Genomic DNA, 72,089 nt, shown 5'->3' with positions numbered 1-72,089 from the left:
ACACCTTAAGGGCGAGTTGGCGCGCTTACGTATACATACGGGTGACAGAATTGAGTGCTAACTTGCCATGTCGCACATTTTAAAAGGGAGGGAATCACATTTAGTGTCAGTCGAGATCGATGTTTTGATGAATCTGTCGGTCAGAATGATACCTTTATAAATAAATCATCTTCGTTCGCCAGTAACGACAACGCCAATGGTCTAAAACTACCTGCTTTAAACGCTTAATTATTTCATGATTATATTATTTCAATCTAGGTTTCCATAGTAATACAAACAGAGCTCTCGTGTACACAGTTCTATTAAATAGAAATACTGTAGTTTGTGGGGTTTGTTTTTACGGAGTAACATTTCAACAAAGATTCTAAACACAGGGCACAATTCTATCGAATATGAATATATATTTTTTTACCTAGCGACGTTTCGTTTATGATTATGTAGTCATATAATGGTATAATTATAATAATAAATCGTTGGTATAGTTGTACCAGTAAACGTTGGTGTAGTTGTACCAGTAACCGTTAGTATATGTACAATAGTAAACGTAGGTATAATTGTATCAGTAAACGTTGGTTAGATGTACCATGAGTAAACGTTGGTATAGGTATACCAGTAACTGTTGGTATAGTTGTACTGGTAAATGTTAGTAAAGTTGTGTCAGTAACCGTTTGCATAATAGTACTGTAGTAAACTTTGATATAGTTGTACTAGTAAATTTTGGTATAGTTGTACCAGTAATCGTTGGTTTGGCGGTACGCCATTTAAACGTACTATGTTTTGGATATGGTCATAAATACGACGGAATCAACCGGTACGGCAAAACGCACATGGATTATGAGAATGCACATTAGAATATCGTCCACAGGGGGAGCCCATATATCTAGGCTAAACCATCTATGTTGTGGTGGTACAGGTCTGTCATTGAGTCAAGTGGCGTGGTTTCGATTTCCTGGTTGTACGTGACAAGGAGTAGGGTCGCCTGTCCAACCTTGTGGGTTTTCCCCGGGTGCTCCGGTTTCCTCCCACTACTAAAGACCCCTACGCGCAAGCGAATTATTGAAATAAAATTAAACCATATGTTAGTCCCGAAATGACTTAGTTTGTGTCGAGTGGTGGACGTTAAACCCCATTTCTCCCTCTCTTGTGGTTATACGCAATTTAAACGTACCACGCTAGAGCTATGGACTACAATCTCTACGGCAAAGGGCACATGGATTACGAGAATGCTCAATATAATATTGCCTACAATGGGAACTCTTGAGTCTTAAAAGCCGCATTATGTTAATGTCTGGACTATCACGCCTTCATCTTAAAGTCTGTAGATTGTAAGAGAAGATACGTTAAATCAACACCAAGTGGGGGAGTTGACTTTACAAACCATCCAACCTGATATTCTTTTAAACACTTCACCGGTTATATCAGTTAGTAATATCAATTACACTTTCTTTTTGAAAAAAAATGGTTAGTGGTCTCCCGTGTGAAAAATACAGACTGTGCGGCCAACGAAACACCATTTTGTGTTTTTGGAGTTTCTTTCTGTTTAGTAATAACATCACTTGAACGGTAGTCTTGTACAGTATTTAAATGTAGGAAATGAAATGAAATGAAATGGGGTTTAACGTCCTACTGTTCTGCTCCGAACTGGGCTAATGAAGACGGGCATACGCCATACAGTGTGCTATGAGGAAAATTATGCCCGGACAGCGGCACTACAGCCTACTTATATATCGAATTCCAACTCTCAAGGGATCTTTTACGTGCACGCCGGGATAACAGCTGGTGTGGACAACGTATAGTCATTTTATTTTCAAAATCTCACTAGATGTATTTTTCTGAAGTGATTTTTCAGTGACGTGTTCGCTTCGGAAGTCAGGCTTTAGACTGGGGTGGATGGTCGAATGGTTAGCACGTGCGTGCTGTATCATAAGGCCTGTCATTGAGTCAACTGGCGTGGTTTCGAATCCCCGGTTGTACGTGACAAGGAGTAGGGTCGCCTGTCCAACCTCGTGGGTTTTTTCCGGGTCCTCCGGTTTCCTCCCACTGCTAAAGACCCCTACGCGCAAGCGAATTATTGAAGTAAAATTAAACCATGTTAGTCCCGAAATGACCTAGTTTGTGTCGAGTGGACGTTAAACCCTATTTCTCTCTCTCGCTCGGTCGATCATAATTGTATTTAGACGTTTAGAATACAGTTTTGTAATTTGACGATGTTTTTTGTTTTGTACACCCAGAATTGAATATGGTTAAAGGGCCAATGTCGAATATTTTTTGGAGAATAAAACTGCTTAATTTTGTGTTAAAAGCCCTTAAAATCCTCTACCATAGGGTCGAGCAACTAACTCAATATACGTGATACGTTTTCAAACAACTTAAACCCGTCAGTCTTCATCTGGAAATGAAGACCGTTGTCCCAAGCTGTATTATACGGTGTCTTGATAAAGCCAGACTTTTATTTCATAAAAATAACGTGCAGGTGAAATTTACCTTTCGTTATCAAGTACAGTGCGTGGGCCATGCACTGTATACACCTCTAAAAGAACGACAATGGATTACCAGGTCACCCTACGAACAAATTGACCCGAAATCTTGGATGGGTTACATGTCCAGATAAGCGGTTTGGACGTTCACGTCTAAACGACTCAATATTTTGAGCTGAAATTTTGAGACAAAGTAAATAAATACATCATTCCTCTATAATTTGGTACACCGACTTTTATTTCTGAGACTCTATTAAAATCGGGATGATCCCTTTAAATTTTTAGTCAACACAATAGGTTTTAGATAACCATTCACTAAATTTGATATATTTGTTCAATGGAACGCGGGAGAATTTTGACCGGATAGCGGCGGATGTTGGATGTTCAAGGTTATTTCAAGGTCTGGAAGTGCCTCTCGGAAGAGCTTTTACTGCTACTGGAAGTGGTAACTCGAGTCTCTCTCTCTCTTTCTCTCTCTCTCTCTCTCCATGGATGTTCTTTCAAGGTTGTTTCAAGGCCTGGAAGAGCCTTTCGGAGGAGCTTCTACTGCTACTGGAAGTGCAACTCGAATCTCTCTCTCTCTCGTCCCCTCGCTCTCTCTCTCTCTCTCTCTCTCCTTAGTAATAATTCATCACGGTGTGCTATACTTTATTGTAATGATACCGTTGGTGAAAATGTCACATTATGATTTGTCACATACATCACAAGAGCCTCCTGTTAGACTTGTGGGCAGACGTGACCATCAGAGGATCAAAGCGAAAATTATAAATCTTTAGCTAACTAAATGTCGTATCGGCGGATTACAACAGGCGACAAAATTTATATCAAAGCAAATTTTAGCGCGAACAATTAAGGTAGACAACTTTCTAATTTGTGTCGTAAATTTGGCAATTTTTGAGTGTGGCCTGACAAGATGACAGATATTGGTGCGAAGGTGTCGCCAAAATGATCGTAAAGGTGTTAGTTAGCTTGTTTACACCTCGAGATTTATATATGTCCACCCTTCGGCTAGACTACTTTATGTATTTATTAGATTCTCGCTTGTCTTTTGTGTCTTTATCCATTTCGTTTGAACGTTTTGGTTGACTGTGAGATTGTTTGGACGCGTTAGTCAGGACTCTAGACTGATGTTCGAATCCCGATCTGGGGCGCGAAGACTTTCAAGACTTTTCAAGCCTGGTTTCCACGTGACATAGGCTGATAAGTAATAGTGGTGCCTATTAATTAGATTTTGGGATTTTTTTTGTTATTCTAACCACTGCAATCGAGTTTGTTCGTAGGCAGCAAGATTTTTGGTTCGCGGCAGTCGAGTAGTCAGGGGACTGAATTCCGATGTGGACCGAGAAGGCTCAGTGGGTTCCCATTTGTCAGCGGCTGACAAGTAAAGTTATTTATCGGGCTTTTTTTTCATTCGTTGCGTTTACATCTTTTGGCAGGCTATGAGATTGTTTTAAAGTGGGGTCGAGCGATTCGAGCGGTAACGGAGTTGAATGCTCGACTAAAATATTCCGGTGTTGAATCCAGGTGAGGTCCGAGAAGAATCTAGTGATTTTGGTGATTTTTAAACACGGTTCTCGTTTTAAATAATGTACTGCCTAGACGTTCGGATGGGACCACAAACCTACACCCAGATTGGCTGGAGGGTTGTTTTGGAGGGGTGTAGTTGAACGGTAAGGATATCTGCGCCCTCGAATCAAATGTGCAAGTTTGAAATCTCAGCGATGACCTTATAGCGCCTCTGTCAGGGCAAAATTTCCTTTCATTGGCCGGGGTTGTGTAGAATGTAAGCATAAACTATCATATTTTTTTCACCGCACGTTCCCGTGAATTTATATAGACCGATAATAAACAAGCTGGCCATCTCAAGTCTAGTCCCATACCCTTGATATTTATTACCTTGTAAGCGCCTGGTTTATAACTGATAATAATAAATAAAATAGACACATAACCAGGTAAATATAACGACTCCTAGACGCCATGGTCACCGATACATCAAATAAACACATAAGTCATTATCCTTATCATAAATAAATAAAACTCTACTTTTGCTTCAGTAAATACTGTTTAATGTTGTCTACTTTTACTTCAGCAAATAGGTGTGAAAGAGAGAGAGAGGGGGGGGGGGAACGAGAGAGACGGAGAGCGAGAGAAAGAAACGTGGTTTAACGTCCACCAGACACAAACTATGTCATTTCGGGAATAACACATGGTTCAATTTTGTTTCAATGATTCGCTTACGCGTAGGGGTCCTTAGCAGTGGGAGGAAACCGGAGGACCCAGGGAAAACCCACGGGGTTGAACAGACGACCCTTCGTACAACAGGGGAATCGAAACCACGCCAGTTGACTCAATGACAGACCTTATGATACAGCGCGCACGTGCTAACCATTCGGCCACCCAACCCCGATGAATAGGTAAGAAAGCTTATATATGTATTATGTAAGAGCTAAATCTGCCTACTACAGGTCTTTCTTTATGTCTTAAATCCTATATAGATTATTTTAATAATCTATATAGGATTTAAGACAATTAGATATTCATTAACACGGCAAGACCATAATCAACTCTCGCTGACATCGGATGGCTCCGATTGTAAGTAGATAAGAACGGTTCGGCTATTTAAATATTTAATTTAAAAATGGACAAGCGAGGCTAACGCTTGAATGACCAGCAGTACTCTGGTTACGATCAATGCACACGTCGTGTCAAAATCTACAACCATTGATAACTTCGCTCAAAATAAAGTAATTTGAATGAAGTTTTCAATATATTCATTTTGCATTATCTATTTTTGAATTATTATAGCAAGAAGTGTCAGCTCTTTATCTAACTTTTATATAATGTATTTTTAAAGGAGTTTAATCTCTGTCTCAATATCTGTGACATTAAAACATGAACAAGAATTCAATTTTGGTCCATGTCAATAAATATTGATCTTGTTGTCTTATTGTGAAAATATTGGTATATGATATCCAATATTTAAGACACAGTGGGTAGTTTAAAATCAGTGTTCACTGTCGTTTTATGTTTGGTCATTTGTAATAAGGCGTTTTGATGGCCGAGGTAAAACGTCAGTTCTGAAGTGAAATGTCAAACTGTACTCCAGAGGCATACTTGTCTAAGCAGGCGCAAACGACTGTCATTTAATTTGGCCTGCTCACGTATTTCGTCGAACATAGCTGATTAGAAATTACAATAAAATAAATGCAAATTAGTGTATCTACATACGTTCATATTACATTGATATTAGATTTTGACTCATTTTCGAACATATTAGGTTCAAAATATAAAGATTTAGCTTATTTAAGAAACTTTCCCGGCTAACACCGGGATCGAACCCGGGACCCATTGGTTATGTTCTGACCGATTGTAGTGGGAGGTCGTGTCACGCCGTAACAGCCCGTTTCTTTGGCTAATCCATCACATCATCCAGAACTCGGGTTAGTTGACAACTCTTCCGGATCCTAGTGTAGTAAAAACAGGTAAAACGAAATTTTGAACTATAAAAAACGAAACGAAATAGGATCTGTGTTTTAACCAGATTGTCTATGTCAATGCCTTAAGCACTAATCCACTAAATGGATCATTTAAGAGCTAGTTTTACAGCCCTTACCGCACTCAAAATAATCGGGGACAAATTAGATACTTCAAATCCATTTTTGTTGAATTATTAGTTATTTTTGGCGTTACTGACGTTACTAAAGTTGAAGTGGGCATGTATAATGTCTAGTAATGCCTATGAGTGATATAAAACTCTTCCACCTTTTACAAGTAAACGCTGTTTGACTTTACAAACAGCTCAAATGTTCAACACAACTGTCTGGACTCTTCGCGATGTACATACATAAACATCGAAAGGTAAATAGATTGTTTATATATTATTTATATCAAAGAGACCCGTGTAAGTAGGTAACGTATTTTACCCTGAGTGCTCAATCCATCTTTAAGGTCAACACACACTGTATTTCTTTTTTTTAAATTGCCAGTGGAGGCGTGGCTTGGGGTTGAAGATACTGGATTTACCCGAATAGCCTAAGTAAGTGCTTAATTTAACCGCCAATTTCGCGTACGCCCCACTTACATCTGTGAAAGGGAGCAACGGTGGCTAAGTGGGTAAGACGCTGGCTCACTCGCCTGGAGGTCGCGTGCTTGATCCCTGCATTGGTCGAAAAAGTTTATCGGAATATTCCGGCGTTTTTCCTTGTCAGTGGTAAAGAACGGGGGGCCTGACAAGGACAGATGTCTAGTCGTCGGCGTGCACGTAAAAGATCCATTGACGGTTTGAATTGGATAAAAGAGTGGGCCTTAGTGCTGCTTCCCGGGCAAAATTTCCCTCATAGCACACTGCATGACGTATGCCCGTCTTCATAATCCCAGTAGGAGCAGAACAGTAGGACGTTAAACTCCCTTTCATTTCATGTCACATCTGCAAAATCCAGACGTCACTTTTACGTCAGTATTTCGATAATCAGGTCTATAATCACCAAGGGCGGGCCTACTACGGATTTGATAATAACGTGTAAATATGGCCATTTGGATTGGACGGAAGACTGTGGTCCTGTGTACAGATGGATAATACATGTACATGTAAATAATCAAATAAAGAGTCCGAAATGGCCCCAGAAAAGAGCCGCTGCCATGATGTTTAACCCCAGTCTATTCAATCACAACGGCCATGATATTAAACCCCGGTCCATTCAATCACACCCGCTTCTGATATTAAACCCCAGTCCATTCAATCACAACCGCCATGATGTTAAATCCCCAGTCCATTCAATCACAACCGCCATGATATTAAACTCCAGTCCATTCAATCACAACCGCCATGATATTAAACCCCAGTCCATTCAATCACAACTACATCTGGTGTTAAACATCCGTCCATTAAATCACAACCGCCATGATATTAAACCCCAGTCCATTCAATCAAAACCGTCATGATATTAAACTCCAGTCCATTCAATCACAACCGCCATGATATTAAACCCCAGTCCATTCAATCACAACTACATCTGGTGTTAAACATCCGTCCATTAAATCACAACCCCCATGATATTAAACCCCAGTCCATTCAATCACAACCGCCATGATGTTAAATCCCCAGTCCATTCAATCACAACCGCCATGATATTAAACTCCAGTCCATTCAATCACAACCGCCATGATATTAAACCCCAGTCCATTCAATCACAACTACATCTGGTGTTAAACATCCGTCCATTAAATCACAACCGCCATGATATTAAACCCCAGTCCATTCAATCAAAACCGTCATGATATTAAACTCCAGTCCATTCAATCACAACCGCCATGATATTAAACCCCAGTCCATTCAATCACAACTACATCTGGTGTTAAACATCCGTCCATTAAATCACAACCCCCATGATATTAAACCCCAGTCCATTCAATCACAACCGCCATGATGTTAAATCCCCGTCCATTCAATCACAACCGCCATGATATTAAACCCCAGTCCATTCAATCACAACTACATCTGGTGTTAAACATCCGTCCATTAAATCACAACCCCCATGATATTAAACCCCAGTCCATTCAATCACAACCGCCATGATATTAAACTCCAGTCCATTCAATCACAACCGCATTTGCTTGATAAAGACGAGAGTATCCTCATCGAAACGTCGATTAGTAATAAATTCGGTAATTGTGTATCCATAAAATTTTACATTGTGTTATAATGATCTTAATAATATTTCATAACCCTCAAGTATAGATTATTATTAAGTACAATATCTTAATTAATTATTCTTAATTCAGATGAGGTGCATAAATGAATAAACCACATTATTCAGCTAAGTTATGTGGATACATGTATTGATTTTTGCTCATGATTTATATTCATTGTAAATTGATACTGATTGTCTAATTGCCCAACAACAGATGAATTTGAATCCGTCTGATAGATATGTGTCAATTTAATGTCATTGTAAAATAAAGCGAAGTAGCCGACGTTCTATATGTCATCTGGGTCGGGGTAAACGCCCTATACTAATTATCATAGACACCTATAGCCACTTTCAAGATTTCTGAACTTAGAAGTCGTTGACTTGAATTAAATATCCAACAAAACAAATTACACCCCCGTTAGTGTAACAATTAAAATGGAAGTGTAATTTACAAAACATCCTCGAGGGTGTAAACTATTTAAGTGTATAGCATTTCACTGTATAAGTGCAGTGCATCAGGCAGGTTACGCCTATGGACATGGCAACTAGTTTCCACCTGAATTGATGTAATGTTCTACACTAGTTGGGTGTTATCGGTTTACACCGCTAAAGGTTAGGGGTTACCCCTATTTAGGTGGCAACCAGTTGCCACCCGAATTGGTGTAAACTACTTTATTACGTTCAACAGTGTACTTTCCTCGCCAGTTACTGAAAAAGTGAATATCGAACCTGAAAAAATCCCGAAAGTTCCTATTGCCCTTGTGATGAGGCAGCGAGTTCAGCTTTTACTCGTTACATCTGATATTCTTAAACTATTTTTGAAGATCTTTGAAACATTTTAAAGTAGATTTGAAGCAAACATATATGAAATAGGTTTCAACTGCCTATTGCTCCTTACCAATCGGACAAATGAGGGCATACACCGTGCAGGGCGTCACGAGGAAACTTTTGCCCGGACAGAGTCGCTACGTCCTACGCTAATTTAGAATTTCAACTGTTAAGTGTTAGCTTGCGTTCACGCCAACGTGTACAAGGAACCTTGGTGTTTCGTCCCTAGACAATGACAAGGGTAAACCTTGCTGGAAAATACTCAGAAACGTCTTGGGCTAAAACCGGGATCGAACCCCGGATCTCTAGGTCTGAGCCACCGCAAAACTATAACACCTTTACCGGAAATAGTAGAACCGAACCTAATTAGTTCAGTCGGGACCAGTTACTTGAATCATCGACGGACTTGGGGGTCGCCGGACTTTGAGTCTAGCTCAGTGTGGATCAGTTCTGAGATGGAATTGAAATGAAATTGGGTTTAACGTCTTACTTTCGTACCAAAGGCGCTAAAGAAGACTGACATACGTCATGGCTAGATCTATTTTTAGGTCAACTCAATATTTCGCTAAGGCCGCTGAGATGTATATAAGATTAGACATGTGATTGTTGACGAGATTGTAGGTTAGGATTAGGTAAGCGTTAGGGCTGGGGTTATGTCCATAGGTTAGGGTTCGGGTTGGGATTAACGCTTGCCCTGTTTACATCTCGTGACCTTTTACCAAACTTGAACTTGTCCTTATAAAATAGATATAACCCATATGTCTTGCAGAATTCGTCAAACCCAAACTGGCAATGGTTCTTTTACGTGCATGCAAACAAATACCTGAGAACGAGCAGACATTTTGTTTCCTGTCTAAGCCATACGCCTGGCACCAGGCTAGAAATTCCCCTGCAATTTTCGCGGTCAACAGCAGTATCGAGCCTAGGACCTCTGGGTAGTGCACCACCGCACCACCCCCTCACCACAACAGATTGGTGATAAATAAGCAGCTTGGTAGCCGACAAATAATCGAACCGTGCACGGTGGTCTTAAATTGAAGAAGTGTCGGTTTCGATTGATGACTGCTATAAATTAGCCTAATATGTAAAGGCGGTGTTTATGAGTTTTTCTTATCTTTAACTTGTGAAAAACGCGTAAATAGATTGACTGTTCAACAGACTATTAAGTCTACCTTGAAGGAGCGACTCAAGGGTCCTAATATACTCGTAAAGTTGTATTTTTAATGATTTAGTCGACACCCTAATCGAGGCTCTATTCTCATAGATCTGTATTGGCAAAGTAATCAAGGGCAGGTAAGCCAGACGAACCGACTCCAAAGCTCTTGAGCGAAGGAGGTACCAGCGACAAACATCTCGTTAACTTCTCGAATTGTCTCGTCCTGCACTCGAGATTTTCGGCATATTACGATAATTTATTGATTGTGTTGCGTCATAGAACGTGTACAGCATAGCAGGGATGTTTTCGGTGAGGTTTTTATGGGTCTATTAATCGTTTATTGTAGTTAAATATAAACATGTTTGTTTAATTTTGTGTAAATCACGAGCATTATAATTGTAATAAATATTAAAGCAAACGTCTCGATTGGTTTAGGGCGGGTGACAGTTTGTAGTTTGCTATTGAGACGATTGCAAAAGAATTTAGAAAAAAAAATCAAAAACAAAAAACAAATGAGGATACAGTCTTAATTGATTTTTAATCGTTTTTCAAGTTTATGATTAACAGGTCATGAATAAGTTAAATGTGTAAAGAGGGGTTGCCAGGTAACGACATATACGCCCACCAGAAAAACTATACTGCCGATAAAATTAGTCAAGTCAGGTGACAACATCTCCGTAGCCTAATGTTGTTACGTGGTCGAATAACGCACTTTTTATGGAATAACAATTACTGCGAAGTTTCAACAAGATTTTACAAGTCTTTATCCAGCATAAACACACAAATAGATAACGCAGAATGAGAAAATACAAAGCTATATGAAGCATGCCAATAGTACGTAGACGATCATCATGTTGAAGTCGTCTCATTGCAAATTAAAGGTAACACATTAAAGCAAAGATACGCTAAACAGTAAATATTATGCATGAACCGATAGGAAAGCAAACATGGATAGGATAAACCAACACACGGCAGTTTTCATCAACCCTTCCTTGAAGTGTCAAATTTGACAATGATCCCCCCACCCCCACATGTATGGCGCTATTGCGTGTCGCATGTGCAGCTCAGTGGTTCTGTTGGGGCGATAAGTTCTTTCTGTGAACATACTCTCAAAGCATTTCAAGTGCCCATGACTATTTATCATATCACAACCTGCATAGGTATTTGCATTCCAATATCCCCTACGTTTTTAAAGAGTATATATGGAATACAGACCAGTGTTATGTGGTCAGAATTTTTAGGTGATGGTGGAGGGCGAGGCAAAAAGTTCAAAGCCTACTGGTGTCCTTTACATGAAACGAAGATGAATTCGACGACAATGTGTTCTCAACTTCTCCGAGACACCACTTATCTTAAGACTATATATGCTTTCAGAAAGATTTTGACTGTCGACGCTGAATTTAAGCAGTTTTTGAATCTTGACAAAGAATTTAACCAGATTTTATCTCTTGGTGCTGAATTAACCATATTTCATCTATTGACGCTGAATTTAACCAGATTTTGTCTCTTGACGCTCATTTTAACCAGATTTTATCTCTTGGTGCTAATTAACCAGATTTCATCTATTGACGCTGAATTTAACCAGATTTGGTCTCTTGACGCTCATTTTAACCAGATTTTATCTCTTGACGCTGAATGTAACCAGATTATGTCTCTTGACGCCCAGTTTAACCAGATTTTCTATCGACGCTGTTTGTAACCAGATTTTGTCTCTTGACGCCCAATTCAACCGGATTTTATCTATCGACGTTGAATTTAACAAAATTTCTTCTATTGACACCGGATTTAACAACATTGGGTCTCTTTGTGCTGAATTTAACCAGGTTGTGTCTCATAACGATCAATTTAACCAGATTTTTTTCTCATGACGATGAATCTAACCAGATTTTTTCTCATGACGATGAATCTAACCAGATATTGTCTCATGACGATCAATTTAACCAGATTTTGTCTCATGACGATCAATTTAACCAGTTTGTGTCTCTGGACGTTGCATGTAACCAGATTGTTTCTTTTCAACCAGATTTTTGTCAGTAATTGTACCATGATAAGCACCCAAATTAGAACCACTTCATCCAGGTAATATTGTTAGAGTAAGTAAAGATGTTATTTGGTCTGATAAAGCTATTGTTATTAAACAGGTGACGCCTTGATCTTAACAATCTAAATTACAAATGGCAATATTTGTAGAAGATTTTTTCAAATTCGGTTGACAGTTCCGTTCAAAGAACAATCATAATAATTACGGCGTGGATTCAAATGTTAATGATAAAAATAGCTGTTCTTGTCAAGCCTTCCGTGCTGCACCACTGACAAAGTGGAAACCACGCCGGAAAATTTCGATGAACTTTCTCGGCCAACACCGGAAGGGGAAGGCCGCGACCTTCAAACTAGCGAACCAGCGTATTACCCATTTAGCCACCGTAGCTCTCCAATGTCAAAAAATATTCGTAGAAACCGGTTAATGATTGTTAAACATACATTATGCAAGATCTAAATCTGCCTCGAGCATTTCTTTTCTTTCGTCCTTAAATGTTGTATAAATTATTATTTGGACATTTTAATAACTTGCCAAGACCATAATCAACTCTCTAGACCATCGGATTCTTGGCAACCCCCTGGATTAAGGGCCTTGAAGCTTCATTATATTAATAGCAGACCCGCCTCTTAACGACTTTTTCGAAGTTTACATTAAACAAACATTATGCAAGAGCAAAATCGGCCTATTGTAGGTCTTTCTTTAGGCCTGAAATGTTATAAAAACTATTAATTAGACATTAATTAACTTATCCAGACCATAACCAGCTCTCGATGTCAAGGCTTTCCTGCGATATTTGTTGGATTACAGTCCGATTTGCTGCAAAACTTTCCTTCGTGATTAACGATTAACTGGATAATCAAGACTATTAGTTTTGTCTTATCGACTTCAGTAATGATGATCGAGGCTAAGCGGAACTTTCATCCGCTTAGTTCTCGGTACATAGTGGATCAATTTGACTGAAATTTTCAGCAAGTTGCCTTTACATTATGTAGTTTTTAACTATTATAGTGAGAACTGCCAACTCGTTATCTAATCTCCCATAATGTATCTTTAATATTACCATAGTAAATTACCGGAGTCTAATAGGTCGGGTTCAATGTTTGCGTTCACGTTGACAGTTGGCTAAAATGGTTTAATTCCTTAAAACAATTTTTTAGCGTCATTACCCTTATATGGTGCAGCACCAAGGGGCAGTGGCTAGTCATTCCAATATACATCTATTTCTGGACTTAAATTGGTTTAGCTAATTTACGAGCAGTCTCGATAAGAATAATAAAATCGCCCACGTGATTAATAGGAGGTAACTCTTTTTTTCATATTGGATGCAGACCACAATTTATTTCCTCTTTACCAAAAAAAGCGAGAATCTTCTCAGGTTCTACCATTTAGTCAGATTTGTTTCTATCAAACACAAGATTGCATATGACAAAAATGAAATGATATATTTCTGCTAATTAGGACAGGCATATGCAACTTAATCTAACAGACTCCTAAAGAAATTATGCACAAACAGTGGTTCTGCAGTCTGCTGTTATTTTGATTACAATCTGATTTGGCTATTAGGTGAATATTATTGAAGGGGTTTGTTTAGATTGATCCTAATTAAAACATATCTTCTATTATCAGAGGGGGGTTGGGTGGGCGAATGGTTAGCGTGTGCGCCTTGTACCATAAGGTCTGCCATTGAGTCAACTGGCGTCGTTTCGAATCCCTGGTTGTACGTGACAAGGAGTAGGGTCGCCTGTCAAACATCGTGGGTTTTCTCCTGGTCCTCTAGTTTCCTCCCACTGCTAAAGACCCCTACGCGCAAGCAAATTTTTGAAATAAAATAGAATCATGTTAGTACCGAAATGACCTAGTTTGTGTCGAGTGGACGTTAAACCCCATATCCCTCCTCACTCTCTTCATCCAAAATTATCACTCCTTGACATAGACTACACCATCCACACAATGAATTTGTTAATGAATGTTTTGGGGGTTTTATTTAACCATAATGTCAATCTGTTTCACAGAGAATTACGAGTCTCGTATAATATCTCTGTCATAGATGACTGCCTTAACACGTGCTGTCACAGCACGCGGTGTGAATCATTGGCTGAATGGTGCGTGCATTGTTTACATAAGACATAACTGCTTCGGAGAGAATGCTGCATTTTAGTCATTTTAATACTCATTTACACTAAATCGGAAATAATTTTTACCTACAAATACGTCAAACGCCTTTATTTATTTTTCCAATATATACAAAAAATGTTTTAGAATTTAATTTGTCGCAGGAAAAAAGTTAATATTTCTAGCTCATTAAGCCGCATCAATGTCATCCTTATCAGTGGTTGTCGCGGCCAAGCAAATATTCACTGCGGATCAGTGTGCCATAATGTGTCTAAAGTTTTAGACCCAGTACGTACTACGAAAAATAAAGGGAGGCAACTAAGTCCATATCCCTCACAGCTCATTAACAAACCACCTCGTAATAACATAATGCAGTATTTTAATGGATGTTTTAAAACATTCTACCATGATGCGACTGCCTCTACCATCAGAATAAAACATGTATTATTCCGACTAGACAATTACTAATCGTTTTGTAACTGGTACTCCGATTGCCTCCCACTGCTAAAGACCCCTATACGCAATTATTGAAATAAGGATTGGGAGCCACGGTGGCTAAGTGGGTAAGACACTGGCTCGCTAGTCTGGAGACTGGAGGTCAGGTGTAAGATCCCTGCATTGCCGAGAAAGTTCATTCAGATTTTCCGGCTTGGTTCCCCCCTTGTCAGTGATGCAGGACGGAGGGCCTGACAAGGACAGCTGTCTAGTCGTTTGGATGGGATGATAAACTGAGGTCCCGTGTACACATAGGTGTGCACGTAAAAGATCCTTTGACAGAATTCTATATAAGAGTAGCCTGTAGTGCCGCTGTCCAGGCAAAAGTTCCCTCATAGCACACTGTATGGCATATGCCCGTCTTCATTAGCCCAGTTCGGAGAAGAACAGTAGGACGTTAAACTCTATTTCATGTTGAACAATATGTTGGTCACGAAATGACCTAGTTTATTATCAGAACCACAGAAAAACTGAAGGTTTTAGTGATACTCTCAGAAGCCACAGTGGTGAGGTGAGTAATATGCTGGCTCGCTCCCAGTATTAGCCCAGAAAGTTCATCAGGATTTTCCCATATGGCTCCCTCTTGTCAGTAGTGCAGGATGGAGGGCCTGGCAAGGGACAGCGTATATTCTTTCTGATGGGAAGACATAAGGCGTCCCACATACACATGGCGAGTACGTAAAAGATCCCTTGGCAGTTGGAATTATTCGATATATGAGTAGGCTGTAGTGCCACTGTCCGGACAAAATTTCCCTCATAGCCCATTTTATGGCGTACGGAGCAGAACAGTAGGATTTTAAACCATTTTCATTTCAAATTAAACAATGTATATAGATTATTGTAGACCCTTCTTCATCCATTTTAAGGGACGTTGAATGGCCGAATGGTTAGCGCGTGCGCAAGCCTGTCATTGTCCAACCTCGTGGGTTTTCTCCGGGTGCTCCGGATTTCTCCCACTGCTAAAGACCTCTACGAGCAAGCAAATTATTAAAATAAAATTGAACCACATGTTAATCCCGAAATTACCTAGTTTGTGTCGAGTCGATGTTAAACTTCATTTCTTTCTCTCTGCATCCATTTTAAGAAATCCAAATAAATAAATCATGATTTATATGAGAATACTTTTAATGTATAATCTGACCACACCCATTCTCTATTTAACCAATACACTATCTGTGTTTGCCGTTAAAAATAAAGTCATATGGACTAACCCAAGTACTACAACCTAAATAGTTTTTTCTAATACAATCCTTGAAATTAAACGGATTAATATTATTCTCTTCAATCCACTTCTCATGTTCTTTCTCTTTTTCTAGAAACTCACGATCAACAACGCGAGCTTTGAACGGAAGGATCTTCGCGATTTGATTCATAAATGGATAAACTTCCTTAAATTCACATTTTCCTCCAACTTCTATAATCATCCGACCGGCTTTAACAGGAAAAACATAGTGATCGATCGGACCTTTTCCGCTTCCCATTCTCTTGCCTTGACCTTTCTTACTGACGGATTTCCAGGGTTGGCTGATCCGCCACATAGCAAACATACGTGAATCGTCCATTTTTCTGTTGAGGGTCATTCTTATCATTTCTAGATGTCCCCATCTTAATTTACCACCACCTGTCGCCTGCAATGTTAAAGATACATTATGGAAGATTAGATAAAGAGCTGGCAGTTCTTACTATAATAGTTAAAAACTAGATAGCAGGCCAGCATCTTACCCTAGTATCCTCAGCACATTGGATTAAAAAAAGGCCCTAGAGAAGTTTTAACCCAATACTCATAGGTGGCAATGACTTGTAAATTCACATCATATAATTGTGAATACTGAATGAAACTGAATTATTTTTAAACTGATATTCCTTTTAAAGATTCAGCTTTCACAATATTGTGAAGAGATTCTAAATTCCTAAAATAATAATCACAAGCTTTAATTAAAATATCTCGTTCTATTAATATAGTAGAATTTTATTGTATTCAGAAGGAATCAAGGGTGTGTGTGGGGGTGTGGTTGCAGTGGCAGTGCTGGCCACTGTTAGATGGAGGGGCAAAGCTGAAGTTACCAGCTCTATGGGCCAGAAAATTTTGAAAAATATGCCACCGGACATGCAGCCCCTTTCTGGGTGAGTGAGTGAGTTTAAATTCAGTTTCACATAATGGACATTGACAGCATCGCATATTTGGGATTTAAAACATTCCCTATTCATGGCTACCTCAACATATTTTGTTAATTAACCCTACCTGTATAGCAAAGTCTCCATATTGGATTTTGTTATGTACAAGTTCCGGACCTCTCATGTCAAACAATCTCCTAGGCATTTTAGCTGGGCGTGTTGATGGAGTCAGGTCGGGAAGTTTAGGAAAAAATTTCAACCTTCTTTTCTCCGGATACTCCACATCTGTATAAAATTAAAAAATGAATTTAAATGGATTAGGGTTTAACGTCCAACTGTTCTGCTCCAACTATAGGCTAATGAAGATGGACATACGCCATACAGTGTGCTATGAGGGAAATGTTGTCAGGACAATGGTGCTAGGGGAAGGGTTCCTTTACCTGTCCACCAATGTGAACATGGGACTTCAATTTTTCATAACATCCGAAGGACTATACATAGTCCCTTATCAGGCCCTACGTCCTACACCACGGACAAGGGGAGAACTACGCCAGAAAATCCTTATGAATGTTTTGGCCAATGCTGGGATCGAACACAAGACCTCCAGGTTAGCGAGTCTATGTCTTACTCACTGAACCACCGCACCCCCTACACATCTGGATAACGCGAAAATTGAATAAATGAATTTTTCGCAATAACCAAGTAGATGGAAAGAAAAATCTCAGTAAAGCACTGCCAACCTTACTCCATGCCTCATTTAACAGGAGCCACAGAGGCTCAGTACATAAAACAAGTCTTGTGTTTGATCCAAGTTTTGGCCCAGAAAGTTCATTAAGATTTTCTGACATGGTTCTCACTTTTCAGTGGTGCAAGACAGGGTGCCTATATAAAAACGAGGTCCTGTAGACTACACAGTGACGTGTATGTAAAAGAACCATTTGGCAGTTGTAATTCGATATGAAAGTCTGGGCAAAATTTCCTGATAGTACACTGTATGGCATATGCCTGTCTTCAGCCCAGTCGGAGCAGAAAAGCAGAATGATAAAATGAAATGAAATGACATGGGATTTAACATCCTACTGTTCTGCTCCGAACTGGGCTAATGAAGACGGGCATACGCCATACAGTTTGCTATGGGGGATATTTTGCCCGGACAGCGGCACAACAACCTACTCTTATATCGAATTCCTACTGTCAAGGGATCTTTTACATGCACGCCAATGTGTACACAGGACCTCCTGACAAGGACAGCTGTCTACTCATTCGGATGGGACGGAAAACCCAGGTCCAACCCCATTTCATTTATGCCTCACTGAAGCTGCCAAGCACTGTGTACTGGTTTGGATTAACCTCTTTCTATTAAACTAATATTAAACTAATACTCACGATCGTAAGTTGGTGGAGGATCACATTTCATTAGAGTTGCAACTGGAACATAGTTCATAAACCTCGTATCTGTAAAGCGAAAAAAAAAAAATTGGATTCTTTAGCATAATTAAGGAATTTTCTTCTTGTTTGCGAAAATACACGAAAGATATCGCAATTGCTGTAAAATTAAGTTTCCCTGACTAAGCAATGATTAGTTAGTGGTTCTAGCCCATTTCAAATTTTGGAGTTGTCCCCCTTATACTACAATTTCTCTTTCTTTTTTTCTAAACAATTGTAGATCTAAGTGCCTGTCAAATTAATGAGAATGACGGGAAAAATAAATATTTTATAAATTAATTTCCATCTTTATAGGTCTAAATCCTGGAAGTCCAATCGGATCCTGGAGGAAGATGGAATATTAGTGAGTCTGTAGTACTAGTTGAACCATTTCGAGGGTGAGACCTTAGCGGCGTATTATGTTGCTTTCTAAACTGATTCCTCCTTACCTGTTCGACAAAGATCTGATGTGTGAAATGGTGTCGTTAACCGAGCAAATGCTCTGTATATTTTACGAGAAAACATTTTAAAAACTAAATAACTTTCGATCTCATCGTCCCTGACAAACACGAAATAAAAACTTCCGGTGTCAATAACTAGCGTCGAAGGGAAATAACCCTATTTTTCTTTTTGCATCTGGCTTCAGACCACACTTCCTATGTATTTGACGACGTAAAAAAAAAAGTTACACACGCCCAACAGCCGTTTCTTTGTTAGAGCTAATATGATTCCGTGTCTCATAATTTCTTTCTCAGTTTTTTTTTCTTTTACATACACATGGTTTGGAAACATTTCCCATAAAAATATGAGAGATTAATAAGTCACGCGGAACGACTCTCACCGTCTTTAATCACAACAGATATGCGCAGACCTTTATTTCAGAACTATCTAGTCAATTCTTTCTCAATACGTATTAAAATTAAGGCAATTAAACAAACAAGTGAAATAGGGGGTGGGGGGATGGAGTTAACGTCTTCTTGACAAGGGGGTGGGGCAATTGGACCCCTGAAAAAATGTTTTGCCCCCCCCCCCAAAAAAAAATGCCGACCATAGCTCTAAAATACCTACTGTAGATTTTGCCCCCACCTAAAAACTTCATTGCCCCCCCCCCCCCACACACACACACACAGCCAGCAAGTCCTTACGGAAGTGGAAGCCACGGTGGCTAAGTGGGTAAGACCCTGGCTCAATAGCGTGGAGTTCGCGTATCCCTATATCGGCCGAGAAATTCATCGGGATTTTCCGACGTGCTTTCTCCATGTCAGTGGTGCAGGATGGCGGCACGTAAAAGATCCCTTGACAGTTGGAATTTGATGTAAGAGTAGGCCGTAGTGCCGTTATCCGGGCAGAATTTCCCTCATAGCACACTGTATGGCGTATGCCCACTCGGAGCAGAACAGTAGGACGTTAAACCCCATTTCATTTCATTACGGAAGTAACATAACTTAGCGGTGAGAGGAAACTTGTGGACCCTGAAAAAAGAAAACTCGAGGATTGGGCAGGCGGCGTTTTTCCTTGTCAGGTACAAACTCATTAAGGAAACTACACGCTACTAGATCTACTGACAGCCTGGCAGATTTATAAAGCGGACCGCGTTAGATCACCCGGTCAACAATCCCTAAATCACGAAACAATTATACTAAATATACTATTCAAAAAAATAGGGGATATTTGATTTTTAAGTGTTATTAAAGTCACCTAATGAAACTGACGAAGAAACAAATGACAAAATGAAATGAAGTTCACATTCATCGATTTATTCCAAATGATCGTTAGACTAAGTAAGGCACAGACTGACCATTATAAGGGTAAAATGATACCCGGGGTCAAACAGCAAAGTTACCACAGCATCACAACCAAGTCAGTAACGGGTAAATCCTCCTCTGTTTGCCAAACAAGCATTGATCCGACGTGGCATACTCCTAATGAGACGTCTAAGGTCATTTTGGTCCAGATTGTCCCATTCCTGTTGCAACGCAGCAGCAAGTTCTTGGACATTGGCAGGACGTTGTTGACGTTGACGTAACCTCTGTCCAAGCATGTCCCAGACATGCTCGATGGGGGAGAGGTCGGGACTCAGTGCTGGCCAAGGTAATGTGGTGATGTTCTGTTGTTGGAGGTAACCTGTAACGATCCTGGCCCAGTGACATCTTGCGTTGTCATCCTGGAAGATGAAACGGCGGCCATGACGTCGTGCGAACGGCACAACATGGACTGCCAAGATGTTGTCCCGGTAGTACTGGCCTGTAACACGCCCTGCAAAAACATGTCGATTCCGAATCGTCTGGCCACTCACTCTCACACCAGTGTCTGTTTGAAGACGAGCGCTGATCTGATTTGCTGTGATGACACGATTTCTCAAGGCCAAGGTACGGATAAATCGATCCTGGGCTTGAGTTGTCGCCCTTGGTCGACCTGAGCGTGGTCTGTCCTGTACAGATTGTGTATCACGGTATCTGGACCATAGCCTGCTTATGACAGACTGAGAAACATTCATCGTCCGCGCCACAACCGCCTGTGTTGTGCCGATCTGTAGCATGCCAAGGGCACGTAACCTTTCATTTTGGGTAAGCCGACGCATATCAAAATTTGTTTTCTGGTCACTAAAACAATTAAACTGATGTTTCCACCCTGGAATTCAATGCCACAATGACTGTAACATTCAAAGTCAGAGTCGTGCAAATCTTGGGTTGGACCCCCATGATGATCCCAAGCATTACCTGCATTCCATGCGGTAGCTATTGGTGCGTTTGGGCGTCACATGTAACTGGAAATGTTTCTTCTGTTAGGTTCTATAGTGACTTTTTTCGTAGTCATTTGCATATTTTAGTATTATGCCCCCAAAATCAAATATCCCCTACTTTTTTTGAATAGTATATAACACGGTTTTTATCATTTTTTGATGGGGGATTATGCAAATTTGAAAAAAAAAAAAAAATTCGCCTCACCCCGTACTGCTTGCCCCTTGACAATTGGAATTCGACGAAGAGTTGGCGGAAACTATGTTATCCCAGCAAATGTTCCCCATAGCGCACTGCATGGCGGATAACCCCGTCTCCATTAGGCCAATTGGTGCAGAATAATTAATTTCATTTCTTATTATAGCTTGGATGACGACGCTGCTGCCTGTTGAGGCAGAACAGTAGGACGTTAAACCCCATTTCATTTCATTCTGAAGAGCCACGGTGGCTAAGTAGGTCGCCTGGAGGTCGCGTGTTCGATCCCTGCATTGGGATTTTCCGATGTAGTTTCCCCTTGTCAGTGATGCAGGACGGGGCGCCTGACAAGTACTGTTGTCTAGTCGTCTGGATGAGACGCAAAACCGATGCCCCGTATATACATTTGCGTGCACGTAAAAGATCCTTTGGTACTTGGAATTCGATATAGGAATAGGCCATAGTGCCTTAAAATAGTGCCCAATCGAAGCAGAACAATAGGGCGTTAAACGCCAAATCATTTGATTTCATTACAGGCCTGTAAGGAAGAATAACGAAATCAAATGAAATGTAATGGGCTAATGAAGACGGGCATGCGCCCTACAGTATGTGTGCTATGAGGGAATTTTTCCCAGGACAGCGACACTACGGCCTACTCTTATACTGAATTCCAACTGTCAAGGGATCTTTTACGTACACGCCAATGTTTACACGGGACCTCGGTTTTTCGTCCCACACGAACGACTAGACAGCTGTCCTTGTCCGGCCCTCCGCCCTGCATCAAGGGGGAACCACGCCGGAAAATCTAGATGAACTTTCTCGGCCAATGCGGGGATCGAACACCCGACTTCCAGGCTAGCGAGCCAGCGTCTTACCCACTTAGCCACCGTGACCCCCCAGGAAGAATAACAGATAAATATTGATCACAAAATAATATGATAAATATTATGATAATAGATTATAAATGCGGTCAGTGGTCTATAGGTAGTCATTTATCGACAAGGTCAGCTATAATCCCCTTTGACCGACAGATTATCAACAACGAAATATGAGACTGGTATCATGAACTCCAGATTCTGATTGTACCCATCACTCCCCTGTACCAATGACACACCATCACTGTCCCGCCCGCCCCATCCCCAAATCTTTCGGGGCCGCTAAGTTCTTAATATCGGAGACCGGGAAACAATTGTTTTAGAATTTGATTTTCAAAAGAAAACAAACAGTTCAAAACTAGATGAAGCCACGGTGGCTAAGTGAGTAAGACACTGACTCGCTAGTCAGGAGGTCGCGGAATCGCTCCTGATGTTGGCCGAGAAAGTTCATCGGGATTTTCCAGTGTAGTTTCCCCTTGTCAGCGATGCAGGACGGAGGGCCTGACAAGTACAGATTCCGTGTAAACATTGGCGTGCAAGTAAAAGATCCCTTGGTAGTTGGAATTTGATATAAGAGTAGACTATAGCGCCTCTGTCCAGGCAAAATTTCACTCATAGCACACAGTATGGTGTGCGCCCGCATTTATTAGCCCAGTCGGAGAAGAACAGTAGGACGAAACTTAAATATTCTTGTTAGATCAAATTTGTGATCAAACCCAACATAATTATGTCCTAAGCTGTTGAAAATGGCTGAATGTAAAATTCCCGAAGCGCAAGTGTGAATAAGGTAAAATTCCCGTGTAATATTTGTTTTGAAAGATTGTAGGCTACCCAGGTCATTAATTTGTTAACTACTTGACCTTAACTATCGGTTTACACCCGAGGCTAAAATGTGACTTAGTTCTTCAAAATAAACTTGCTGACAAAACGTCATATTAAAACCAAATATCAAATTTTCCATCCATTAGCCCACGACAAATTTACTTGTAGGCTATTCATTATTTAATATTTAACTAAGAACACGAAACCGAATATCAACTGTAGATAATATCCCTGGCCTGTATGCAATCGAATGCAAAAGTTGCCAATGTAAAGACTTCTCCCAACACCAATAGGTGTTTCTGTATTTTCTGCGGATGAAACTGGATAATGGCAAAATTCATTTCGTCATAACCTTGTTAATACCGATGGGAATTGAACCATTTTTGGACTGATATATCTTTTAGAGATTTGACTTTTAGAATCTCCATAATCCCTTTGATGACAGGCACCTGCCATTTTCAAAAACTTTAAAGATGCATTATGTAAGAGCTAAATCTGTCTATTGAAGGTCTTTATTTTGGCTTTGACATTTATTTACATGACAAGCCTATAATCGCATTTTAATGATTTAATTCAGAAATGAAGAAGCAAGGCTGAGTCTCGATTGGCAAGTAATGTTGCTTCATCTTCCAACACCCATAATCGATATATACATTAGTCATTATCTATTTTTGAAAGATTATATCAAGAACGACCGGCTTTTTGTTTTATCTAAATCTGACATAATGCATCTTTAAATAATCAGGGGGGTGTGGCAATCTGTTTCACAGAGATCTTCTAATATCTCTGTAACAGATGACTGTTTCGACACGTGACGTCACATCACGCGGCGTCAATCATTGGCTCAATAGCGCGTGCATTGTTTACGTAAGACGTTACTGATTCGGGCTAAATGGTGAATTTTACTTTTACTTTTAATACCCATTTACACTAAATAGGAAATGATTTTTACCTACAAATAATTCAAACGTCTTTAATTTATTCTTCTAATAAATGAAAAAAATGTTTTATAATTTAATTTGACGGAAGAAAAAAGTTAATATTTGGGACTCATTAAGTCGCATTGATGTCATTCTTATCAGTGATTGTAGCAGCCAAGCGGGAAATTCACTTCTGATCAGTGTGGGGGGGTTGGATGACTGAATGGTTAGCGCGTGCGCGCTGTATCATAAGGTCTGTCATTGTGTCAACTGGCGTGGTTTTGATTCCCCGGTTGTACGCGACAGGGAGTATCCTCCGGATATCTCCCACAGCTAAAGACCCCTAAGCGCAAGCGAATTATTGAAATAAAAGTGCACAATGTATTAGTCCTGAATTGACCTAGTTTGTGCCGAACGGACGCTAAACCCCAATTTGAGTACATTTAAAGACATGAAAAATTCGATATTGTCCGCCAAATGCAATTGGTGTTTGTCAACAAATGTTAGTTTTAAGAATTAAGTAAGTCACAATTTGTTTTTATCTCGAGTGTGACCTGATATTAAAGGTCAAGTAGTGTATAATTTCAATTCCTACTGTTCATCTGATATATTGCACATTTCAGAAAAATATGATCTTATGACGTCATTTGCTCCAATCGAGGAATCTTTGCGGTGTTGGGGTGTGTCACTGAGAGATGCCCTCGAGTTCTCTGCGCCTCGCGCGCGTTCATTCTGCTCCCAGCTTCTTGTCTTGCGAACAGTTCTTCTGTCTTATTTTGCGGTCGTTTGTGAACGGGGCTGGGTGAAACTTAACGGGCATTGTATGGAATATGTCCAAAGCATCTTGATTTAGGCCCTGGGTCCAGAAAACGCCCCTTTGAGTCATTTGTCTTTAAAATGTTCTTTATCAGTTGTTCTTGTACTGGAGCTGTGTGTATGGTGGTGGTTCATTTATCAGAAGGTCCTAGGCTCCATCTCTGTGTTGGCCGAGAAACTACCCCCTGGTCTGACAGAGGGTTTGACAAGGGAACGGTGTCTACTAGCCGTTCGGATGACTACAAGTTAAAGATTCGCTAACGGAATCCACTCCCGCCCCCATAGCAGACATCACGGCACACGCCCCTCTTTATTATCCCGGTTGGTGCAGAAACGTAGGACGTTCAACCTCAATTTTTTATCTTGTACTAAGTGAACCTAGATATAATGCTTGAAAAAATCGTGTTCTTTAGTTGACTGTATCCTCTGAAAATGTTTCGAAAACGATAACATGTACTGACACACGTGCACCAAACATGGGCTGGTATCTAGCCTTCTTTCAAAGATAGAGCTAATGGTGTGTTCCTGTTTCGAAACAAGTCGCCAAATATGAAACTAAAATTAATGAATAGACGTCGACACCCGATTAAAAATTATATGCATGATTTTAGCGCTTTAGAACACCCTGTAAACTACAATATTGTGAAGGTTGAATTAGTCCCAATATGGTTCAAGTCCTTTCAGTATTTACATGATGAACTGAAAATATGAAACTAATTAAAGATGAGTTAAAGAACAGAGCGACGTCGATACCAGCTAAAGATTATGTGCGTGATTCTAGCGTTTTAGAACCCCTTAAAACCTACAATATTGTGAAGGTTAAATCCCTTAATGGAATATAAGTCCCAAAATCGTTCATGCCCTTTCAGTATTTACAAAGATAATAATTGAAAATATAAAACTATAAATGAGTGAAACCGACGCCCGCGTCATCATCTATTAAGGGTACATTTTAACGTCGATTTGGCCGTGACAAATTTGATAATTGTGTCAGCAGTATTAGTTTTAAGTAGTAGGCCACATTTTTTAACCTCGGGGGTATAGATCAGTTGGCTATTATTTCAATGTGATGCACATTTAGGAAAATCCGGTGTTGACGTCACTTCGCTTTACATTGTGGAAATGAAATGAAATAGAGATTAATGTCCTAGTGTGCTATGGGAGATATTTTGCCCGGCGCTACGAAATACTCTTACATCGAATTCAAATTACCTGCACCCCCCCCCCCCCCAAGTTGGTATACGTGGCCACGGTTTTCCGTCCCATCCGAATGACTATACGCTGTCCCTTGCCAGACCTTCTGTCCTGCACCATTGGCAATGGCGAACAACGCGGGAAAATCCCGTTGAACTCTTTTCGGTGAATACAACGATAGAACACGATTCATCCAGGGTAGCGAGTCAAAGTCTTACTAACTGAGCCACCGCCGCCCCCCTATACATCATGCATCAATTGTACCTTTGGGGTGAACGTGTTTTCTGTGTTGTCACCCCACGCCACCTTTTCTGAAAATAGCTCTTGAATATTTACTACACCAAGACGTGTGTTAAGAGAAGTGACACTAGATGTTATATGATATGTATACATGCATTCGATGTTTTTATCCAGAGGTACTGCAGGGGGGGGGGGTCGACCCGCCTTCATTAGCCCAGTCGTTGCAGAATATTAGGCGTTAAACCCCATTTCATTTCATTTCTGCCTGATAACTTATCGATTTAATACATCAGATTCAAGCTTTTATTTGGTCTTAAATCAAAGAGGCATAGCCCCGTTAGTTATAATGGTTTGAAAGGCAGCTGCTCGTTAAGTAGCTGACTTACCAGCCCGGTTGGTACAAAGAGTAAATGAACCATTGGCAGTTGGAATTTGGGAGAATGCATAGCGTATGTTTGTCTTCGTTAACCCGGGTGGTGTAAAAAAAAACCCTAGGTTCTTAAACACTATTTAATTTCCTGATTCAAATTTTAAGCCCACGTCAGATGTACTCAATATTTCGAGTAGTACTATGTAAGGGAGCGATCTAGATAATCCGAGTACAGGAAGTATCATAATTTGGTCTACGTGAACAAGTCTTATAATTCAAAACTTTTAAATATCGGTTTACATCAAGCTGACGTACTGATTAAAATAATATCACCTGTTATCTTAATTACATATACGCCTACCTGAAATAAACACCATCATTCAGGTGTGCCGTATATAGTATATGTTACGCAATATTGCAAGTTAACAAGACATCCGTAACCAAAAGCTTTCTGGAATATGTCCTTTTTATCATTTTATTTTCTTCTTCTTTAACAAGTTATTTCCTTCTAGAATTCACTGATAGGAAATATTTTAGACATGCTAAGAATTAGACATCGGGCAATTACACACCAGGACAATTATACACCGGGCAATTACACACCAGGACAATTATATATCGGACAATTACACACCAGAACAATTACACATCGGACAATTACACATCAGAACAATTACACATCGGACAATTATAAATTCATTATAATTATATCGAATTCCAACTGCCAAGGTTTTTTTTACATGTACGCCAATGTGTACACGGAGCCTCGGTTTTTCGGCCCATCCGAACGGCTAGACAACTGTCCTTGTCGCCTTCGTCTTGCACCACTGACAATGGGAAACCACGTCGGAAAATCCCGATGAACTTTCTCGGACACGCGACCTGCAGCCTAGCAAGCCAGCGTCTTACCCACTTAGCGAGTATGGCTCGCTCCGGAATAATGAGACGTCGGACAATTAGATACCGGATTACTAAAACCCAGGCGAAATGAAATGAAATGAATTGGGGTTTAACGTCCTACTGTTCTGCTCCTATGCTGGGCTAATGAAGACGGGCATACGCCATACAGTGTGCTATGAGGGAATTTTGCCCGGGCAGCGGCACTATCGCCTACTCTTATATCGAATTCCAACTGCCAAGGGATCTTTTACGTGTATTCCAATGTATACACGGGACCTCGGTTTTTCGTCTCATCCGAAGGACTAGACAGCTGTCCTTGCCAGGCCCTCCGTCCTGCATCACTGACAAGGGGGAACCAAGCCGGAAAATCTAGATGAACTTTCTCGTCCAAGGCAGGGATCGAACACCCGACCTCCAGGCTAGCGAGCCAGCGTCTTACCCACTTAGCCACGTGATCCCAGACACCCAGGCACTTTGCGGTTTGGCTATACGGCATTCTGAAAAACGGAAAGTGGTATAAGGTGCTCTAGTATGAGTAAGCATATTCTGATTCGGTTCTGTAATAAGAATGATAGACAATAGGTTATTTCACAATTCGGCCAACATGGGGTTATTGAGTACCTAATCGGATTAACCAAGTGACCGCAAAATTTAAAACTTAAAAACAAAGATTAGCGACCATAGATAAGATTCACGGGAGCTTTGCGCTTTTGATAAGTAGCACTTCAAAAAAATTCATCTGAGATAAAATAAGTAAATAACATCACAAGAGATGAGGTGAATGTGACAGCCACGAGGTGGTTACGGTCATGTGATCTGACCATGTGCTTGTCATAACAGTATTCAATACCCCTGATTATGCTATAAATACGAGTGTCAAAATTGATGCTTTATCAGTACGAGGTGTGACCCAATACAGACTTCATCGATTACTTTGTATAATATCAAGGTATGTTGTTATTTATTGATACAAAAAAAATATCTACTCTTATTTATTTATTATCCTTTGCCTTTTATGTTTCGAACGCCATAAAACATGTTTTATTTTAAAAGTCCGAATGGGCGCGACTGTAACATATTTCCTGTGTCTTAGCAATAGGAAATGAAATGAAATGAAACGGGGTTTAACTGGGCTAATTAAGACGGGCATACGCCATACAGTGTGCTATGAGGGACATTTTGTCCGGACAGCGGCACTACGACCTACTCTTATATCGAATTCCAACTGTCAAGGGATCTTTTACGTGCACGCCAATGTGTACACGGGACCTCGGTTTTTCGTTCCATCCGAACGTCTAGACTGCATCACTGACAAGGGGGAACTTAGCAACAGAGGTGGCTCATTGAATGAGGCACTGGTTTAAGAACGCTTACGGTGTTTAGCCGTGGAAGTTCATCGGGATTTTCACTTTGTCATTCGTGGTGCAGGATAGAGAGTCTAGCTGGGAACAAGTTCTGTTTACACATTAGTTCAAATTGTCCATGTCACAGATGCGCCCCTAGCACACAACATGACATATGCCCGCCTTCATCAGACTGACTGTTGCAGAAAACTAATACGTTAAACCCAGAGGCATGGTGACCCATGATCCGGGCCTCCAAAAAACAATATTTGTATGTGTGTGCGGGGGAGGGGGTGGGATGGCAGTCCCTCCCAGCACCACCAGGAAATATGTGGAACATGCTAGAGTCGATTTGTAGCATATCTGACCCACAGTATATGTTTGACACTGGTTACGTATTATGATTATGATTATAATGTTGAAAACCGCATTGAAACCAAGTGATTGTTTGCCATTTGTAATGGGCGCAAAAACTCAAGGGGGCGCAAAATCTCAAAACCATGACGCAAAGCTCGTCATTGCGTCCCTCTCACTTAGCCCCTGGTTAAACCCCATTTCATTTCCATTTTAAAACGTGGTTGTCTTTTCTTAATAGATGCTAAAACTAGCAGTATTAATGGTGGCAGTAGCCGCTGCCGTGGCTAAACCCGGTATGATGCTTGGTCTAGATGAAGAATGGGATATTTTCAAAAGACAGCATGGAAAATTGTATGAAGGACAAATTGAAACCTATAGGTATGAATGTTTGGTAACAAATCTTGCGCTATTCGAAGCAAAATATTGGAGCATTTGAAAAACATATTTACACAAGGAAACATTTCAATAATAGAGATCATTGTAAGGCTATTTAATTCCTTACTCCGAGGATGTTATTTACTCTTTTACAAACATTAAATTGAATATTTCGTGATACTGTATTTTTGTATTTTAGGACTAAGTCCATTTCGACAGTAAATAATTCTAATTTTACTCATTCAATGATGTGATGAAATTGGGGTTGGTTTTACTTTCAAGTACAACAATGGTGTTGATTTCAGCTTATACGCCATGTTAGAGCTTGCTCAACTTGCGTTGACATTTTACTTTATAATTGCATGACATTTATTACTGCCAACAAGACTTTAAAACTCACATTGAAGAGTTGATTGGGTCACATATCCGTCATTTTAAATGTTTCTTTTCCAATGTTAGTAAAAATGTTCACTGTCCCTATTTGCCATGTTTATTTGGGTCAACTTTTCTTTAAGGAGCTTTTAACTACACAAGTCCTCTTTTTTAACTTGTAGCCTTTGAGTATTCAAATTATTTTATTCACGGGTTTTATATTTTAGACGAGGCGTCTGGGAGAAGAATGTCGCGTTCATCCAGTCTCACAACCTACAAGCTGATCGTGGTGTCCATTCCTTCAGACTTGGTATGAACCATCTAGGGGATTTGGTAAGATTTCTTTTTTACAAGTCTCTAAACGTCAATTGAAGGAATGTTTATAGCCTAGTTGAATCTCTAAAGGGAATATCAATCCAAAAATGGTTCAATTTCCTTCAGTACTTTAAAGGATGAATAAAATCTTTTGGTGGGTCTCTTTTTGATCCGATTGAATCCAAGTGGTTTTTGCGATATTTATTTACGCGACAAGCCCATAATCAACCCATTATACCATCGGATGGTCGTGATTTTCAATAGACTAAAACACGATCTCCATTTTATAATTTACTTCAACAATGGATAATCGAGACTTAGTTTATTAAACTAGAAATAGTAGGAATGAAAATTGAGACTATGCCATTCTTATTATATGTTCCTACTGTCATGCGATGCCTTATGATACGATTGTCCCTATTGAGTCCATGATCTGATACGTGCAGATACGTTCGCATACGTTTCGATACGATCAACGCGATTGCTACGACTGACCTCAATATATGACAAGACCTGATAGGATCACTCATCCTTGGTTACCCAGTGTACTCATTCCGTTCTACTACCCTATACCCTGGGTTAATCCATAGGGTTTCCACGATTTCAAATTATCTGCCCTGGCCTAGAATGTAGCTACATTGTACGAACCGATCAGAAAACAGTTTACAAATCAATCGTTTCGCCTTCGTTTTTATAAGGGTAGATAACCATTTACTGAATGATTTATGTAAATAATGTATATATTTGTAATTTATTTATATTTAATTGTATTATCAAAATCTGTAGTATGTGTTGTTGATTTCAAATATGTATAACATCTATATGTTTGACGTTTGTTATTATTATTACTATTCGTTCTTTGTCTGAAATATGTCATTTTGTTATGTTTATTATTGAACTTATACTTGGCAATTTGATTCTCAATAACTCGGTGGAAGCGGACGTAAAATACAACTAACTAACAACATCAATCAATAACTTGCCTACGATATCACGTGGACATAAAATTCCGGGAACGAACGAACGATTCTAAATAAAACTAATGACCCTACATTATTATATGAACGTCTGGTCTTCATTAACATAATATTGAATTGGTTGTTAATAATTACGCATTTAGAATAGGCCAACTCCTAACATTGTCCGATGAGAGTTACTTCCCTTTGCCAACTTCCTTTTCAAATAACAATTTATGGGATTGGTCGATAAAAATAGCACAATCATCAAGGGCGGATAACTTGAAAACGTGTCTCCCCCATAGATTAACCCAGGGTATAGTGGAGTAGAACGGAATGAGTACACTGGGTAACCGAGGATGAGGATCACTACGATCACTCCACGATTTAAACCACGATTTTAATCGTAGCCCGAATCGTGATAGTGGAAACCTAGCATTATCAACAGTACAAATAGAATAAAGTAATTTGACGGAAAGTTTCAATATTCCTTTTTCTATTTTTCAACTATTATAGCGAGAACTATCAGCTCTTTATCTAAATCTTATATAATGCATATTTATAATATTCAAATTGTTATCTACAGACCCGTGAAGAAATCAACAAAATGCTAAATGGTTACACCATGAAAACATCCGAGAACATCGGTGCAACCTTCATGGCCCCATCAAATGTTGGAGACCTCCCAACTGAAGTTGATTGGAGAAAAGAAGGTTATGTTACACCAATCAAAAACCAGGTAAATGACGCCATACCCGCCCAGTTTGTGGTTTTAAAGAAAATTAGCATATCCTTTAAAATGAAATGAAGTAAATGTGGTTTGACGTCCTACTTTTCTGTGCCGACTGGGCTAATGAAGACCATGCAGTGTGCTATGAGGGAAATTTAGCCCTTACAGCGACGTTTCCGTCTTCTTATCATCGCCTCACAACTGTCGAGTGTTCTTTTACTAGCCAACTAAAATTCAACGTGCATACGGGACCTCGTGTTATCGGCCTATCTGAAAGACTAGACACTGTTCCTCGCCAGCCTCTCCGTTTATGCACTACTGAAAACCCGTTTAGGTATCTCGAGGAAGATTCTCATCCAACACCCTGACCAAACCTGGGACCTCCTGGTTAGTGACCCAGCGCCTTACTCACTGAGACACCGTGGCTCCAAGAAGAAAAAGCGCACGGGCCTTTAAATGGTATTTATATCGTATATATTATTATTTCAAGGGACAATGTGGATCATGTTGGTCATTTTCTGCTACCGGAAGTTTGGAAGGCCAGACATTCAAGAAAACAGGAAAACTTGTTTCTTTGTCAGAACAAAATTTAGTTGACTGTTCCGGAAAAGAAGGTGAGTAATAGCGACTCCTATCGACTTAAAATGACGTATGCTCCAGCTTTCTATTTTGATACTTTCACAAAATATTTGAAACATTTATAAACCCCATCGATTACTATCCAAAAGTCATTATGTTGGACTTTAAATTGTGGGATATCTTTAAAACACACTGCTTGTCATGACATACACAAGAATACTACAATGTTTTAGAAATGTTACATTTTTTTCGTGGATTTTTTTTTATAAGCAATATTTTATTCAGATTTGTATCTGAATAGGGATTGGGGAAAAGGCATAGCCTGGACGCTCGAAACACAACCGTAATACCCAAGGTTGGAATCCCGACCGATTCATCTTGATCGACAAGAACCATTTTTGGCTTCATTCTGACTTGTTGACTTCTTACAAATGACTGATATTTATTATTAATCTGTTTATTATTCAGGTAATCAAGGTTGTGCTGGTGGTTTAATGGACCAGGCTTTCCAATATATTAAACAGAACAGAGGTATTGATACAGAAGCCAGTTACCCATACACCGCTAAGGTAGGTACAGTAAAACCCGTGTATAACGACCAGTAAACAAACCAATAAACCCGAGTCACAATGATATTGAAGGCATAACGAGTTGCCCCCCCCCCACCCCAACTTTTGATACACGCATGTCAAAGCTGTTGGATAGTACATTAATTTACCACATGATATTACAAAATTACTACTACCACAGGGCCATGCTAATATTTCAGCAAATTGTAATTCGCAGAGTATATTTTGTTTTTTCTGTAGGATGGTACTTGTCACTTTAGCCGAGCTAACGTTGGATCAACTGATGTTGGTTTCACCGATATACCACGTGACAGTGAATCCTCCCTGCAACAAGCCGTGGCTACAGTTGGCCCTGTCTCAGTAGCCATTGACGCTAGCAGATCAACCTTCCATTTCTATAAATCTGGTGTTTATAACGATCCTGAATGCAGCTCCACCAAGCTTGACCACGGTGTATTAGCTGTTGGATATGGTACTTCACAGGGCAGTGATTACTGGCTCGTCAAGAACAGGTACGTAACAATGGATGGACGTTTGGGGGTCCTCGTACCACCAGCCCTTGTAATTCTCATCTAAAGCCCTCTAATGTGTTATCTTGACGTTTGAGAAGTATTTACCTTTTTTCGTGGACTATCTCCCTTATCATGGATACGTTGTCATTTTGAGTGAGCCAGTATTATTACCGGCCTGGGACTATACGTCGCAGTGGACACTTACGGTTGCAGCCCAACCCCCACCTCAACCCGGATCCATTCCCTAGATTTGTTGCTTATTACTTACAATGTATATTCAGTGGCTTGTCCGCGGGATTTATTTATGTATGGATGTTTGTTTATATGTGATAAGGTCTTCCTGAATTTAGTATTAAGACGAATAGCTGATCATGACCCACACAATACCAATGCAATGTTTCCTGGGTTATCTCCCTTATTATAAGTATGTTTTCGTTTTGGGCGAAGATTATGTAGAGAGAGAGGGAGTGCAGCATGTTTCGTGTGTCTTAGCAATAGAGTTTGACCGAGGAAGTTCATCGGGATTTTCACCATGTCAGTCGAGAGGGATGGGGGGGGGGACATGGGAGTTAACGTCCACTCGACACAAACTAGGTTATTTCGGGATTAACATACGGTTCAATTTTATTTCAATAATTCGCTTGCGCGTAGGGGTCTTTAGCAGTGTGAGGAAACCGGAGGACAGGCGACCCTACTCCTTGTCACGTACAACCGGGGAATCGAAACCACGCCAGTTGACTCAATGACAGACTCAATGACTAACTTTATGATACAGCGCGCCCGCGCTACCCCCCCCCCCCCCACCACCGAAACCCATACAGTCAGTTGACACTTTACTTTATCTGATATATGCGTTTGTTTGTTTGTATATATTGTGTGATGCGGTTCCCAGAATTACGCCTAAAGTCTATTAATACTATTTATAATTATATTTGTATTACATTATAGTTGGGGTATATATATCTAATTGTATTCGCTATTATAGTTGGGATACTATATGGGGTATGGAAGGTTATAACTGTATTCTATTACATTTGGGGTATGGAAGGTTATATCACTAATTGTAGTCTGTTACAATGGGATTTGAATCTCTAACTTTTGTAGTATATTATAGTTGGGGTATGGAAGGGTATTATATCTGACTATATATTACAGTTGGGGTACTATATGGGGTATGGAAGGTTATATACCTAACCTTTGTTGTATATTATAGTTGGGGTATGAAAGGGTATTATATCTGACTATATATTACAGTTGGGGTACTATATGAGGTATGGAAGGTTATATAATATCTAATTGCATTATATATTTGTATTATATTACAGTTGGGGTACAATGTGGGGTCTGGAAGGTTATATACAGATGTCCAGAAACCAGGACAACCAATGTGGTATTGCTACAGTCGCCAGTTACCCTCTAGTCTAAATACCAGCATCACTTAATCTCAACTGCGTCATCATGTACATCTTTTTGTTGTTTTTTTTGTCCCGAATTCAAACATTTGTAAAATAAAGATTCATTTCTCGTAAAATATCGTCTTTTTGTAAAATGTTATTAATCATGAAGCCGCGTTCGATCCCGATGTTGACAGAGAAATTCTTCAAGGTTTTCCGGAGTGGTCCCCCATGTCAATGGTGCAGGCCAGAATCAATGACAAGGGGCAACGTTTAGTCGTTCGGATGGGATGAAACTTGGGCTCCACTGTGCACGTAAAAGATCCCTTTGCTGTTGGAATTTGATACAATTTCTATATGGCGTATCCCCGTCTTCATTAGCCCCGTCGGCGCAGAACAGTAGGACGTTAAACCCAATTTCATTTCATTTCGTTATTAATCATAAGACACCATCATTCTTATATATAGACCTTCCAGTTAACTAAATGTCATTGTCAATGATAACCGTAAGAGGATACATATCGAAACGTCGTGCTTGTGTCTAATAAACCAGTGATTGTTGTCCCATATAAGTGTGTCAGTTCTCCTATGTTTCCAATCTCTAAATGCCAATAAAAATCAAAAAGAAACCCATGCAAAAGGGGATAAAGAAAGCGAAAAATTCGCTAGGCGAACTACAATTGGTGGGTACCGAGATGGTGAAATCTAATGGTCTAATGGACAATGATGGTGAAATCTAAAGGGAGTCTGCATTCACACCCAGAGAACAGAGTACCTCACCCTTCTAGTGATCTCGTAGTTCATTAATTTTCGTTCTAGTCCTAGTCTCGGTCACCCAGAACCTCATAGTCTTCATCGTACGGATGGTCTGGGTCTGTTGTCCACATTTGACAAAAAGTTCCATTGCCGATGCGTGACCGGGTGTTTGTTTTTTTTTATCTGGTTTATTAGTCTCTCTCTCTCCCTTTCCCTTTCCCCCCCCCCCCTTTTGCATGGCGATTTTTGTTGACTTTTTGGTGTAGAATCGAAAAAAGGGGTTTGAAAATACATTTTCTGCCAGATTTTGGTGAATATTCATGATTTTGAGGCGGAAGGATACAAGAGTTGTGAGGTTGGTTACGTTGAAATGTAGGGCCGGAAATTGCATGTTTACTTGTCTCTACTTCCAGCTTGTGTATCTCAAGTTTTTCATGGTGAACCTCATACATGCTTTTGGGCAAGAGTTTGCCACATGTTGCTCCATCTATGGCAGAAAGCGTTCTACCCAACGAAAATGTGGGAAAACGTTAGAGCCGGTCTAAGAGACAAGAATTAACATTAAAGTCAATGGGGAAATAATTAGTGATCTGTGGCCACCCAGTAAATATTTGCCAACTCAAGTAAGAGTTGCACCCCTTCCCGAAATAAATCCCATAATGCATTATTATTAGCTAATTAGGATGAACTAAAAAAAACAACATAGATATGGTCCATGAAGAGAGAACCTTTACAATAAAAAGATTGTTGAATATCGAACTGGCAATGCAAGAGGATTTTCTGAAATGGCAATTCTTAAAGGGCTAATCCCGATAATATTTTCGAGAATAAAACTGCCTAATTACGTGTTAAAATCCCTTAAAATTCTCTACCCTAGGCCCGAGAAACTAACTCAATATATGTGATACGTTTTCAAACAACTTAAACCCGTCAGTCTTCATCTGGAAATGGAGACCGGTGTGACACACCATGCTTTAACAATACTGGTGGTGATACTGTCTTGCATGTTAACACTTTCTACGATCGATTTTGTAAATAGGATTTTAGACAACTCATTGCAGCGTCTTTGATACCAAACTGACTGGAGAGACGGTCCACCAATCTATCGTTATTTATAGTATCAAACCCTGCTGATAGGTCGAACAAAACCAAGGCTACACACCTTCGATTATCTACCGCTACCCTTCATCGAGTCGCTTCATAAAAAATGGCACCCAAAAGCATTCTGGTACGCCAATCGTGTGCCAATTTTAAAATGTTGATTTTGTCTTAAATATTGGATATCAGAAGCCCATCTTTTTACGGTATGATAACAACATCAATGTTGGTTTAAATTGACAATGTCAAAGACTGTGGATGATATTGAATTAAAGACTTAACTCCTTTAAACAACATGTAAATATGGCCTACCACATGTAGCACTTTCCGCTCGAAATAAAAATAAATTGTTTATTGGAATTTTCGATGAAACGGAAACGTTTGTTCCGCATATTAATTAGCTGAGAAGGGACAAATACAATTTGTAAAACCAAATATTTGATGTTAGTGAACTCATTTGCTTCAAGGACACCTGTTTCACGCAGAATCTTATTTTCTATCCAGGCGGACCTTCCATATAATAATCTGAATTGAAATGAAATGAAATGAAATGGGGTTTAACGTACTACAGTTCTGCTCCTATGCTGGGCTAATGAAGACGGGCATACGCCATACAGTGTGCTATGAGGGAAATTTTGCCCGGGCAGCGGCACTATCGCCTACTCTTATATCGAATTCCAACTGCCAAGGGATCTTTTACGTGCATTCCAATGTATGCACGGGACCTCGGTTTTTCGTCTCATCCGAAGGACTAGACAACTGTCCTTGTCAGACCCTCCGTCTTGCATCACTGACAAGGGGGAACTACGCCGGAAAATCTGGATGAACTTTCTCGGCCAATGCAGGGATCGAACAACCGACCTCCAGGCTAGCGAGCCAGCGTCTTACCCAATTAGCCACGTGATCCCCATATAATAATCTAGCTGCATACAAAGTTTAAGAAAATACACATTTAAACAACATTTAAATATGGTCTACCACCTGTAGCACTTTCCTTTCAGTCTAAAAATAAATTGTTTATTGGAAGTTTCGATTAACACCATATCTTTCTACGCGAATTAACAATAAATTGTTCATTGGATAATACGGAAACATATTTTTATACTGTAAATTAATACACCAATTGTTTATATATATGATAAGTTAAGTTCTACCATGAAATATGGAAATTTGTAATACGTTTCAATACAATATCTTTCCACACGACTGACTTCATAATAAACTGTTCATTAGATAAAACGAAAACATTTTTGTTTTGTTATAACTGTAAAATAATATACGAATTATCATTTTATCCCCTGACTTTTACTGATAATTAAAGTAATCAAGTAATGAGGAAAATTGGAAAATATTTTAACATCCTATCTTTCCCATCCCTTTTCAGGTGGTTGGATGTTTCAATGGTTAGCGTGACAAGGAGTAGGGTCGCCTGTCCAACCTCGTAGGTTTTCTCCGGGTCCTCCGGTTTCCTCCCACTGTTAAAGACCCCTATGCGCAAGCGAATTATTGAAATAAAATTAAACCATATGTTAGTCCCGAAATGACCTAGTTTGTGTGGAGTGGACGTTAAATCCCATTTCTCTCTCTCCCTCTCTCTTTTCAGGGATAGACTAAAAATGAATATGGTAGTTCAGGGATCCCTTTAACTAGTTGATGTTCTTGCGTAGTCATGAATGTACGCCGTTTTCATCGTTAACATATGCATAAGCTAAAATCACTAGGATATACTCTAGAAAGGACCATTAACAGTCAGTGTTTTCAAAAGAAATTTCGAGCCTTTTTAGACAGAACCCCGCCACGGAGCAAAGATCAGCCCGTCCTTTGTATCATATATATATTGGATAGTGTTCATTGCTGGCGAAAAACAGTAGTACCGTGGAAATTGCAAGAAATTGTGAAATGAATAACAGACAGAAATGAACCTGTGTTTACTATCGATACCAGGGAGGGACCGGGGGCCGAAAAATTCCCGAACCTGGTCTCGCGAGGGGTTCCCAGGCGCGAAATTTCTTTTGAAAAACTGACTGTAAATTTATGTTTTCTCCAGTATGTCCTGCTGTTACTAGCTTATGCATAAATTTGATGTGTGACAATCTTATCAGAAATAAATTTCTGAACCCAACATTGAATTCAGTAATCACGAAAACGTTATTTTACAAGCATTATCCACACGAACAAAAATCACAATTTTAGCTTCAATTTTGATTGTCGTTTTAAAGGAGCTAAATCGTTAATATTTGGTACCTAGAAATTGACACAAATGGGTCGCAACGCATATAATAATGTAATATGAATATATATAAACTGATTTATATTAAATCGTTTCTGTTTTTAATGTAATTTCTAATCCGTTATGTTCGGCGAAATACGTCAGAAGTCTCAATTGAATGGCAATCGTTAGTGTCTGGTTATTTCAGTCTACACCGATGGTACTTATATTGCGCATGCTCTCCAGATAAGAATATAGTGTCACCATTTGACATGACTTGTGGAATATGTCTAGCCTCGTTCTTTGAATCCCTTGTTCCAAATGGCGCTGAAACGCATTATGGTACACGATTCGTGTACCAATGGTAAAATGTGGTTTTTTTTGTCTTGAATATTGGATATCAGACGCCCATCTTTTCCCTGTAAGATCACAAGACCAATGTTAATTTGAATTGACAAATAATTCGTGTTTGAATGTCGAAGATTTTTGATGATATTGAGTTATGAGACATAGCTACTTTAAATTTACACCATCTTGGTTAGGTTTCTAGGTAGCAACTGAACTCGGCAAACCTCAAAACCATTACATGAGACATATTACAAGCATATCCAACGGAAACAAATGACGATTTAATAAAATTCCGCCATTTTGAATTTGTGCCGTCATGGATTCTCGATATTGATTTTTGAGGTCAGAATTGAATCCAGGGTCATCGACAACCACGTAAATGACATACTACAAGTCATATCCACCAGGAAAAAATGACGATTAACTTAAAATCCGCCATTTTCTTAGTCCATTTTGAATTGCTACCATTATTTTTAAATCCGGAGACACTTTCGCTGACTATTTCCAGAAAATGCTATTTTATTACGATTAATTAAAATGCCGCCATTTTGGATTTCATTTTGGCGGCAATTTGGAATTTTTACCATCATGGATTCTCGAAAGTCATGTTACAAGGCATATCAACAGGAATAAACGACGATTAACTTAAAATCCGTCTTTTTAGATTACACCTTGGCTGCCATTTTGAATTGCTACCATGTTGGTTTTGGGAATTATCTTTAAGTTCAGAGACATCGAAAACCATATAAAAGACACAGTAAAAGTCACATCTTACGCGATTCTCGCTGGTTATATGGGGAAAAGCCCTTTTATTGCCAAATTTGGCAGCCATTAGCCGTCCATGTGAAAAATACATTTTTTGTGGGTTTTTTCGGCAAATTGCGCATCTATATCTACTTTTTGTTTGAAGAATTAAAAAAATAATAGTTATTCTCCTAACGCTAAAATAAACGACGAAGGACGAGTCATTTATATCAATTTAAAATACAAATGTGACGTCACCCTTTGATGTTGGCGTACCATTATTTCAAATAATCGTACGGGCAACTTGCCAATCGTACCTTGTCAAATATTAGACTCGAGTGACGTATTTCACTGTAAACGCACGTGCGGAGTGTCTGTATTTTAAGATGTTTAATGGTCTCGAGCTGAGACATTGCGTAATATATTGTAAAAACACTCGAACCTGACGGTCCTCTTGTTGTTACAATATATCACTTAATGTCTCGCTCTCGACCATTAAACAATACATAATGGTCTCGACCAGGTGCGCAATCACCAAATGAGCACGCAATGGCGACACCAAACGACTTCATAATGATGGTTGCTAGGTAGAATGTAAAAATTCTAAATTCGTTGATGTTGATGCTAAACGTTTAAAGCATCAATGAAGAAGACGTTTTTCGTCTAAATAATAGAAATAAGAGGAAATAGAATTAAAATTTACACTGAATAAATAAAGAAGTTGGATTATACATTGTCTTAATTTAAAAGTAACATGAATAGAAGTTAGAAATTACATGAATAGAAGTTAAAAAATACATGAACAGAAGTTAGAAGTTAGACGAAAGCATTTTAGAATTTTGAATCTAATATACCGCCATAGACCACGGTGTATTGTAGATATGGTAATTTACAGGGCAGTGATTACTGGCTCGCCAAGAACAGGATCATATCAGAATGGCGTGCCATTGAATAAAGTATTTATAATAAACACTGGCTTCAAGTACATACAACTTTTATTTGGCCATTTGATATGCTCTTAAAAATATTAAAGTCAAACTAAATTTATTTTCAAAATGATATGCATATTTAATTGAATGAAAAGATATAAAACTTGATATATAAAAATGAAATTGAAGGGTTGACAAAAATAATTTAAAAGATAAGACAATTATGCAAAGTAAACAGTCAATCAATTTTAAATGATAGGAATATTAATTTGATATGCATAATAAACGAAAACCAATAAACGGAAACAAATTCGTTGTTCATGTGTACTGAAACGGCAGAAAGGTTGGTCACTTATTAATACTAGTATAAACTAGAATTGCTATGCAGTTATGGCGGGTTTCACCGGTGCCACGTAACCCTTGAACTGACGTCACTTCCCGTACCAATGAAACCGTTACACAACAGATTTCCACATGAGCATGACACACATGTATAATAACCATTGATAAAAAAATTAAATGATATAAAATGAAAAGTAATTTAAAAACGTTTAATACTTTTATTTAGATATTCAGCGTATGCCGTAGTGATAAGAAGAAATATTTATAAATTAGAAGACGCTGAGTAGACTGTAAATAGCTAACTTTTACACCTCGAATTGTCAGAAATACGAAACCGAAATTAAACAAAACTGATCTCAACATTTTATCCGCCTTTAGTAGGTTCATCAATCTTGATATATCAAATTTGTAAAAATTAATATTTGCTTCCGAAAAAACGTTCCGATCTGTCAAAATTGCAGTTTTTGTCAAATTTAAGCCACGTGCGGTACGGTCAGTAAAACAAGTTGACACTCTTCGCTACGGAGCACAAATCTGACAATAAAGCCTTATTAACATGCGAACAATCTTAAAAAGTGATCCTGACCAAATTGGTTATTTCTGTTTCTGGGCAGGGGAAGATGTTAGGAACTATGTTTTGATATCTATATGATCGATTAAGTTTAATCGATGCACCCTTTAAATCACATATCATAATTTTAAACGAAAAATGAATTTCACACTCCTCTTAAAAATACAACTTTTGCCACAATAACATTAATTCTAGTGATAACGAAAATGTTAAAAGTGTCGATTAATAATTTACACTTTTATGGACCAAAAAGTTTGGACAAATTATATCTATAGATCCGTATTCTTTTTATTTATATGTTGATTTAAACTAAAAAGTAAAAATTTTCTTAACGTAGCAAATAAACACAAGTTGATTTTAAAGGATAAAAATACAGTTTAAAATTTTAATCAATATGATGTAACGCATATTTAGGTTACTTTATGATTCCGACATATTTTTCGCATTTTGTAGGGACACTCTACTTGATCTATCAGATTTGTAAGGAAGTATCATTTGCTTTTGAAAAAGGTCAAAAATGCGGTTTAGAAAAATTGCGTCACTTCCGGTGGCGCCCAAAAACTTTATCGATAATAATAAAAAACAACGGAGAATTTGTACAATATAGCATTTATGAGCTTTGCTGTATACAACTCGGACAGTAAATAATTAACCTATGACTTATAAACGGAATTAGCCAATGCCGGCTAAGGAAAATTATCGACCCAAACATTGTTCATATTTTTTGCTCAAATCAGATGAGCCGTTAACCGTGGGTAAACGGCCATAAAATAGAATCCTACATAAAAACTATTTCTTGTGAAAATTCGGCGCCTAATATATGCCAGATTCGTCAAAAATCAAAATTCTAAAGTACCGTAGTTACTAGCTCTGTCTTCGGGATTGTGAAAATGTATTAAATGTTAAAAGCCGACGATTATTGTTAACATTACGGCAATATTTCAAAGAAACGACAACTTGGTGATTTCGGCCGTTTCACATTGTCGCAGGACGTTTCTAGTAGCTTTACTCTGTAAGTCACACCTCCTTTCCCAGTCAAACCGAGGGCATCGTATCGATCCGACGAATAGTTGCTGAGATATGATCAAGTGGAAAACTATTAATATAAAGAGAAGAACAATGTGAAACCCTAATAATATTTCCAAGTGATAAGCAGCTGTGCCTTTATAATCATTACACTCATAGACATATCTTAGTTTGACTTCAACTACTATTAGAACCACATTCATTTCATCAACCAGTGTTTACATACAATTAAACGTCGATCATGAAGAGTTATATGGTTTCGATATTGTTTATTCTAATAGACACGGCATCAACAGGTAAATATATTTAGATATATTGTCGTATTAATTCTTTGAAAAATGAGGGAGATGCAGTTGCTCAGTGAATATGACGCTGGTTCAACATTTTCCATTTACTGCTGGATAGACTGGAAAACAAGGATGACATGTCTTATTGAAAGACCAAAGAACTTTTTGGATCTCGAACCTACAACTGTATGGTCACAAATCATATTCTCTAACCTTTGCTTCAAATCCTCCCGCTCAAACGATAAATAGCGTACTAGTTTTTAAAGGTAGTATAACCCTAATCTTTTGAACATTAAAATATCCGAAAATGGGTCTGAACGCACATATTAAACAAGAGCTAAATCTGTCTATTACAGGTATTTCTTTAGGCCTGAAATGTTATCTAAATTATTAATGAGACATTAATTAACTTATCCAGACCATAATCAACTCTAGATGGTATCGCTAGCCTACGATCTTTAGTGGAATATGAGCCGATTTACTGCGTAACTTTCCTTCACGATTTAACGATTAAATGGATAATCAAGACTATGCTGTTTATCGTACTGACTTTAGTATTGATGATCGAGGTTAGGCGGAAATTTCAATCGCTTAGTTCTCGGTTCATAGTGGATAAATTTGAATGAAATGTTCAGCAAATTGTCTTCACGGTATCTAGTTTTGTACCTATTATAGTGAGAACTGCCAACTCGTTATCGAATCTCCCATAATGTATCTTTAACTTTAACTATTATAATGAGAACTGCCAACTCGTTAGGGGGGTTGGATGGCTGAATGGTTAGCGTGCGCGCGCTGTATCATAAAGTCTGTCATTGAGTCGACTGGCGTGGTTTCGAATCCCCGGTTGTACGTGACAAGGAGTAGGGTCGCCTGTCCAACCTCGTGGGTTTTCTCCGGGTCCTCCGTTTTCCTCCCACTGCTAAAGACCCCTACGCGCAAGTGAATTATTGAAATAAAATTAAACCATATGTTAGTCCCGAAATGACCTAGTTTGTGTCGAGTGGACGTTAAACCTCATGTCTCTCTCTCTCCGCCAACTCGTTATCGAATCTCCCATAATGTATCTTTAATGTTATGTGAATGTACGAGTATATAAATTGATTTATAATTATTCAAGTTTTAAAATATTTATCGTTCGGTGAAATACGTGAACAGTCCAGTTTAGCCCATTTTACACGGTTTTTTTTAATCCAGTCATTACTAACTATTTCCGCAATGTATTGTAGTACATGTATTTGTTTTTCTCCGTTCATTACAAATGGCGTATACAGCCATAGACTAGGTGACTCGTGACACGACTCGTGTAGTCATTATAAAATGTTAATGTGGACAAAATATTGGATATTAGGATCCCATATTTTCCCGCCAAGTTGTTATCCAAATATGTGTCAAATTACTTTATTCTGAACAAAGTTATCACCATTGTAATTTTTGACTAGAAATAGGAGTCAACTCGCTCTTCACTGTCTCCGAGAATGGCCGATCGTTTTGATTGACAGGCGTTAACTCCACCTACATAATCTCGATTATCAAGAAACGTTTTCAATGGCTGTGGTACCGTATGCCTGATCGGTTTGAGACGGGGTTGCAATTCAATTCGTATCACATTTATTTTTACTACAAATTAAAAATAAGACTTTTAATATATAGATAAGAAGCGAAAGTTTGACAGGAATGGACCAAATCAATGAGGCATAATTATAGTCGACTTCTTATTAGCCTGCGTGTACTCTTGTACTGTAACTGGTAGGTCTACGTAACTCCCGAAGCAGACACATAGGAAACGGTGATCCAATGGGGCTGCAATTCAACTGGGGTGATGTTAGCTGCGATGTTTATCAATTTCCATAATTTTTCTGTAAACGCAAGTGACAAAAGAGTGTATAATACCGACATCCAAACTCTCATTTTAACCACAACTAAACATAATATCAAACCCGTATAAATCGAACTTTCAATCAAATTGACTGACATGCGGCCTCGCTTAACAGCGGCCTCGCTTCGTACACTCTATCATTTAGCCTCGATCTAAAATTTCCGGGAGTATGACGAAAAACATAAAGGTTAATCTCAGCTTACGACGCCATTTAAAAATTTAATCAATCAATGAAATCCTGTTTAAATCCAAGCTGAATCCAAGCCATCCGTGGGTCTACAGAGTTGATTTTGTGCTTGTTGTGTAAATACAGATTTAATTTATAATTTCTATGACATCTGAAGCCTACATAAAGACTTGCAATAATTAGATTTAGCTCTTGCATAATGTATGTTTAATATTTAAAATAAGATGAAACCTTTGAAGCTCTATTTTGTATGGGTGAATGAAACAGAACTATTTAAAAATGATGTTTCAGATTGCATAAAAAGTGTTGATATCATGTCCTTTTCATAAAGGAAAAAAAGTGTTTAATTACTTTAAGTAAATTTATTTATTAAAGAAAAAGTTCATATCACCTCATGTCGTTTTCATTCGGCTATCTCCCCCCCCCCCCCCCCATAATAATATTATTATATCAAATAAATTTACAACCAGTAGAAGGATACAAGACACATGACACAATTTAATTTTCCTTGAAACAGTGCTGCATACTGTCGTATGGTCGGGGGCCGTCACGTGCCTGATAACGAACCGCCGACAGTTGGAATTTGAACTATTATAAGAGTAGGCCGGACATTTTATTGTACTCTGCAAACTATGCCCGTCTTCGCTAGTTCAGTTGGTGCAGCAAAGAAAGACGTTGAATCCAATTTCATTTAACTTTCGTGTTGATAACGTGTTAGTCCCATTTCAGAACTGTTCTCACAAGATTTGTTTTATTTTTTTTCAGCTACACCATCGCCAAAACGTGCGAATATATCAACTTTAACGGCTTTGACTGTGGCCTTTGATCTTACTGATTTAGATGATGATGGTGTGGTAGAATATACAGACGATAGAGATCACTTTTTCAGAATGGATATCAATGGTGATGGAGAGTTAAGTCAGGCGGAAATGGACGGCGATTCAGTTTATGAGGATATGATGCCACTGACTGTTAAAGTAATTGATTTCAATGGTGACGGGAAAAATACATGGGCCGACTTTGATCTCCTGTATTTCGAGATTGTACGAGAATATGGAAACGACATAGATTTGGGAGAATATCTAGAATATTTCTTTTCCAAGATAGAATCAGCAGAAAGTGGCCTCACAGTTAAGGCTTTTCTTAGAGCCAGAAATAATTACTTGGTCATGGATATCGATGATAATTTGAAAGTCTCTGAACACGAATTCAGATCGGAATTTCGTGTAGCAGATTACGACAAGAACGGTAACCTTACGACCATAGAACTGAATGGTTTCAGACCCATTCGTACCGTCAATGTAACTTCTTATTGCAAAAATGCCAATGTTGGTTGTCCAGTAGAAAATTTTTTGACTATGTTTAACGAAGCGGATACCGACAATGATAAGTTCTTAACTATGACAGAATATCTCACAAAATTCGGGGAGTTGACGGCCAGCACATAAATATATACATGATGCACGAGCATTTATACGCTGAGAGGCCTACCTGTTGAACACCTGTAGTTTAACTTTGAATAAATCCTTCTCTCTCAATTATGTTGTTCATGCCATTTACATGAATTTTTTTTAAAAATTATGTTGTAACTAACTATATTTTCAAGCGGTTGAAATTATGGCTTGCCAGGCTCCTACGTCCACATGAGCCATCCGCGCAGTCCCACAAAGTGTTCGTGAATTTATATCATAAAATCCGCACAGATTTCGAAAATTGGAGAGGGGGGGGGGCTGTCATAAGGTCTGTCATTGAGTCATGTTGCGGCGTTTCGATCCCCTAAGCATGAACGTGGCTGATGATTTGACTGTCTAACTCCCGCTCCCTTACTGCTAAAGACCACGCCACTGCGAATTATTGAAATAAGTGTGTAGTCCCGTAATGACGTAGTTTGTGCTGAGTGGGCGTTAAACCCCATTCTTCCCTCTCCCCGTTACCGAATGTCTGTCTATATGGCAATTCCATGCTTGATAAATTGTTGCAGTGGTGCATGATTTGATAATGTTTGGCCAAAAGCTCAATACCTAATTAGGTTTGGGCTACAGAGTTTTCATACAGAGATGCGCGAGTACCCCGGCGGAAGTCATCTGGCTGTCCCAACCCTAATAGACAAGGTCGATAATAGTGAGCAATCACTGACATCTGGGTTTCACAGAATATAATACTACACCTCACTGGCACCAGTGTTCAGAGACATGGCAATAATCAAGACATCTTGTGTGCACTTGGCGACACTTATCTTAGTAAAGTGGACACTCCAATGTCAACCAACTTTGAAAACGTCACCAAATTCTACGGGTTAGATTAGGAAACGCTCGAGGCGTTACATGGACCTTTCATTGTGTTCAGATGAAATGAAATGGGGTTAACGTACTTTTTTTTGCTGCTCCGACAGGGCTAATGAATGAATGAATGAAATGGGGTTTACCGTTCTCTTTGTTCTTTGTCCAATCCGGACGAATAACGTGGTCACTTACCAACTCACCAGTCCATCACCAATGGTAAGGGAAACTAGGCCGGAAAATCCTCATGAACTTACTCGTTTAACACGGGGTTCGAACAGGAGACATCCTCCAGGTTAGTGAATCAATGTCCTACAGTTTTTACATGAACCTAATTTTACTTTTTATGTAGAAAGTGGAGTACTTATGCTTGATGTTGCCACGGGCTGGAATAACGGTCTTCTAATATTCCAAATATATTTCAGCCACTTCGTACGGATAAATTGCATCCAAAGCACACTGAATGTCGTATGTCCATCTTAAATGGCGTAGTTAAACCCCCCATTTCATTTTCGTGTCATAATCAGTTCATTAATACTACATTTTTACATTTCAAAATATACACAGTAGGTAAATGATGCCTGTGAATAGCTTGTACCTGTAAGGCTACTAGTGTTAATGTCACATATAGCTAACGTTCTACAAATGCAAGACCCGGTGAAGCTTTCGTGGGAATGTTAAATATCACTGGCAATTCGTTATATCAATGTCCATTTACCCCGTAATCCTCCCGTCTCAAAATCGTGATTATTCACCAAAAAACCTTCTTAGATTCTAGACCAATAAATCAACAAATATTGCCGTGTAAAAAAGGAATGAAATGAAATGGGTTTACCGTCCTACTTTTTTGGTTGCTCCGACCAAGATAAAGGATACGGGCATACGCCATGCAGTGTGCCTTCAGGGAAAGTTTGCCCGATCAGCGTCGATATAGACTACTCTTGTTTCGAATTCCAACTGTCACGTGTTCTTTTACGTGCACGTCCATGTGTACACGGGACCACAGTTTCTATGACCCATTCGAACGACTATACTTTGCCACTTGCTAGACCCTTCGTCCTGCACAACTGACAATGGGAAATCACGCTGGAAAATCACAATGAACATTTTCGGCCATCACAGGGATTGAGCGCGGCTCCTACCTTCTAAATAAGGGAGGAGTGGTCAATAAACAGACGAACTACCATTACCAGTCTGATGTACTATACGGCAGTTTATTTTTTTCCAATAAAAAGTTACGTTTGCTAGGTTTTACTCTAATTGCAGTGAAACGGCCAAGTAATGTAAGGATATAATAATCTTGTCCCTTTACATTTAAATATGTGGTATGTAAGATTTAGATAAAGAGCTGACAGTTCTAGCTATAATAGTAAAAAATTGATAATGAAAAGAGATATTTTGAAAATTTCAGTCAAATTACTTGGGCTAGTGCAGGCCGGGATTCTCGTGGTTGTCATTGACGTAGTTCAAAATGAGTTGCATTCAAGTCTGCTTACGTGTTTGTGGAAAACATCAATTTTTTCACGGCTTAATGAACTCTAAATGGATTAAAAAAAAAAATCAAAATATCAACAATAGATAATCTCCTAGTTTGTATTCAATCGGATTAAAAAGATGCCCATCAAATGATATATCCGAAGAGTACAGGTGGAGCTGCTGTTTGACAATATCCGGTATAGATCGTCTGCAGAGGAGGTAAAATGTACACAAATTCATCATACGCTTTTAATAATTATAACTAAATGTCATATTTATAATTAACTATTTTTTTGTATAATTTAGAGTTTATTATCATTTAATTTTAGAGTTTATTCTTAACTAAGTTTAGATTTATAATTTGCTGAATTTACTGAATACTAATGTTTATAATATACTAAATTTACTAAATTTTAAAGTTTATAATTAACTATGTCTTAATGTATATAATTAACTATACTTTAATGTTTATAATTAATTAAATTTTAATGTTCATAATTAATTAAACTTTAATGTTTATAATTATATAATTAACTAATGTTTATAATTAACAATATGTTAATGTTTATAATTAACTAAATGTTTATAATTAACTAAATGTTTATAATTAACTAAATTTAGATCTATGTTTAACGAAATACTGAGTTTATAATTAACTAAATTCTACTGTTTACAATTAACTGAATGTTAATGTTCATAATTAACTAAATGTTAATGCTTATTAATACCTAAAATTAGATTTATGTTTAACTACTTTGAGAGTTTATAATTAACTAAAATTTAATGTTTATAATTTACCAAATTTTAAAGTTGATAATTAACCAAATGTTAATGTTTATAATTATACTTACATTTAGATATATTATTAACTAAATTTAGAGTATATAATAGACTAAAATTTAATGTTTATAATCTACTAAATTTTAAATAACTAAATTTTAAATTTAATAATTAAATAGATTTTAACGTTTATAATTATCTAGATCTATCATTAAAGATGCATTATGGGAGACTAGATAAAGAGCTGGCAGTTCGCACTATAAAAGTTAAAAACCTAAATAATGTGAATGGAATTTGCTGAAAATTTCAGTCAAATTGATCAACTCTGAACCGAGAATTTAGCGATGAAATTTTCGGCCTAGCCTCGATCATTACTAAAGTCGATACGATAAAAAAAACATAGACTCGATAATCCAATTCATAATTAAATCATGAATGAAAGTTGAGCAGCAAATCGGATCCAAATCCAGTAAATATCGCAGGCTAGCGATGACATCGAGAGTTGATTATGGTCTGGATAAGTTAATTACTGTCTTATTAATAATTTAGAAAACATTTTAGGCCTAAAGAAAGTCCTGAAATAGGCAGATTTAGCCCTTGCATAATGTATGTTTAACTAAATTTACTTAATGGTAATGTTTATAAGTAGCTAACTTTATAATTAACTTAATTTAGAGTTTATACTTTAGATTTTATCATTAACGAAATTTACTCAGTAAACCGTTATAATCTTTACAATATTCCAGTCGACACAATATACAACGATACACAAATGTTACCACCCCGCTTCCATTTCAATCTCAAGGTGTTGGCTAGACTTCAGTTTCATACTTAAGATTGTCAATAATCACAACTGCTAAATTTTTATCATCTGCTTTCTCTGAAAATCGACTAAACTCATCATCATCGTCATCATCAGTATACTCGTTAATTGACAAGTTGTCCTCGTCATCATCGACAGAATAGAGATAGTCGTCAGCGAAGTCTTTGTCGTGTCTATACTCACCATCGCCATCATCATCAATATACTCGTTTTTAAACATCTGACCCTCGCCATAATAGAGATGATCAACAGCGATGTCCTTGAGAAGGATATAGCGTTGAACATGGAGTAGGAGGTCGAGCTTATGGATAGATTTTTGTATGCCAGGCCCCATCGCCCTTCTGATTGCTCGACGGCATTGATTCTTTAAATTATCAACAGGTAGACAAAATTCGTGGAATTTATTTCTTGTCTCCTCATCAAACAGACCAGCGACTTCCCCATATGAAAGACCGTTTTGATAAAGGTAAAACCCCACCTTTATGCAATCCTCCCCAAATGTCACACCTTTTATATTTGAAGTATCTTTAAGGGTGTAGTTATCTAGCATTAGAAAATAAGAAAACGTTGGAAAATCCGAAACCAGAACGGCTTCCAGGAAAGTAAGTCCATCCTCGTTTACAGCCAGACTAATCAGCGGTCCTCCATAATACAAAATTAGCTTGACACAGTCTCCTAGTCTATTGACATAGCTGTAGATATTCAAATAATTCAAAACCGTTTGACCTGATTGGTGTGTAATACTAGGATCCGCTCCAGCAACTAACAATAACTTTAAAGCAGTCTTATCATTCTTCATCGCTGCCTTCATCAAGGGTGTATACCCATCTCGATCCTTCAAATTAAGAGTTACTCCCCTTTCTACAAGCATCATTAAACATTGTGAGTTCTGTAACATTGAGAATGACATATCAGGGGGATGTGTAACTCTAAAATCGGTATTCTCAAAACATAATCGTACATTTTTATACGCCGCGCCAACGTCTATATCACGTGACAAGTGTAAAATATGCAACTTAATGGAGTTATTGTCATATAACTGTTGCTTATATCCAAGTATTAAATCCAAACATTTTCTATCCCTACACAAGAACCAGAATATTTCAGCACCAGTGCATTGGATTTTATTATCAAAAAGTAACTTCGCCATATCGCCTAAATTGACACCGCAATATCCAAGCGCCGTTCTGTTATCATCATCCACGGCATTAACATTGGCACAACCGCGATATATCAACAATTCCGCCATTTCGATTTTTTTTAATTTAACTGCCGTCATTAAATATGTAACGTTGTTGCTGAGGGGTGCGTTGACGTCAAACCCCGACCGAATTAGAAAGTAAGCATTTTCCTTATCGTTGTTGGCAATCAGTAATAATAACGGATCGCCAGCTTTTGTGCTGGTTAATTTCGCGCCTTTTCGTAAAAGGTACATAAACGCCTTCGTTAAACCATTTTCGGCGGCCATCATTAACGGCGTTCTTTTTTTTAAAGTGGCCGTTGGCATATTAACATCAGCACCATAATACACTAAAGGTTCTACCAAATTATAGTGATTCACATTCTTGCGACCAGTTTCCAAACAGTAGTGAAGAGCCGTGAAGCCCGATGATGGATCTATATAATTGGTCATTTTCGATGGTTTCATTGAATTCAAGAGGAGAGTAAGCAGTTGTTCATCCTGCTTTTGTACGGCGATATATATTAAGTCTTGATTCATATCCCACGGTATTATATATTTTGAATTCTCGTCATAAAGAAAATATCTCACTAATTCCAGTTTCTCGCTTTCTACACACTCTCGTAAAGAATTCAAAACGTTTAACCCTTTGGATTGCAATAGTTTTATCATGGGAACAGAATCTGATCTTATTACAGCTTTTATCAATTCCAAAAACACTTCATGGTCACCGTTGACAATATCTGGATATTCGGAGATGGTAGATTCCAATGTACAAAGGTCATTACACTCCACAGCCGCCAAACATTGGGCAATTAGTGCTTGCATTGGTATTTCTGTTTCAGTGGAACCACCAATTCCCCACCGCTTAAAAATTCCTATCTGCCTAAAAATATAAAAGTGAGATTCAAAATTTGGCATTCCATATTTCTTTCCATTGATTAAAGGGCTTTACCTTTTAACCGCTTCGAAATATGGATTGTCTGTTAAGTATTTGTGTGCAGCGCCGGATTAACCATGGTGGGGGCTCATGGGCCTTGAGCATGCGGGGGGAGGGGGCAACCTAACAAGCATGACCAGAACTTGGGAAGTATTATTGCACACACATGAATGTTACTACATGTACATCAAACCTAATTTAAAGTCAGAAGTCAGTTAGTGATAAATCACGGGAGGACATTGATACGGAGAGTCATATCCGCGAAGGCCGTAACATATAGTTACCGACCAGAGTCGATTTTTGACGAAACTTTAACACCGTAAGAATCATACGATAACACGAGATTCAATCCGGAAATCAGACTATTTCATGTGATATAATTGGTATATGCACGGGAAAAATATACAGCTAACTGCAATTACGTACATCAATCCAATCCAAAATTCACTTTAACACGCCGTCTTTCAACCGTCTATATGGATATTATGGCATCGACAAGTCCTTATAAGAGTTCAATAATCAATGGTTTCTTCGACATTTATGGCGCACAGTATATCACTCACAGAGACCAGTCGCACTAAATGCACGGGTCTATTCTGATCCATTATTAGTTTCAATTTGGAGAAAGATTTCCCCCCAGAACAGTTCGATTTCATCATGGATAGATATATTTTTAAGATAGCTTCAACGTTGGGAAATGTATCGAGAATGCTCATTTTCAATAATAGTACAATATATGATAAAAACACTCACATTAAGTTTACAATCCCCGCAAACAAATCCTCATCCTAGTCTGATCCAAATTCAAATGCGTTTTTTGGGGGCCAAAACTCGAAATATCGTAAGTAATATAGTCTATTCAGCACCTACACATCCTTTGCACACCAAATTATCTAATAATTATAGTCTTGGGGCTAAACCTCGAAGAATACGAGTCCAGAAACCAAAGTTTCTCAGTTCACCGGCAACAAAAAGACAAAATACGCTCGAAAATTACCAGTGAAGTTTTGGACAGATTTTGCGTTTCAAAACTCGAATATAAATAGGTTCAAAGTTACCTTGATTCCACTTCATAGCAGCACATCAAGTTGTAACCAAACTATTGCCGCTAAAAGGAATTTAAGATGTTTTCTTGATACACTATTCCCGCTAAATATGAACAATAAAATGAAACACGGATACCAGTCGAATAGCACCCGGAACCATAGGGTACACGACTCGTGTACTGATTATAAAATGTTAATAATTCTTAAATATTTGATATTAGGATGCTATAGTTTCACGGCAAGATAGCAACATTAATATTGATTGAAAATGATCAATATTGAATTCTAATTTTTGTTTTTAATTTCGAATATTATGGAGAATATTGAGTTAGAGACTTAGCTTCATTAAAGAAATTGAGTCATATGTTGCTATATTTAAAAATAGACAGATAACAATGTCAGCTACTACAATCAACTCGTTAATATATTCTAACAGACCCTACGCCTTGTCACGTACAAACGGGGAATCGAAACCCCGCCAGTTGACTCAATGACAGACTGTATGATACAGCGCGCGCGTGCTAACCATTTGGCCATCCCCCCCCCCCACACCTACTAGAATCAATATTTCTATATTCTAACAATTGGCCAATATTAAATATACAGCTACTACTTTCGCAACATAATTATATAAAACGCGAATGAATTGGCCAAAATACCTCAATTATTATTATATTAATCCCAACATAGATCTGTTGCGAAAATCAATATCATCTGTGGATGGAAAAATATGCAGATTTCAAGGTTTGACCTGGTATTTTATCATTCAGACATTGTTAGCTCACTGTGGCTGCAATATCTAACGGCATTCCTTTAATTCAGATAGATTGGTATTTCGGGATATATCGGATATGGAATCTATGCAATATTTTTACTTATTCGCGGTAGGACATTATGCTTATTAAGAAATATCTTCCGAGGCTCTGAGTGCGATGGTAAGACGTACAGGCGGACGTTGGGCGTGAGTTGACTCGTCTGATTGACGCCCACATAACTAATTATTACGCGGCTGATTATCGATCAATTGCACGTCCGAAAAACAGTACTTCAGACAACGCCAGTCTTTACCTGTTGTCATCTTAATAAGCACTATACGAACTATTAAAGATTTCCTTTCAAAAAGTAAGTCACAGTGATTAATGATTCATATTCCTGAAGTAAGGACCCGGGAAATCCCTCTCTAGCCATTGCTGGATTGCCTTCTAATGTTTGTGCTTATGAGGGTGTGTGTCTGTTCTTCCCGTTTAATCAATTCTCTCCTAAGTACAGCAACATGACAGCCCTTAGTCCAATCTGGGGTCTTCCCTAAAACTTTGAGGGAGAAAAAAAACAAAGACAGAGACAGTAATAATTATCATCTTTTTGTGTGGTAATCGTAATATGTACTTCCAATCGGTAACATGGTAACATGCATGGTTGGTTACTATAACTGAGGGGAGAGAGAGAGAGAGAGAGAGATGGGGGGGGGTATTTCAATAATTCGCTTTCGCGTAGGGGACTTAAGCAGTGGGAGGAAACCGGGGGAGCCGGAGAAAACCCACGGGGATGGACAGGCGACCCTACTCCTTGTCACGTAAACCGGTGAATCGAAACCCCGCCAGTTAACTCAATGACAGACATATTTGCAGGCTTGTTTAAACTCGAATGATATTGTTACGCAGTTAGGTATTGGTTGTTAATCGGATTATTGACCAGTCATAATTTGGAACAGACATTTGCTTTCATTAAGGCAGAGTTGAGTGGGATTAGGTCTAATCAAACGAAATACTGCGAGGGCTAATGATTGCACGTAACACCGAACTAACACATGGGGGATTGAACCCTTGACCATTAGGGAAATAAACTATAACCAATCTGACTCATCAACTAAAACATGTGCAACAAGTTTCCTGGTTTAATCTGATTAAAAGCTGGTGATTTGTTTAGATATAATTTAATTAGAGCTTACCTGTCCTGACCACCTGTACTATCCATTATTATTCATAAATCGTTACGTATAATTGTGTATTTTCATATATACAGGTATTTTACTAATAACAGTATATATATATACCTTGACAGTCAAATAAACCAGTGAATGACCATATTTATCTGTCTTATATTGCGGAATATAATCCTTGGTAAATATCACCTAGATGTATTAGTATTGAATTTCAATCTATACAACGGTGACCTATTTATAAATGAGTTCATTTTGACTCTATTATCCAGGCTCCACAGATTTATAAATGAGTTCAATTTGACTCTATTATCCAGGCTCCACAGATTTTAGTTCATAGTTCAAACGGTATACTTTCGGCTTATCACATAAACTATATTTGTGTGTCTCAATCAACGGAAACATCTTGGTAGGGTGTCAAATGTCTTCTATTAATCGGGAGAGAGGGCTGAGTTTCGAATCCCCGGTTGTACGTGACAAGGGGTAGGGTCGCCTGTCCAACCCCGTGGGTTTTCTCCGGGTCCTCCGGTTTCTTCCCACTGCTTAAGACCCCTAGGCGCAAGCGAATTATTGAAATAAAAATTGAACCATGTGTTAGTCCCGAAATGACCTTGTTTGTGTCGTGTGGACGTTAAACCCCATTTCTCTCTCACTCATCTATTAATCATATAACAAATAAATAACTGTAACAAAATTACAATAAAAACATTAATCAAAATGAGTATTATAAATCAGCAATAATTACCCGCGCTACCTATTAATTATATGTTAGCTCAGAAATGAACTAGCTTGTGTCGAGTGGACATTAAACCTCATCGCTCTCTCTCTCTCTCTTTCTCTCTCTCTCTCGGTGTGTCATTGGCATTTTTCGGAATATCAAATTTTTCTCGACTTAATCCACGCTAAAAAGTACTCAAATTGGTGATTTGATCACAAGAAAACATTTTGAAAGGAGAGAGAGAGAGAGAGAGAGAGAGAGAGAGAGAGATCTGAGGTTTAACGTCCACTCGACAAAAACAAGGTAATTTCTGGACTAACACCCACACATTCATGATTTAAAAATTAAAAAGCCAGCACATCACCACCAAGACCAAAGAGAGGGATAGAGAGAGAGAGAGTTTAACGTCTACTCGACAAAAACAAGGTAATTTCTGAACTAACATGTGGTTCAATTTTATTTGAATATTTCGTATGCGCGTAGGCGTCTTTAGCAGTGGGAGGAAACCAGAGGACCCGGAGAAATCCGACGAGGTTGGACAGTTGACCCTACTGCTTGTCACGTATAACCGGCGAATCGACACCACGCCAGTTGACTCAATGACAAACCTTATGATACTGCACACACGCGCTAATACCCCCCCCCCCCCCACCTTTAGCCAAAGGAAATGAAATGAAATGGGGTTTAACGTCCTACTGTTTTGCTCCGAACTGGGCTAATGAAGACGGATTAACCAAAGGAAAATAACTGGTTTATTTTCGGGAATAAGGTTGAATAAAGTTTAGAGTTAGTCAGATAATGATATTTTTTATCATGATCTATTTTTTGGCATGTTTTTATGTCGTAACGCCTTTTCTCTGCTGAATATTTTCTCCGCGGTGTAAAAGTTTTCTCCTCGGTGTAAAAGTTTTCTCCTCGGTGGAAATATTTTCTAGAAAATGTATACACCGAAGAGAAAAGGTTACCACCGTGGAGAAAAGGTTTACACCAAAATGAAATGAAATGAAATGTTGTTTAATGGCACGTCAGCTCCCACCGGGCTATATTCGTCAAACATATGGCGAATCTAACGAAACAAATTAAAACAATATCACATAAATGAATTTATATATGTAAATAAAATCAAATATCACAGAAAATATAATTAAAAATAATTAAAACAAATCTTTTTCATATATAAATATTTAAAGTGATATACATGATTAAATATATAAAATTAAAATTTAGAATAAAAGTTTGTCTCTTTTAAAAATGTTAGCACTTTATCATATACTATTCAAAAAAAGTAGGGGATATTTGATTTTTAAGTGTTATTAAAGTCACCTAATGAAACTGACGAAGAAACAAATGACAAAATGAAATGAAGTTCACATTCATCGATTTATTCCAAATGATCGTTAGACTAAGTAAGGCACAGACTGACCATTATAACGGTAAAATGATACCCGGGGTCAAACAGCAAAGTTACCACAGCATCACAACCAAGTCAGTAACGGGTAAATCCTCCTCTGTTTGCCAAACAAGCATTGATCCGACGTGGCATACTCCTAATGAGACGTCTAAGGTCATTTGGGTCCAGATTGTCCCATTCCTGTTGCAACGCAGCAGCAAGTTCTTGGACATTGGCAGGACGTTGTTGACGTTGACGTAACCTCTGTCCAAGCATGTCCCAGACATGCTCGATGGGGGAGAGGTCGGGACTCAGTGCTGGCCAAGGTAATGTGGTGATGTTCTGTTGTTGGAGGTAACCTGTAACGATCCTGGCCCTGTGACATCTTGCGTTGTCATCCTGGAAGATGAAACGGCGGCCATGACGTCGTGCGAACGGCACAACATGGACTGCCAAGATGTTGTCCCGGTAGTACTGGCCTGTAACACGCCCTGCAACAACATGTAAAGCCGTTCTTCCAGCAACAGTGATTCCTCCCCACACCATAACAGAACCACCCCCAAATCGATCATGTCTGATGACGTTAACGTCTTGGAAGCGCTCGTTTCGACGACGCCACACCCTCCTACGTCTGTCCAAAAAATCAACAGTGAACCTTGACTCATCTGAAAACATCACATTGCTCCAGCGTCGATTATCCCAGTGTTGACGATCCCTACACCAACGACGTCTTGCCTGAATGTGATGATCTCTCAAACAAGGGATCACGCGAGGACGTCGGGCGCGAAGGTGACCCCTGTGCAGTCGATTCCGAATCGTCTGGCCACTCACTCTCACACCAGTGTCTGCTTGAAGACGAGCGCTGATCTGATTTGCTGTGATGACACGATTTCTCAAGGCCAAGGTACGGATAAATCGATCCTGGGCTTGAGTTGTCGCCCTTGGTCGACCTGAGCGTGGTCTGTCCTGTACAGATTGTGTATCACGGTATCTGGACCATAGCCTGCTTATGACAGACTGAGAAACATTCATCGTCCGCGCCACAACCGCCTGTGTTGTGCCGATCTGTAGCATGCCAAGGGCACGTAACCTTTCATTTTGGGTAAGCCGACGCATATCAAAATTTGTTTTCTGGTCACTAAAACAATTAAACTGATGTTTCCACCCTGGAATTCAATGCCACAATGACTGTAACATTCAAAGTCAGAGTCGTGCAAATCTTGGGTTGGACCCCCATGATGATCCCACGCATCACCTGCATTCCATGTGGTAGCTATTGGTGCGTTTGGGCGTCACATGTAACTGGAAATGTTTCTTCTGTTAGGTTCTATAGTGACTTTATTCGTAGTCATTTGCATATTTTAGTATTATGCCCCCAAAATCAAATATCCCCTACTTTTTTTGAATAGTATATATAGCTCCGCTTGAGCAAATAGCTGATGTACCAACTGGCAACGGTAGTTTTTAGATCTAATATACTTGAGATGTTTCCACGGGGTCACGTGGCCAAGTGGGTAAGACGCTGGCTCGCTAGCCTGGAGGTCGGGTGTTCGATCCCTGCATTGGTCGAGAAAGTTCATTCAGATTTTCCGGCGTGGTTTCCCTTTGTCAGTGATGCAGAATGGAGGGCCTGACAAGGACAGCTGTCTAGTCGTTCGGATGGTACGGAAAACCGAGGTCCCGTGTACACATTGGCGTGCACGTAAAAGATCCCTTGACAGGTGGAATTCGATATAAGAGTAGACCGTAGTGCCGCTGTCCGGGCAAAAGTTCCCTCATAGCAAACTGTATTGCGTATGCCTGTCTTCATTAGCCCTGTTCGGAGCAAAACAGTAGGACGTTAAACCCCATTTCATTTCACTCAATCAAAATGTGTTTTACTGTCAAAGGAACATGACAGTGAACACATTCTGGTTGAGGCTCTAGTTTCAATATGAAAATATGAGTTAAAAAGGTATGACCAATGCGAGAGCGACACAAAACAACTTCAAGTTTACACCGAGGAGAAATGGTTTACACCTACACCTCGGAGAAATGGTTTACACTTACACCTCGGAGAAAGTGTTTACACCTGCACCTCGGAGAAAAGGTTTACACTTACACCTCGGAGAAAGTGTTTACACCTGCACCTCGGAGAAATGGTTTACACTAACACTTCGGAGAAATGGTTTACACTTACACCTCGGAGAAAGTGTTTACACCTGCACCTCGGAGAAAGTGTTTACACCAGCACCTCGGAGAAATGGTTTACACTTACACCTCGGAGAAAAGGTTTACACCTACACCTCGGAGAAAGGGTTTGCACCGCGGAGAAAATGTTTTTCATTTTATTATTATTTACCATAGTTTTCGTTGTGAAACTCTTGTTCATTGTATGACAGAGTGACTCTTTCTCCCCGCAGAGAAAACGTTTACACCGTGTTGAAAAGGGTTTACACTACGCAGAAAACGTTTACACCGCTGAGAAAGGGTTACTAGTGCGGCGAAAAGGTTGACATCAAGCAGATGCAGAAAACGGTTTTTTGGGGTTTTTTTTGTTGTTGTTCCCTTGCGAAACACTCGTTCATTGTATTGAATAGTCAATCTTTCTCATATGAGGTAAATTACTAGAAGACTGTCACCAATAGGCCACCGTATTATTGCGGTTGTTGCTGATAAGTAGGAGGTTGATTTCTCTTCATAACACAATGATAATAGATCGAAAAAACTTCCCTGAGCTGGGTTCAATAATGGTGGTCGATGAAACATTTCTCGGGATGTCCAGGTGTGGTTGCCCAATTTCAATGGTACGGGACAGAGGGCTTGACAAGGGACAGCGTATAGCCGTTCAAATATGGCGAACAACTGATATCCCGTGTACACCTTGCCATGCACGGAAAAGAGAGAAAGAGAAATGGGGTTTAACGTCCACAAACTATGTCATTTCGGGAGAACACACGGTTCATTTTTATTTCAATAATTCGCAGTGGGAGGAAACCAGAGGACCCGGAGAAGACCCACGTACAACCGAGGAATCGAAACCTCGCCAGTTGACTCAATGACAGACCGTATGATACAGTGCGCGCGTGGTATCCAACGAAAAAGAATTCCAGACTTAATATTAGGTCTTTTTGGTGCAGAAAAAAAGAACGTTTATGATATTCCATTTCGTAATTTTCTTCCCAATCAGCCATATGCATTCTCCCTATATCTGTCAACATGGCGGATATGACTTAACGTAATACTATATCGATTATTATGCTCACCAATTATATATAATATACTAGATTGCAGGTTCCAATAACTTATTAGTGTATAGCTGTCAACTATGATTCTTATAATTGCTGCTAATTTCCGACTAGTGCCATAGTGTTTAATGTTTTATCGCCAATATATCAAATATTTATGGACCTGGTGACAGGGAACATCGGGTGTTTGACCGAGGCGCAATATTCTTAGCGGCTTCCAACTTTATAAGGAAACGGATTAAAATAGTAATTATAAATAACCATTAACACCCCCAACCTACCCCCCCCCCCCCCCAACACACACACACAATCCCCCAGTTGCGTGGCCAAATAAACATTTTATTTTGAAATCAGTCCACGGGATAGATGGTAGAATATTTGCTTTGCCTCAGCCACTGCATAGTTTTCGGTTTGCCAAGTAACATGTTTGCTGCGAAGAGATGACGCAATACTTAATTTATCCCGGACACGGCGCACTTCTGGAACATGACGAAACAAATAAACTATGCCAAGTTCTATATGTTGTGAAAATAAGGTTCATTGCCCATAGTATATCCCGTATTTTTTCTAAAATTGTGCTGGAAAAGAGGATTTATTGAAGCATTTTGATTGCAAAGAAGAAACGATAGATCTTGTTATGACGTATAAAGGGTCTCCAACCCCTTCGACAGATATTAAATCACCTGTTATAATATTTTCCTGTCTTTATATTCTCACAATAGTAATAAAACATCACGAAAAATCACTACGCGTTTTTGTGAATACCTTTGAGATAAAACACGGCGCAGTGGGAATAAAACGTCAGAGGAACTTACTACGAATATATCTTTTACGAATATACCTTGAGATGAAACACGGAGGATTAATGCCGTAGTGGAAATAAAACGTCAAGGGAACTCATTACGCCTTTTTACGGTTATACTTTGAGATGAAAGCTAGAGGGAGTCAATTTATGATTTGCGCCTTCCCAATAGTTTCTACGGACGTGGGGGGTTGGGTGGCCGAATGGGTAGCGCATGCGTGTTGTATCATAAGGTCTGTAATTGAGTAAACTGGCGTGGTTTCGATTCCCCGGTTGTACGTGACAAAGAGTAGGGTCTCCTGTACAGCCATGTGGGTTTTCTCTGGGGCTTCCGGTTTCCTCCCACCGCTAAAGACCCCTGCGCGCAAGCGAATTATTGAAATAAAATTGAACCATATTTTAGTCCCGAAATGACCTATATATATTATACAAACTATAACGTTGTATAACCCAGCAAACGGATATTTTATAAAAAATTGCTCATTTAATGAAGAGCAACCTCTCTTCATTCTGTGGGGATCAAATTGATAAATGATTCTTTACACATATATTTGCTTCTTTTGCTTTACCTATTTTCCACGGCAGCAGGTTATGTGGGTAGGGGTATTCCCCGCAATGCATGTACTTACTAAATATGCCAGTACACGATAGAGTAACTCGAAAATAGTATAATGAACCAGTTAACACTACTGGGCATATATTTAAATGAAATATTGACCCCAAAAACATTAGTTCAGACACCAAATTTACTATATTATGACGAAATAGTGCCGAGCTATGTCGATTCTTAAATTTGGGTTTTCGGTCGCAGGTTGTTGTGTACACCTTAAAATAGTATAAGGGACAAGTTAACATATCTGGGTATATCTACAAATGCGAGAATGACCTAATGTGCTATTTTATGATGAAACGGGATAGAGTTAAGGACAATTGTCAATTTTATCTGTTTCGTTTAAACATTGACTACTTTACCCTTATCTGAAGTTTTACCTTTTAAAGGAAAATAACACAGCTTTTATCCCCAACATTTGGGACTTTTCGGTTCTCCGATTTTGATAAACGTTTAGGGTGTTATTAAGTACACCCAACTCTACCAACCTATTCTTGCAATTGTTTTTGGGGTAGCCTTCCCTTTTTCATAAATTGACTGTATTAAAAGATCTTAAAATTCGAGACTATCCGATACTCCTATTTTGGTAAACTTTTAGTGTGTTCATCAATACACAAAGCACTATCAGAAGCCATGAAAAAAACCTTGTCTTGCAATTTTTGTGGGGTTGGCCCTCTTTGTTCATACATTGACTGGCATAAAGTAGGAATAAAAGGGCAAGAGAAATCAAATCACTACACCTGATCGCCATTGCCGTAATGGTAATGAAACGACAAGAGATATTACTACGCTGTTTTACACATACCTTCTTATGAAAGGCTATAGATTAGCGGAGATTGTTGTGGACACCCGGGTGATGTTAACCTTGGGGGAAATTGTCACTTTAATTATTTACTGGCTCGCTTTACCAGAGATGGAATGAGTTATAGTATATTATCGATAATTCCCGACTAGATGAGATTACTTATAGCTATAACTAACGTACAATAGGGTTATAACTTTAATATAAAATATTAATAACAGCTTGCTATCTCAGACTATTCGCCTATCTGGTCTCGTTAGGATTTCATCTGAGTTGTTTAGTTTCCCGGTACTGCTAAAAAAAACCCTGAGTACAAACGAACTAAACGAAAGTAATACAAAAACATAATATGGAACACAATTACTATTTTATTTAAAGCAACGTTTCGTTGAGGGTTCTCTCAACGTTTTCAAGCAAATGATAATGAAAATATTGTTGTTAGTTGGTTGTATTTTACGTCCGCTTCCACCGAGGTGATATCGCAGACAATAACATGTTATACAAGGTACAATAATTTACAATGTGATTAGTGAAAAAGAGGATTATTAGGTTTTTATATATATGTACAGAAGACAATAGATGACAGCAAGAGACATGAGATAGCAGGTGCAAAGAATAAAAAGGTGCCAGTGGACGTTTACAAAACACACGAATTTATAACAAAACAGACATGAATGTGGACGAACATTTGGACAGGGACAAACACATAGACATAGTATGTACATATATATATATATATATATATATATATATATATAGGTCGTTTTCGTCGGTCTGGTCGATTTGTCCGGTTGAATGGCAGGGCGGTGCAACTCTTGCTTGGGGCTTGTTGGTGAGTGTAAGGCCTGGACCATTCTTCCTTCCATTTGGTTTTGTTGTCCGGTATGGTGGTTGATTTCGTCATTATTTCTGTTGTTCATTCCTTTGTTGTTGGTTCTCTGAAGGAAGAATCCAACACCTGAAAAGAGAAAGCTAGAAAAAAAAATTATTAGGAGGTAATAAATACAATAATACATATATGGTGGCTTAATATGATCTACAATCAATATTTATTTAGTCAAGAAATAAAAAATTTTCGTATGTAAAAAAGTTTCAGGGTGTGTAGCGTTTACCTCTAATGGGGACATTTTTACGCTAACACCCTGATTTATTAGTTAGGAGTTTTATTTGTGGTGTAGGACGGGTGGCGATTCCCTCTAGGGGACGTTTTTTCGCTCCATCCTACTGTTTTAATTGATTAAATTTTATTATTTTATGTATTTGGACATGCCTATATTCTCAATAAAATCCCAGATAAGCTGAGATGTCCAGTATCAATCGTTAGGTTGTGGAGAAAAGAGAGATTTGAGACAGAGAGTTTTTCCCCTCTCTTCTAGATTCTTAATCATTGATTGACGTTCTTTGTTAATTGATTACAGTTGATTAGCAGGTGTGACGTGGTCGCAATGTGTCCACATGGGCATTTGATTGGTGTAAAGGTGAAGTCTTTAATTACGTTTATCGTTTTAAGCCTCGTGATGAGTTTGCATATTTTGATTGAGGGATGATTGATGTAAATCTTGTCTACAAGATTGCTATCAATTTGATAGCGATGAGTATTTTCTTGTTTTAAACGGGTTTTCCATGCATTTTTAATTTTATCGTTAGCTATGCTTGTGAATTCCTGACTGCTGTATTCTAAATTTTCTATATAGTTTAGTGACAACCCTTCCTTGGCTAGTTTGTCAGCTTGTTCATTGCCGAAAATATTGATGTGGGAGGGGATCCATGCAAGGACTACCTCCATTCCAGTATTCTTGATTGTTTGATTAATATCCCTAATTTGGTGAATTATGTCCTGTCTACTTTTGGAAGAATTTGATTCTATAGATTTGATGCTGCTTAGGGAGTCAGATAGGATTACGGCTTTTTGGTGTGTTTGCGTGGCCAGCCATTCTATTGCAGTTTTAATGGCCATCAGGTCTGGGGTGTACACAGAACAATGTTCTGGTATCCTTTTACTGATGTTTAGCTTTGCTTTGGGTATGTATATGCCGTACCCTGTTGATCCATGTGTATTATTTTTTGATCCATCTGTGTAGATTTTGAGATAATCTGCCCATTTGGTGTCTATTAGTTCTAATGCTAGTGCTCTAGCCTCTATGGGATTAGCTTGTTTGTTTGTGACGTTAATTAGGTGCGTGTTAATGATTGGGTCGCTTAGTTGCCAGGGTGGAGTGACGGAATAGCTTTTTGTTTCTATGATTGTTCCTTTTAAACTGTGCTTGTTCAAAAGATATCGTTTGACATTTGCCCGAATGTCATGGGACGAGTGTTTTTCCTAAAGCCTATACGTTTGAATTGTTGGAGGCACTTATATGTCGGACATTTTTCTTTTAGCATTTGTAGTTTGCCCCAGTACTTGAGTGACAGTTCCTCTCGCCTGAGGTCAAGCGGGAGTTCTCCCATCTCGTGTAATAGGGCAACTGTTTTGGTTCCTATTGCTGCTCTTGTTACTAGTCTTAATGCTTTACCTTGTATTATGTTCAGTTTATTGAGTTTTATATCACTTGCATTTGCATAAGCCAAACATCCGTAGTCGATTACCGAGCGGGTGAGTGCTCTGTATATTAGCATAAGAGTGCTTCCATTTGCGCCCCATTGCGTTCCTCTGATGTATTTCATTACGTTTAGTGTTTTCGCTGTGCGACATACCATACTTCGATGTGTGGTTTCCAAGAAAGTTTAGAGTCAAATGTCATTCCTAAAAATTTGGCCTCAGTTTTGAATTCAATTTTTGAACCGTTAAGATTTAAGTCGATTTTCCTGTTGCTGTCAGTTGGATGAAACATTATTGCTACCGTTTTTCCCTCTGAAATTTCGAATCCCCAGTCGTCTGCCCACTTTGAGATTTGTTTTAGGGTGTATTGAAGCGATTGTTTGATTATACCTATGTTATTTGAAGCTTTCCAGAAGGGGCTGTCGTCAGCAAATAGTGCGGATTCTGTGCCCTTCCCCCCGTAGCTAGGAAGATCATTTATCATTATATTAAATAGTATTGGGCTGATAACGGATCCTTGCGGCGTTCCGTTTTCCATTTTGAATTTGTCACTTAAGCAAGTACCTACGCGTACTCTGATATGCCTATCGTTTAGAAAGTCTTCTATCCACTTGTACATTCGGCCTTTGATTTTTGCATTATGGAGTTTGTGTAAAAGACTCTCCACCCAAACAAGGTCGAAGGCCTTTGTTAGGTCAACAAAGATTGCGCAGAGGTATTGTTTGGCTGTGAAGGCTTTGGAGATGTCATGTTGCAATCTAATGATATGGTCTGCTGTCGACCTGTCGGAACGATAGCCACTTTACTGATTTGTGAAGATGTGATTGCTTTCACAGTGAAATTTCAGTCTGTTTGTAATTATTGTTTCTAGTGTTTTGCTTAAACTAGATGTGAGACTGACTGGGCGATACGACGTTGTTTCGTTTTTATCTTTATTGTGCTTATGTAGGGGAATGACTGAGGCAGTCTTCCATTCTTGTGGTGTTTTCCCTTTAGACCATGAGAGATTAAAGATATCAAGGACTAACGCTAGTGCTTTCTCGGGTAGATTTTTCAGCATTGTGTATTTCACACAGTCTAGCCCTTCTGCACTGTCGGATTTAGTCCGTAATTCTTTTTTCAACCCATCTATACTATTCAAAAAAAGTAGGGGATATTTGATTTTTAAGTGTTATTAAAGTCACCTAATGAAACTGACGAAGAAACAAATGACAAAATGAAATGAAGTTCACATTCATCGATTTATTCCAAATGATCGTTAGACTAAGTAAGGCACAGACTGACCATTATAAGGGTAAAATGATACCCGGGGTCAAACAGCAAAGTAACTACAGCATCACAACCAAGTCAGTAACGGGTAAATCCTCCTCTGTTTGCCAAACAAGCATTGATCCGACGTGGCATACTCCTAATGAGACGTCTAAGGTCATTTTGGTCCAGATTGTCCCATTCCTGTTGCAACGCAGCAGCAAGTTCTTGGACATTGGCAGGACGTTGTTGACGTTGACGTAACCTCTGTCCAAGCATGTCCCAGGCATGCTCGATGGGGGGGAGGTCGGGACTCAGTGCTGGCCAAGGTAATGTGGTGATGTCTGATGACGTTAACGTCTTGGAAGCGCTCGTTTCGACGACGCCACACCCTCCTACGACTGTCCAAAAAATCAACAGTGAACCTTGACTCATCTGAAAACATCACATTGCTCCAGCGTCGATTATCCCAGTGTTGACGATCCCTACACCAACGACGTCTTGCCTGAATGTGATGATCTCTCAAACAAGGGATCACGCGAGGACGTCGGGCGCGAAGGTGACCCCTATGCAGTCGATTCCGAATCATCTGGCCACTCACTCTCACACCAGTGTCTGTTTGAAGACGAGCGCTGATCTGATTTGCTGTGATGACACGATTTCTCAAGGCCAAGGTACTGATAAATCGATCCTGAGCTTGAGTTGTCGCCCTTGGTCGACCTGAGCGTGGTCTGTCCTGTACAGATTGTGTATCACGGTATCTGGACCATAGCCTGCTTATGACAGACTGAGAAACATTCATCGTCCGCGCCACAACCGCCTGTGTTGTGCCGATCTGTAGCATGCCAAGGGCACGTAACCTTTCATTTTGAGTAAGCCGACGCATATCAAAATTTGTTTTCTGGTCACTAAAACAATTAAACTGATGTTTCCACCCTGGAATTCAATGCCACAATGACTGTAACATTCAAAGTCAGAGTCGTGCAAATCTTGGGTTGGACCCCCATGATGATCCCAAGCATCACCTGCATTCCATGCGGTAGCTATTGGTGCGTTTGGGCGTCACATATAACTGGAAATGTTTCTTCTGTTAGGTTCTATAGTGACTTTTTTCGTAGTCATTTGCATATTTTAGTATTATGCCCCCAAAATCAAATATCCCCTACTTTTTTTCAATAGTATATATTAATGGGGCTATTTAAATCTGATTCATTATCTGTATCTTTGTGTATTATTGGAGATTGTTTTTTTAAGAATTTACTTTTAATTGCCTTGAATGTTTCATTGTGCTGGCTGTTGCTAGAGCCATCCGCATAAGTTTGTCCTAACAAATTTGCTTTGTGCGTATTATTTAAGGCTGTTTCGGTTTTATAGGTTAATAGAGGTCTATTTTGTCTTACGTTTTTGACGGTGATTCCTGATATTTTGTTCCATACTGTTTTTATACTTTTCGATCATTTAGGGAGTTACAGAAGTTGTGCCAGTTTTCTTCTTTGGCCTGTTTGATTTCTATTTCTGCGGATAGTTTAACATCAAGGTAATCAGTTTTAGTTTCTTCATTCGACCTACGTTTGTATTTTCGTAGCGCCGATTTTCGGGTGTTGACTAGAGTTTGTAGATTGTCTGACCACCAAGGTTTGGGGGATTTCCTATTGCCTTCTTTTGTTCGGGGGATAGATTGCTCTGCTGAGCCAATTATTGCTTTAGTTAGATTGTTTGAAAAGGTGTCGATATTGTCATGTCTTATTGACTCAAAGTCCCAGTCATTGCACAAGTTTTTGTATAGTTCCCAGTTTGCTTTATCCATTTTCCATTTAGCCTGACATTTGGTGTTTTCTGTGTTAGCATTGTAAGCTATGGCGGTGTGGATTGCTACGTGGTCGTTGCCTAAAGTTTCGTCTCCTACTCCCCAATTGCAGTGAGGGAATAGTTTTGTTGAGAATAGTGTCAGATCTATGTGAGTTCCTTGTTTACTGTTTTTTTTCCGACGAAAGTTGGTTCGCTATTATTTTCATTGAGTAGTAGAAGGCTGCTGTCTTCTATGTACTTCTGAAGTTCGTTTCCATCTGTGTCGCTCGCGGGTGAGCCCCATGCCGTGTGATGGCAGTTGAAGTCAACATATATGATTAGGTTAAAAATCCTATCGTAATCCTTAGTTTTTATTTTAATATTTGGCGGGTTGTAGACATTTACTGCTTAGAGATTGATTATTTCCTATAACAATGTTGATCGCCATTAACTCTAATGTTTGATTTATTTTTAATCTACTGAATAAGATGTTGTTTTTAACATAGATGGCAAGACCACCCCCGTTTGATTGGCCCGGTCGATCATGCCTCGCCATCGTGTAACTGTCTAATTTGATATCATTGTTTTTGGGAGTTAATCGTGTCTCTTGTATACATAGTATGTCTGGATTGTTTTGATAGACATATTGTTTAATTTCAATTAAACGACACCGCAACCCATTAATGTTTAGTTTAGCCATTGTAATTGTTAATGAATTGTTGTTTTTAGTGTATTATCTTGTTTACAATACCTCTTCCCTATTAATGAAAATAATGTACAGAAGGTTTATATACAACAACAAGTAACAACTAATTAATCTTACTCAATAGGGAACCATTTAACATATTAAACCAATAGGGAAACCATTTATTATATTAAATCAATAGGGAAACCATTAATATATTAAGTCAATCTTCTATATAGGAATAAGAGCTTATGAAACCATATACACAAAATATATAACAACTAATTATCGCCAATAAACGAGCTAAACGAAGGTATTGCGAAGTCCTGTTCAATAAACGTGTGGCATATTTTGTATATATGGAAAGTAGATAAACCCAGACTTACTGTAAGAATACTGGATTCTATGAAAACACCCAGGAAAAAATGTATTGTCTGTCCGAGTTACGTAAGGAGCGCTTCTTGTGTAGATCTAATGGCTAACGGTTTTGAGTATGTCTCAGCCGTGAAAAATTGGTTATTGTCCAACGATCGTAATCAGCGAGATAAAATTTAAAAACCTTTTCGCTCCAATCCCAGAAGTTGTAACAGACTCAAGCCACCATATAGTTCTCCATTTACTTTAAAGGGCACATAAATTTATTCCCTGGGACTTTACAATAGATGAAAACAGGTCCACAAGCATTTGATAACGTAATTTGAATGTAAATAAACTGATTTTATTTCAATGTTAAAGATACCTTCCCATGTACATGAAAATTATAAAAAACAAATTATATTAAAATTGACTTGGGTGGAAATTAAAATTGACTTGGGTGAAAATTATAAAAAACAAATTATATTATTTTTCATGTCCCTTATCAGCCACCTTAAAATATAGTATAACTAGTTAGATTTTCAAAATGTGATCTTTGACCCCGTCTTAAACTAAGTTTTTACACCTTGTGTCACTCTTTAGTGATATGTTTGGTTTCCTGACTTATTTAGCCAGCTGTTAGGGTTTGTTTCAGCTATGGACTCTAAATTTTAATTACGGTCAAGCTCTTAAGTAGCATTAACACAACATGTTATGTTCCTAAGCCACGCATTTATGTTTCTTAGTGTTAAGTATGACAAGTTTTCAAGAAAACTGTAGATCGACATTGAATGTGGGAGGGCTAGGGGGGGGGGGCGCTCTCAGATATGTGCACATTTTACAAGACTTACGACTTGCCTTTCCAGAATGATCTAGGGGTAAAATATGTGTTGTAGACCTCAACCCTTTTGGACTCAATATTTTGATTAAATCTCACTGGGCTACCAGTTTACTATGTTTGAGAATATCACTTAAGAGCGACAAAAGGTTATTATGTTTAATCGAAACAGGCCAAACAGCTCTTTATTCAGTATCCTTAATTCTTAGTTCTTAATTCATAGTCCTTAATTCTTAGTTCTTAATTCATAGTCCTTAATTCTTATTTCTTCATTTGTTGTCGTATTTCGACATTTGGACACTAAAATTAACATTCGTATCTTAAAATCAATATTTTTTTTACAAATCAGACATTTGGGTCATTCCATTTCAAATGGATCAATGGTGGGAACATGACCCCCCCCCCCCCCAACACACACACACACACACAAACAAAATTATAAAAAATATATGAAATTGTATATGACTCTAGGTTTGAAACTCGCTGAGATATGACCATTTGAAATTAGGGTAATGAAACGGATCATAAATTTAGTAATTTTTTTTTTCAGGTTTTCGAATGCTTTAAGCTCACATTTCAAATAGAAGTAGAACTCTCTAACTTTGTAATCTAAGACAACGTTTTGTATAGATTATGAAATTAGAATCACACTCATTATCCAATGCATACTGTTTGCGCCACCAGGTGGCAAAGTGTGAAACAATTGAACTATTCACTTTTATTTTTAGGATTTCCACAGCATCTGGAAAAGTCACTATTGTATACACAAATTTCAAAATTTGCATAGTTTTATCAGTTTGTCTTTTATCAATTTACAAAAGATTTTAAGTCGATGAGATATATACTTTCCCAAATGTTCAGTCTCGAAATTCAATGCACACTGAAAACGTACAACATATACCCATTTTCACCTTCAATTTTGGCCATGTGGGACAGAGGTTAAAATTATGAAAAAGTTTGATAATGAAACTTCAATATTCGTAATCTACCGAAACATTTACTCTAAATAGACACGTTTGAGGGGTATAGGTCATTTAGACGTAATTTTAAAATCAACATGAAAAGTCAACAATTTTGATGATAGCCATTAAAACTTCATCACCGCACAGATTTCAAGTGCCAATTAAAAATATAAGCCATCAAATACACAAGATGGACTTTAATGTCTATTATAGTAGGGTAATTGAAGTTTCATTATCAAACCTTTCAGAATTTTAACCTCTGTCCCACATGGCCAAAATTGAAGATGAAAATGGGTATATTTTGTACGTTTTCAGTGTGCATTGAATTTCGAGACTGTCATTGTATAAAGATGGACAGGATGCCAGGATTGTCCTA

General features: G+C 38.6%; 2 protein-coding genes across 2 annotated transcripts; one reads left to right on the top strand and one right to left on the bottom strand.

Moving 5' to 3' along the window:
* Window positions 1–15,906: 15,906 nt before the first annotated feature.
* Window positions 15,907–18,935, bottom strand: LOC126825685 (39S ribosomal protein L16, mitochondrial). Its single transcript, XM_050555456.1, has 4 exons — window positions 18,789–18,935; window positions 18,301–18,369; window positions 17,042–17,199; window positions 15,907–16,427 (listed from the first exon to the last, which is right to left on the bottom strand). Exons 1-4 carry the CDS (start codon window positions 18,862–18,864, stop codon window positions 15,969–15,971), a joined length of 762 nt encoding a protein of 253 aa, XP_050411413.1. The 5' UTR covers window positions 18,865–18,935; the 3' UTR covers window positions 15,907–15,968.
* A 9,313-nt stretch (window positions 18,936–28,248) lies between these two features.
* On the top strand, window positions 28,249–35,383 carry LOC126825681 (procathepsin L). Its single transcript, XM_050555446.2, has 8 exons — window positions 28,249–28,361; window positions 29,351–29,490; window positions 30,087–30,192; window positions 31,717–31,869; window positions 32,351–32,474; window positions 32,908–33,008; window positions 33,249–33,520; window positions 34,846–35,383. Exons 2-8 carry the CDS (start codon window positions 29,351–29,353, stop codon window positions 34,943–34,945), a joined length of 996 nt encoding a protein of 331 aa, XP_050411403.1. The 5' UTR covers window positions 28,249–28,361; the 3' UTR covers window positions 34,946–35,383.
* The last annotated feature ends 36,706 nt before the right edge of the window (window positions 35,384–72,089 follow it).

This window comes from Patella vulgata, chromosome 6, assembly GCF_932274485.2.
Source record: "Patella vulgata chromosome 6, xgPatVulg1.2, whole genome shotgun sequence".
NCBI lineage: Eukaryota > Metazoa > Mollusca > Gastropoda > Patellidae > Patella > Patella vulgata.
Note: the sequence above shows the minus strand (reverse complement) of the source record. Positions and strands in the feature narration are given on the sequence as shown.

What these genes read in the sequence shown, in the direction of transcription:
- LOC126825685 (XM_050555456.1), bottom strand. Translation starts at nt 18,864, where the DNA reads ATGTTTTCTCGTAAAATATACAGAGCATTTGCTCGGTTAACGACACCA. An exon ending in ATCAGATCTTTGTCGAACAG is followed by an intron (nt 18,370 to 18,788) that starts GTAAGGAGGAAT and finishes TTCGCTTTACAG; the next exon opens with ATACGAGGTTTATGAACTAT. An exon ending in TCCTCCACCAACTTACGATC is followed by an intron (nt 17,200 to 18,300) that starts GTGAGTATTAGT and finishes AATTTTATACAG; the next exon opens with ATGTGGAGTATCCGGAGAAA.
- LOC126825681 (XM_050555446.2), top strand. Translation starts at nt 29,351, where the DNA reads ATGCTAAAACTAGCAGTATTAATGGTGGCAGTAGCCGCTGCCGTGGCT. An exon ending in TGAACCATCTAGGGGATTTG is followed by an intron (nt 30,193 to 31,716) that starts GTAAGATTTCTT and finishes TGTTATCTACAG; the next exon opens with ACCCGTGAAGAAATCAACAA. An exon ending in GTTACCCATACACCGCTAAG is followed by an intron (nt 33,009 to 33,248) that starts GTAGGTACAGTA and finishes TTTTTTCTGTAG; the next exon opens with GATGGTACTTGTCACTTTAG.